The sequence below is a fragment of the Python bivittatus genome, unplaced genomic scaffold (genome assembly GCF_059951505.1).
Source record: "Python bivittatus isolate LINGU-HERP-01145 unplaced genomic scaffold, Pbiv_v1 ctg000160_np1212, whole genome shotgun sequence".
NCBI classification, from domain to species: domain Eukaryota; kingdom Metazoa; phylum Chordata; class Lepidosauria; order Squamata; family Pythonidae; genus Python; species Python bivittatus.
Window position 1 is genome coordinate 8,762,965 of NW_028277076.1, and position 60,948 is coordinate 8,823,912.

At 49.2% G+C, this 60,948-nt stretch overlaps 2 protein-coding genes across 3 annotated transcripts; one reads left to right on the forward strand and one right to left on the reverse strand.

Annotated features, from left to right (window-relative positions):
• Positions 1–7,527: 7,527 nt before the first annotated feature.
• Positions 7,528–10,241, forward strand: IER5L (immediate early response 5 like). Its single transcript, XM_088147122.1, has one exon. The coding sequence runs from the start codon at positions 7,813–7,815 to the stop codon at positions 8,953–8,955; it is 1,143 nt and encodes a 380-aa protein (XP_088003248.1). The 5' UTR covers positions 7,528–7,812; the 3' UTR covers positions 8,956–10,241.
• A 16,637-nt stretch (positions 10,242–26,878) lies between these two features.
• PTPA (protein phosphatase 2 phosphatase activator) lies at positions 26,879–60,456 on the reverse strand. 2 transcript variants are annotated; one of them, XM_088147123.1, is made up of 10 exons: positions 60,302–60,456; positions 52,977–53,077; positions 51,994–52,080; positions 47,136–47,261; positions 45,776–45,893; positions 42,613–42,712; positions 41,020–41,144; positions 38,401–38,501; positions 28,836–28,943; positions 26,879–27,297 (listed from the first exon to the last, which is right to left on the reverse strand). In XM_088147123.1, the coding sequence occupies exons 1-10, from the start codon at positions 60,324–60,326 to the stop codon at positions 27,223–27,225; spliced, it is 966 nt and encodes a 321-aa protein (XP_088003249.1). In that variant the 5' UTR covers positions 60,327–60,456; the 3' UTR covers positions 26,879–27,222. The 2 variants fall into 2 exon arrangements, with proteins under 2 accessions (XP_088003249.1, XP_088003252.1); XM_088147126.1 differs by lacking the exon at positions 60,302–60,456 and adding an exon at positions 60,112–60,134.
• Between the last annotated feature and the right edge of the window lie 492 nt (positions 60,457–60,948).

Consider the following 60,948-nt stretch of genomic DNA (forward strand, 5'->3'; position numbering starts at 1 on the left):
CCAGCCCTGCTCTCCTTCAACTCCCCCCCCCCAAAAAAGATCCCATCTTTTCAGAGGCCAGATAAAAACATGGTTTCTTTTCAACTCCCCGCCCCCAGGACAGCCTACGAATGGAATTCATTGTCATCCTCTTTTTTTAAATTGATTATTTAATTGTTCTATGCATTCACAATCAATTTATCTTTAAATTTTTTTTTAAAGTTTAAAACAATTCTAAGAGACAGCCCCAGACCAATGAAGAATACAAATGAAGGTGAAGATGAAGATGATGATGATTCCGTGCCATCAATTTGATCTGTCCCCAACCTGGTCTTTCAGTCATTCAAGAAAGAAGGAGAAAAAGAATTTACCTTCTCTTTAAACCTAGGAAGAGGCCCTGGTTTACTAATGAATAATACAAAATATTCTTGCAAAATGCCCCAAAACTCTCTGTTGTAGTTGCACATACTGCTGCTTCTTCATCATCGTCATATCATCGTTTTTATTGATTGGGCTGTAATTTCTTTGAGGGTTGTTCATTGAGAGTCAGGCAGCCTGCAAGTTTAATAAATCCTCACCGCACTTCTGTCCGGGTGGTTAATCTGCACGGCTAGATATGGCTTCCTTTTCCCACTTGATCCGTTTTCTCTTCCTGGTTACTGAGAATTTGTTTGAACTGGTTTCAGATTTATGGTCGCTCAGCGATCCAACCCTGTTCTGCGTTGCGAAAGATTATGGTTAGTCAAGGCCGGGAAGGGCGCTGGTTCAAACCTGGGGAGGGCAGTTGCCATTTAGGGTGGAATAAAAAGCCCCGAACTGGTGATGCTGGTGGCCCAGTTTGTCTGAAGGTTGCTCTGGTGCTGCTTTCCAGCCAGGAGGGAGATGGTTGTGAGAAAGGCGGGAGCAGGTGGGTTAACACAGGGTTCCTCAACCTTGGCCACTTGAAGAAGTGTGGACTTCAACTCCCAGAATTCCCCAGCCAGCCATGCTGGCTGGGGAATTCTGGGAATTGAAGTCCACACATCTTCAAGTGGCCAAGGTTGAGGAACCTTGTGTTAACACCAACAGAAGACAAACTCATTAACAGTCCTCCTTCTGTTGCACAGATAATAACTGTGGAGGGGGGAAAAACTCCAAAATCACAGTGTTGCTTCATGAAATAAAATGAATTCATGCTTTTATCCACTAAGAAAGTGAGTTGTTAAAAGTGTGTAAGAGAGAGGGGACCTTTAATCAAGGGTCAACTCTTGAATTCAATGAAGTTCCCTTCGGGGTCGAGGTGCCCACAGAATTGGGTTGAATAGTTTGTGTCTTTTCTGGGCATGCTGGCTAGGGCATGCTGGGAGCTGAAGTCCACCCAGGCTGGCTGGGGGATTCTGGGAGCTGAAGTCTACCCATGCTGGCTGGGGGATCCTGGGCGCTGAAGCCCACTCATGCTGGCTGGGGAATTCTGGAAGTCCACCTGAGCTGGCTGGGGAATTCTGGGAGTGGAAGTCCACCCATCTTAAAGTTACCAAGGTTGAAAAACACTGGTCTAAGTAATCTAAACATTAAAGTGTTAACCATCACCAATCAATACTGTACAAAGATCGTTGTATCAAAAGAGTGTAATGGATTAAGATTTACAACAGCATAATAATCATTTTTTAGAATGCTGATTTGGGGGGGCTCTTTCTTTCTTTCTTTCCTTCCTTCCTTCCTTCCTTCCTTCCTTCCTTCCTTCCTTCCTTCCTTCCTTCCTTCCTTCCTTCCTTCCTTCCTTCCTTCCTTCCTTCCTTTCTCTTTCTTAAATTTGTCCGCCGCCCGTCTCCCCCCAATGGGGGACTCTTCCCGACACCAACAGGACAACTGACCAAGGTGAAGGTGAGGTCTGCCGTGAATGACCGGGTGGTGTTGATCTACCGCTATGCACAACCAGGTCTGTTTGGGGTTCAGTTTAACCACTGGGGATCAGCTGGCTGCTCCAGTGAATCCTTTTCGGTCTCCCCCAGACACATTCAGTTCCCCCATCCTCAAAAGGGTAGGGAGAGAAAAGAGCTCCACCAGACCGCTCAACCTGGTCGTGAGAACGGACCCCGTTTGCTGGGCAGGCGGGCGGAAGGAGGTCCAGGGGATAACTAGGAAATCCAGCCTTCCCTGGAAGTTGCCTGAAAACCCTTCCAAGGCCAGCCATGCTGTGTTTGCCTGACAACGAGGCTCTGCAGAGCTCGATGTCTCTGTTTTGCAGAACCGGCGAGGCTCTGCGGCTGCTGTTTCCCACCTCGCTTTCTTTGCAACCGGCTCCCTCCTTTTCCAACTTCTGGGTGGACGCCTCTTCCTTCCTTCGTGACAATCCTGGGGTTTTGGCTTCTCTCTCTCTCTCTCTCTCTCTTTTGACTCGTTTGGATAAAGCTGGCTTTTGCGCAATAGAGAGACAGATGTCCTCCGGGCTGTTTTCTCTGTTCGACCGTGCAACCTGGTAACCCTACCGGCAGGATTATTTAGCAGGTTTGGGCTGGGATGCACGTTCCAACAAATTTAATTCTCCCCTGACATGTTTGTTTGCAACTTCGTGGATCGGTCTGGGCCGCGAGTTGAGATTCGTGTTGTGCAGAAAAATTCTTCTGCGGGTTTTTTCCCCCCCTTCTGTGTCTTACCACTTCACGTTCTGCTTGATGAGAGAAGATCTGTGTGCAGATTTCATTGCAACGACATAGTCCTCAACGCAGGGCGATCCTTGCGGCTCTTTCGTGGAGAGGTGGCCGCAGTGCGGGCAGGAGTGCGCCATCTTTGCAATAAGCCCTCTGCAGCCTCCCTGGCTGCCCCCCCCGTCAGTCCCAGAGGCAGTGGGCTTTTCAGATGGGGAAGGGTGGGCAGCCAGGGAGGCTGCAGAGGGATGATTCACCAAAAACAGCAGTCACTGGTTCTGCCTCCCCCAATGAGTAGATCGCCTTGAAATCATCATCCCAAAGAGAAATTGGGAAGAAATTTTCAAGCTCCCTGAGAACGAGGTAGAAAAACAGAAGCCTCTTTCGCAGGGGAAGAAAATTGATATGGCGAATTGCGAGGGTCAGAAATGACAGATTCCCTTAAAGATGCGGGCAGGGAAGGGAAAGGGACATCATGATGTGTACGAGGATATGGGGGGGCATTTAAATGGGAACGAATTCACCTCCTTTTTCAACCCTTCCTACTTCTTTTAATGTTTTAAAATCACTTTTCATGTCTAACCTTGCTTTCAGTAAGGGGACAAACATCTGAAAAGAAAAAGGTGGAACAAAAGGAGAATTTGATTCAGGGCTGTCTGCAGATTACGGACATAAAAAACAGATGGACCTTCAATCACATGATTGCAGGCGCCATCTTGACTTTTTCGACTGCATCCTGCAGACACCCCGATTTCATTTTTGGTGGAAATGCACCTTCCAACTGTTCTCATCTAACCATTTCATGTTAGCTAGATTGCAACATCATACTAAACATGGTTTGTTTGAATGGGGATTTGTTGAACAATCCATCACGGCCTAGTTGCTATTGAAACTGAAACCCACAACCCTGGTTTACAAACCAGAATAATTGGGTTTTGGACCCGCTAAGTCCAAAGCAGAGAAATGACGCATGGTGCAAACTCAGTTCTGAATTTCTCCACCCAACATCCATGATCAGGCTAATCTCAAGGTCAGTAAGAGATCCTGGATTATTTTGTTTCCTGGAGCTCTCAGACCTGGTCTGCAAGTCTGCAGAGGACTTACTTGATGGCAATAATGAGGTAACTATTGACACCCTAAATCTTTTTCTAGTTTCTAGATCAGCCTTGGCACCTTTAAGGTGGATGGACTTCAACTCCCAGAATTCTCCAGCCAGCATGCTTTAATGCTGGCTGGGGAATTCTGGGAGTTGAAGTCCACCCATCTTAAAGTTGCCAAGATTGAGAAACACTGATCTAGAGATTGCCTGGAATTCTGCAAACTAGATTTTGTAGTCTTAACCAGCATTTAACATCTGAGCAGAATCCTAATTTCCCACAATGCCCTGAGACACCGCCACATCTTCCTATTTAATAAAATTAAGAGGAGCTCTGGGAGCTGGCCTCTCTACCAAACTGAGTTACTATGCACCCCAGAGAGTCCACAGTTGGGCCGAGTCAGACCCTTTTAGGCACCCTTCGAGCGTTCTTGCAAGGTAGCGTCACAGCAAGCGCATTGCGACCGCATCAACCGGCCATGGGGTGGAATTCCAGGGCCCATCCCATCTTCTGCACCCAGAAGGCATTCAGTCCCCGATGTCTTCAGGGAAAACCCAGCCTAGTGTCTTAATCTGCTAATGAATTAATTTGTTGGATTTGATTTATCCATCTCTGTGCCTTGGAGAGGTGCGCTGCCTCATGAAGACATTGTGAAACTGACTAGTGATGAATGACAGGTGACGAACGATGAAATTGACCAGATCGCGCTCTCCGTAAACTGGGGTAGTAAAATCAACAGTGCACAGGTTAAAAAAAAACAACTGATCACTGGGAAAAGGCCGAGTTCTTTAAAAACAAAGATTGAATTCACGAGAAGGAACGAAGGCTGGCTTGAAGCCATACTCACTGCTTCAAACCATGTGAGCTGTGTTCCCACAATGCCCCTAGGTCAGGGAAAGACTGCATCTGCATTCAGACACTAAACTTTGGTTCATGTTAAGTTTGGTCAGTGTTGGTGTAGTGCAGTTTTTCAACCTTGGCAACTTTAAGATGTCTGGACTTCAACGCCCAAAATTCCCCAGCCAGCATGCTTTAATGCTGGCCTGGGAATTCTGGGAGTTGAAGTCCACACATCTTCAAGCTTGAAAAACACTGGTGTAGCGCCTTGCACACCCCCAAACCCATTGGTTTGTTATGGTTCAGTGTACTGCGCAAACACCGTTGTTCAGTAACGGGTTGTGCAAACACCGTTGTGTTCCTGCTTGTGTACCTCCTCTTCTACTGCACTGCTCCGCGCCTCCTCTTCTTGCTTTAAACCCTCTTATCTGTCTTAAGCAGCCATTGGGACATTAGTCTGCAATCCCAGCACATAAAACGCCCTCCGTTTATGCTTCTCGGATGCTTCTCTGGAGTGAGCATTGGAGCATGGCGCGAGCCTCCCCGATGCTTCTGCACTACAACTCCCAGCTGCCCCGGTGAGAACAGCCACAGGTGGGGGCAGCTGGGAAACGTAGTTCAGTCTATCTTACAACCTAACAAGCAGAGGGAGAAATTACACTGGACATCCCACCACCGAAGGAGTCTGTGATTCAGCCAGCAATTCCTGCATTCCTTTCTCCAATTCTGCTGCTGCGCCCGGAAATCTTCCCCTGGCTCAGATGCCTTCCATAACCAAGGGGACTTATGGGTTGGGCAAAATCTGGCGGATAAATCCTCAGGCCCAGCCTTACAAAACTCAGCCCTGTGTCCGAACCTCCGTGACGAAGGCGATCGTCCCAATGCATTTTTAGCAAGCAGAGTTTCCTGAAAAACACAGGTGCTTTATTGACCAGTGAAGTAATCCCTACTTCTCAGATTGGCGATAACATCCTGCACACTAAGAGGTCATCTGGGCTCCCCCAATGCCGTGAACCCCAAAGTGCTCAGTTCCATTTCGGCCTAGTTGAAAGCTTCTTCCCAAATCCCATGATATGCTTTTTAATTATAGTGCTAGGAAATAAAGTCTCCAGGCTGAGTCAAGCTCAACTTTCTAGGGCAATGTTTCTCAACCTTAGCAACTTTAAGAGGTCTGGACTTCAACTCCCAGAATTCCCCAGCCAGCGTGCTAAGGTTGAGAAACACTGTTCTTAGAGATTTCATGCTGGCTGGGGAATTCTGGGAGTTGAAGTCCAGACCTCTTAAAGTTGCTAAGGTTGAGAAACACTGTTCTTAGAGATTTCAAGGACAAGACCATGTTATTCCAGCAGAACTCGAAAGTGGTTTACCTTTTTCTTCTTCACAGACTTTTTTCTACTTCCTAGTTTAGTTTATTGCCCTGAGACTCCTGCCCTGGGCAGGGGGTTGGACTAGATGACCTCGAATATCCCTTTCAACTCTGCGACTTGTCTCCTATCAAAGCACACCTAAACCCCGCTTTAGTTTTCCAAGATCAACCAACCTGAGCTAAGTGCTGCCCCTTAGCTGGATCCTAACGGAAATATACAATAATTTATTTCCCACCCCAAACCCTCCCTGTATGGCTGTTTTGCCTTATGCTGTAGATGAGAAAGCAAGGGCAAATTAGTTCCACGGGGGGCTTGGAATTAATTGCTGGGGTTAACAGCTGGGCTTCGCTTTCTCTGCATTATCTATAGGATCAGGTTTATTAAAGAAAGTTCCCCATGTTCTTTTAGCAAGGTAGCACTGATATTTAGCAAAACAGCCACCTAAAGTCATTGATAGTCCAGTGGCATACAAGCTTAATAATTTTTTAAATATTATTATTATTATTATTATTATTTTACTATTTTATTTTATTATTTCTATAATAAATAAATAAAATAAATTTATTTTATTTTATTTTGATTATTCCTATTTTAAAAACGGGGAACGGAGGTCAGTCTGAAAAAGTTCCACATCCAGGAAGCTTCAAAACAAGCGCCTTATCCATCTTTTAAGTTACCTGGTGTATAAAACTTTATATACATATATTTGCGCAGGTGTATAAAAAAGAAAATTTTTGAAAAGGAGCATCCCTCGACGCCGACCGCAAGAAAAAGGCCTGGTCCAGGGAAAAAAAATGGGAACCTCGCCGGTCCCAGCGGAGCGGTGGGAAAGAAAACGCATTCAAGGGATCTTTGGACCGCGGAGCTCCGGGCCGATTCGTCAAAAAGCCTTCTCGGCTCGTGCGAAGCTAAGGCGACTTCCTCGGGGAAAGGAGGCGCAGCCTGCCTGCTTACGAAGAAAGAAATCCTGCGGAACTCCCCGAGACGGGAACCCACCCAGCGCCCGGAGGATCGGGGCTGGCTGGCGCGCAATCGGATCTTCGCACCTTCGCATTTGGGAATCTCAACCTAAGACTAGCATTCAGGGCTCCTGGCGGCGGCGGCAGCCCCCGCGACCCCGCACCTGCAGCAGGGGAGGCGGGAGCCGCGGAGGCCCCTCCCCCGGCGCCACGCCCCCTCCCCGGTCCGCACGTGGCGAGCCAGCCGGCGGGGCTCACCTGTGCCAGGCAGCGCCGGCCGCCGCCGCCTCCCGCCCCGAGCTCCCGTCCCGCGCGGCCCCCGGAGAGCCCCCGGCCCTCCGGCAGCGGCCAGCCGAGGAGGCCGCCCGCCCTTCCGCCCGTCTGCCTCGGCCCCTGCGCGGCTCGCTTGGCCGGGCGCCCGCCCCTCGCCGCGCCTCTGCGAGCACCTTGCTCCAGCCCGCCGCGTAAGCCCGTTCGGTATTTGAATAGCACAAAGGAACCGCCTCGCCTGGATTGGCGGGTCAGGCCCCAGGTGGGCGGGCGGCGGCTGCCAATCCAAGGCCAAGGTGCCCGCCAATAGGTCCCCGGCGACGGGGGCGGGCCGGGGGAGGCGGTATAAATAGCGGGGGCTGGGCAAAGCAGCGCTTATTGCCTGGCCCTGCCGAGCGCGGACGGCCGGGGCGCGAGTGGGAGGGCCGGCCGGCCGGGCAAGCCAGCCAGCCAGCCGGGCAGCGGGGTGGGGTTCGCGGTCGCCGCCGCCGGAGCTGCCTCTCGGAGCGCCCAGGCGCCTGGCACGGGCGAGCGTGCCCGCCCGCCCGGCGCGGCCCCTGTTGGAGAGTGGCCCCGGGCAGCTCCGCCTCGCCGCCCCGTCCCTGGCTGCCGCGGCGCGGGTGGATGCGGGCCCGGGCGCCGGCCGGCGGCCGAAGCTGAGCGGCCGCGGAGGAAGATGGAGTGCGCCCTGGACGCGCAGAGCCTGATCAGCCTCTCGCTGCGCAAGATCCACGTCTCGCGCACGCAGCGCGGCGGCCTCAAGCTGCACAAGAACCTGCTGGTCTCCTACGTGCTCCGCAACGCCCGGCAGCTCTACCTGAGCGAGCGCTACGCCGAGCTCTACCGCCGCCAGAGCAGCGCCCTGCCCGGCCAGCCGCCGCACCAGCTCTACCCGGAAGGCGGCGGCGGCGGCGCGGTGCCCTTGGCCGGGCTGGCACCCGCGCCCGGCGCCTGCGCTGCCCCGGCGCTGGGCGAGCTGGCCGGCGCGGACTTCCAGCCGCTCCCCGCGGCCGCCGGGCCGGAGGGCCTCCAGCTGCGGAGCTGCGCGCTGGCCCGGCCGGGCGAGGAGCCCCCGGGCGGCGCGCCCCCGCCGCTGCTGCTCCTGCCGCCGCCGCCGCCGCCCGCCGAGGACGCGCTGGGGCTGCCCGGGCCGGCGGGCGTCTGCCGGGACTCGCCGCTGCCCTTCTACGCGCCGCGCTGCGCCTACCCCGGGCCGGGCGCGGGCGGCGGGGGCGACTTCGGCGCCTCCTGCCTGGCCGGCGCGCCCGTGGGGCCCCCGAGCCCGGCGCACTGCTCCAGCCGCACCACCGTCCTGGATCTGGACACGCACGTGGTGACCACCGTGGAGAACGGCTACCTCCACCAGGACTGCTGCTGCGCGCCCTGCCCGCCAGGCGGCCTCGTGCCCGCCGCCGCCGCCTCCGCCTCGTCCGCCTGCTGCTGCCCGCCGCCGCCGCCGCCCAGCCCGGGCGCCAAGCGCAAGTACGAGCCCGCGGGCGGCGCGGGGGAGCCGCCGCTGCCGCCTCCGCCGCCCGGCGCGCCTTCGCCCTTCGCCGCCTGCGCCAAGCGCGCCCGCTTCGAGGGCTTCCCCGCCGGGCAGCCGCCCTCGCCGCCGCCGCCGCCGCCCTCGCCGCCCCCGCCGGACGCTTCCAACATCTCCAGCCTGATCTCCATCTTCGGCTCCAGCTTCAGCGGGCTGGTGAGCCGGCAGCCTCCGCAGGCGCCGGCGGACTCGGAGCAGCTCCCGAGCGGACAGCTGTGCGGGAAACAGGCGCTGGCCAGCCTGGGGGCTTGGACGCGGGCCATCGTGGCCTTTTGAGAGCGGCGGGGGCGCCCGGGGGGCGCAGGGTCTCCCCGCCGCTCGGCCCCTGCTGGGACGGTGGGGCGCAGCCGGAACGGAATCGGGTGGGAGAGATCCTGAAACAAAGACTGCGCGGGGGGGGGGGAGCGGGGGGCGGCAAGAGTTGGGGGGCGGCGAACCAAGCGAATGTTTTATAAAATTGTACCATAGACTTTCCTTCGGAGATTTAGCTCTTTATTTTTGCAGCGAATGGACGAGGAGATGCGAACCTATTTAGGCACCGACGAAACGGAAGAGAAGCGAATAACTTTCTTTTGTTTCTTGACTCCAAGCGCGTTTTGAGTTGTGGGGGGTTTCTCTCTCTGGTTTCCAAGCCTTCTTTCATTTTCTTTTGAAAAGGGGGCTTTTTAAAAAAAAAAATGGGGGGCGGTTAGCACGGATGCCGCATAGGGGAAGAGGAGAAGAAAACAAGATTTGGGGAGATTGGTCGTCCAAGAGTTTATTCTACCTACTTGGAGGGGGGGGGGGTTGGGAAAAAAACTAAACTGGAAAATGGGGGGGGTGTCCCAGCCTGGAGGGGGGATTAATTTTTCTGCAAGGCAGGTGATCCATTTCCTCAACCCATCTCCTAAAAATCCCCCCCACAAAATGGGAGGGGGAAGATATTTTACATTTCCAGCCTGTAATGAGAAATATTTTTAAAAGCTTTCTGAATGCCAGGGTGGGTTTATTTTGAGGGCTGTTCCTTTCAAATGCTGGGTTTTAACAGATTTCTTTCCTAGTCACTTTCCCCCATCTCAAATGTCTGCATTTCTCCACTTCTTCCCAGTAACTTGGGGCTTGGAGTGGGAGGGGGCTCACCTTGAATGGACATCCCCCCTTTTTTTAAAAAAAAAAATCCACAATGTTTTATGGTGCAGAAAAAGATTAGAATAAATATGTTCAGCTACAGGAAATGTAGAGAGTGATTTCATATTAATTTACCATGTTGGAGACAGTTGTTATTTTCCCCTTGCATGCACACACACACACAGAGCACCCTCTAAGTATGTCATTTGCAGATGGATTTTGGGGAGGTAACAACTCCCATCATGCACAGCTGTCTGCTTCCCTCCCCTCATCCCGAGGGAGGTGCAAGAGAGAGAAAAACAACTACGAGCTCATGCGTTCACTATTCTAATGTGTTTCAATGTGCTGGATGACTTTCTTTTCTCCAAAATTTAGAAACTCCTCAATCAACCAGCATTGTTCAGTCTTCTGTGCAGGAAAAAAAAAAAGAAGTCTGTGTTTCTGTAACCCTTTTTATTTCTTGGAGGGGGAAAAATAAATTTGTGTTCTTTTTTCTTATGATTCAAGGGAAGGGAGAGAACAGCCTTTTGTTGTAAAAAGGTGGCTTTTTCGATTTGCCATCCACTTCACGTGAAGCACTGTGTATTAAAGGACGCATTGCCCAAACAGTTATTTTCCCCCCTTTGTATCTCTGTATATTTTTGTGTGTGCGCATACTGAATTGTATATCACCGGGTAAAACTGTTCAGATTTGTTTAAATTTATAATCTTAATAAAAAGGCCGATTATAAAAAGTCCGTGGCTGTGTTTTCCGGTTGCCGCTACAGAAAGGAGTTTAGAGCTGGCGAGGGGCTCGCCAATCTCACTTCAGTTCCTGCTACTCGTGAGTAAACTGCATGGGCCACGCGTCGCTGAGGAGACTTCTTCCTGAAGTCAAAACTCAGCTTTGCCTTTGCTATAAATTTAGCCTAACACAGACTCAGCCCGGGCAGTTGCTCGGGTCTCGATTGGAACGGAATCGTTGACTTGTTCTAACAGTTTCTGGAAAAGTCCTTGGATAAAAGCACTTAACTTCACGCTATCGTTCGCATTTTTAAGGGGGGGGGGAAGCCTTATCTGCAGGAGTTCCTAAGAAAGCGAATAAACAAAAGGAAAGAGAATGAATCATCTCTCTAAGATCATGAGGTTGGAAGCAAAAGGAAACCGTCAAGCTACCTTCCTTAAAACTGTTTTGCGCTACTTGGTGGCTTTTAAGTGTTCGGGGCAAACTTAGTTCTAAAAAGTTAAAAACATTTATTGCTTAAGGAAGCCTGCGCGGCTTCAGGGAGTTTGTTGAGTTCTGGAATTTTTCTTTTTTCTTTTTAACCGGAGAGGGCCTTTGATAAGGGGATGAAAGTTTTTCCCAGCGGATCTATAAAACATGGTTATGTGGCTGCATTCCTAAAGTTTGTTTTTCCCTCTTTTCTTTAATATATCTGGAGCGGAGTTTGTTATCTCTGCTTTACGCCACTTGGTGGTGTTTTCCACACACCCCTCTCTTTAAACCAAATGAATGAAGGTAATAAAAAGATTTTTCTGACCACCTACAGGCTGACCTCAAAATTAATGGGTGCGTGCGTGACTGTGAGCGCGCATGTGTGCGTACACGAACACACACACATTTTTCATAGTAGCTGTTCCTAAAATGTAGCTGGAAGCAGAGGTTCCCAACTCCGGGCAAAATTGGTATAATAAATCAAAACTTTTTGACACTCCTGATTAGAATTTTTTTACCGGAAGGAATATTTACTTTCTGATCTCAGGTAGATCACCATTTTTGTTTCTGAGGGTCACTGATGCATTTCAACGAACTCGTGCCCTCGCTGCTATCATCGAATCGTCTGGTTCTTTTTTTTTTTTTTTCTGAAGTAGGAAAATCATTTATTATGGATCGTATTAATATTATCACTTAATCTTTGTTTAATCTTGCTGAACGTCAGCTCTGAAAAAGCCTATTTTAGATCAGAGCTGAAATCTGGGAGGATGGAGGTTGATTGGAATCAGAGGCTGGTTAAAAAAAAAAAAAGAATTGTCTTCTTTTTTTAAATCTTTTTTTAAAGAATATATATAATTTTAATTCGTTTTTCCAAGCTTAAAATTTCACCGCGGTAGAGCCCAGCTGAAAAGGCAATTGCCAGATCCCCCCCTAGCGGTCATTGTGGGCATTGCAGTATTATGGTGTAGCAGATTAAAAAATAGGTGGAAATTCAACTCATTTTGGGGGGATTTATGACATTACTAGAAGGGGGAGCCAAAGTGGACTTTTCTCCCACTTTTTCTTGCCTCTTTATACACACACACACATATGCACACACAATATACACACATATTAAAAATATCCATGGGTTGCATAAAAAAAAAAAGATTAAAACAGGGAAAGGCTATTGTAGAATTTGGATAACCCAGGTTAATTGCTACAGGACACCAAGCCATGATTTTAATGAACAACCTCCGAGTCCACTCAATGTGCTACATCATAAATCAGGGTTTACCAGCCACCAGCAGTTGAGTTCATGTGATAAATAAGCCACAATCTGCTTAAGCGGGGTTGGATGCAAAAGTTTTAACCTTGCACAGCACACTGCAGCACAAAACAGAGTTTTCACGCCACAATGGTGGGTTTCACACCAGACAGAAAGCTGAAACCAAGCAGAGTAGATCATGGGTTACGTGGAATGTCAACCTAGCGATTGTCCCTGTCCCTCTCCAATTTGATGGCCAACCAACATCACTTTTTGGGGCCACGTAAATGGTGGCCCACACTCTCCACAGGAAAATGGGGACATGGGGAGGATTCCCAAAGTGGAGGAGTGTTTAAATCACTAGAAAGCCCAATTAATGCCTTACGTCATGGCTTTTCCCCCTAATTCTGCACTGGTCCAACATCTCGAGAACTGTGAGTCCAGCTCTGGGCACCACGTGTGGAGGAGTTAGAGTAGATTTGGAGAACAGCAACGAGGAGGATCCGGGAACTAGAAAATAAGGCCTAAGAGGAGCGTTAGAAGGCACTGGGTGGGTTTAGCCTTGAGAAGGCAAGACTGACTGGGGGTAGAATATCCTTCTCCGACTTGCGTAGAAGATCCAGACCTGCTTCTTCTCATTCTCGAGTGCAGGACAGGGAATCATGGATTGAAGGGGCAGGAAGGGACAGCTTCCCGCAAGCATCGGGTGGGTGAAATGATAACAGTTGCATTCTGATGTTGTGATGCAAGCCACATCACGATGGCAAGTTTCACCCTAGACAGAAAGCTGAAACCAAGCAAAGTAGATCATGGGTTACGTGGAATGTCATCCTAGCGATTGTCCCTCTCCAATTTGTTGGCTAACCAACATCATGATATACTTGGGTCAGACGTTTGGGTACAAGGACCCAAGGGAGGGGAGAAGTGATCTCTGCTGGAAGTGATCAAGCTGAAGGCGAACAGCCATCACTCTGGAGCAGTGTTTCTCAACCTTGGGAACTTTAAGACATGTGGACTTCAACTCCCAGAATTCCCCAGCCAGCCATGCTGGCTGGGGAATTCTGGGAGTTGGTCCACATGTCTTAAATTTCCCAAGGTTGAAGTCCACATGCTGGGAGTTGAAGTCCACATGTCTTAAAGTTCCCAAGGTTGAGAAACACTGGTCTGGCGGCTTTAACTGGAAGTCCTGCATGAAGCAGAGGGTTACCCAGGATTTGCACAACTGACCAGGATCAGAAATTTTATGTAAAACAATAATACACTCAAACCTACACAGCAGCCCTGGTGAAAGTAGACGGTGTGTGTGCCAAGGTTGAATTTTAGGTTGACTGGATCCAAACAGGCTTGGACCTGGAGATATTTTGGGGGTCATCCGAAGCAAAGAAGCAAAAATGAACCCTGTGAACCAAAAACGAAGACCGTGATCAACTTTCTGCAGCCGTAGGAACAGAGAGCCAGCAAGAGATGTGAATTTCTCCCCTCTCTGCGGTAGGAATTTGGAAAAAGGGAATATTTTCAGCCCCGCTTCCGCCACTCTTTCTCTCCAGCTCTTTTTCCCAGAGGACCCGCTGGGTGAAAACAGAGCTGGCCAGACGAGTTCTCGATGGCTTTTCCTCCCCACCGACGGTTTGCAGGAGAGCATTTCAAAGGGCCCGTCGCAGATAAAGTCGGGGCCAGGAAGGCAGCCGGGTTTCAAGAGCATCGGCCCCGTTTCCACGTTGCAGAGCGCCGAGGAGAAAGCGGAGCTAGCCTGAAACAGAGTTTGTTCTGGGCTAAATTTAAACCCCTGATAATTAGCCGACTGGCTCTGCTGGCCCCTCTTTGGTATTCCCACAAGACAGTAACCTCTCCATGAACCCGGTTAAGTATGTTGTGGGAACAGGGCCAATGTACAGGGCGAACCTAAAAGAACAGGTTAATTTAGCAAGCAGCGGGTGGGTCGGGCGAAGGCAAGGGTGTCCTTTAAAACATCCAGAAAACTAGAATGGGCTTTTTTCATGAACACTTCCTCCAACCTGGCGCCCTCCAGATGTGCTGGGACTACACCTCCCATCGCCTCGGCCCATCCGGCATTGCAAGCCCAACAGTTTATTTATTTGATTTATAGTTCACAGTTGTCATGGCCCAATTCACTGGAAGCGATGCTGGGCGATTGATGGGAAAAGAATAAATAGGAATTAAAATACAATATAACAATATTCCTACAAATAATAAATAGTTCTCTTGGATGCCAGGGAAGCGGGGGGGGGGGGCTGAACGAGGCCGGGGTTCGAAAAGCCAGGTAGAGATCCCCTGACTACAAAGCCCATCCACCCAACGGAGTTTATGGGGAGCGGGGTCCAAAAGGAGGAGGAGGGTCCAAAAGGAGGCTGGAGGAGCAGTGCTTAAGAATCACCCTGATTTCAAACTGTTCTAACAGCTTGTGTTTTTGGGGGGGGGGGTCTGTCAAGCAGAGTAAAAAAACATTTCCAGCAAATAAATCGAGAAATGTGAAGAGGTGCAGGGAAGCCTTTGGAATAGCTGACAGATCCCGGGGCAAAATGTTTCTTTAACCACCATCCACGCCCCCCCGGTCTCCACTTTCTCCTCTCTGCATCCCGTATCCAGACAATTTTCTTCTTCTCCTTCCCTGTCTTTCTTCCCCTGAAGCTGACGGCCCCCGTTAAACGAGAGAATCCCAAAGAAAGTTGAGGTTCAGTGGGGTTGTTTTTGCTAAGGGCGTGTTTCTTGGGAAGGGGCTGCTCCCCGCCTGTGGGCGATTGCCCCCTTCTTACAAAGTGGGATCTGGAGATGAAGACCCCGCGGGGAGAATTGTGGCCCCCCAAGACTTCCTGTGCCTCCGAACAAGCCAAGGAGGGGTTTGCAAGGCGCTCCCCAGGAGCCTCCAGATCGAATCAGATCTTGGTTATGGACGTAAACCAGCATTATCCAAAGCGACTAGGATCACAGAAAGCAGCAGGGGTCTTTCCAACATTTGGAGATGAAAGAGCTTGGGTGCAAACTAGGAAGCAAGCAAAGGAAGGGCTCCCACGTTTTCCTTTCCCCCCAAACAGCCAGCCCTGTCCATCTGTGGGGTGGGGCTCCACCACCTTGGGGGCCCTCAACCTCTACAAAAGGTATCAGATGTCCCCTTCGAACAATGACCTTAATATAAGAGGGACAAAGTCTCCCTCAACTTCATGGATACCAACGACCGTCTGGAAATAGTTTGTCACTGGATTGTTTTGCAACTTCCAGCCTCGCCTAGAGTCCTGAGATCTCCTGGTGGCCTCCCATCCAAGGGGTAACCAGATGTGAGGAGCTGCTACGAGTTCCAGCACCGATGGGCCTGCCTTGCATTTGGTGGGCGCTTTTCTCAGATGCTGTCCGAGGGCCCCTATTTTCTTATCCCTTTTCGAGCTGTGACATCAGGTAGCTGCTCCTTTTTTGCATCGTCCTCCTTTCAAACCGTTTAAATCGAGGCAGTTCTTGGTTTTAACTGAAAGAAGGTGCTTCCTACGTTACAAGTTTCGACGAGTCTGAGTTAGATCTTGCGGCCAAAAAGCTGGAATATACTGTAAATCAAAGAGTCACAAGAGCAATAGATCCAGGAAGGAATCCTGTATTCAAACGGGTGCTTCCTAAATCTGTATTTGAACCAGAATGCAATTGATTGATTGAGATCTGCCATTTTTTCCTCTGGATTTTTATGGCTCGTGGATCTATTCTTGCTGGATTCCTACGATTATACGTCTGCTGGCATTTCGAAGTATTTTTATAACGACGTCCGTTCATTTTCTCTCTTTTTCGGGTAATGGCTCTTTTATTTGGATCTGCATTTCATGTTTATTGGCACCTAAACCCAAACGAAAGTTTTCAAGAGTTGAATGAGTCAGGCAGGCCTCGATGATCACGGTTATGCCCTGGGAAAAGGCGAAAAAACAGCTTAGGATATACAAGGAGAGGGTACGTAGAAGAAACATAATTAATTTAAATGAATTAAATCTCCAGGGCCAGACGGATTATGCCCTAGAGATCTGAAGGAACCGACTGGGATGATCACAGAATGACTCTCAGTAATCTTTGAGGATGCCTGGAGGACAAGCAAGGTCCCAGAACGATGGAGAAAAGGATCCCCATCGTCAAAAAAGAGAAGGAGGAAATGCTGGGAAACTCTGTAGATAGGTCAACTTGACGTCCACGTGGACAAGGTCTTCAAAGAGATGATCAAAGCATGTTTGTGCGTCCTGGGATAGGCAATTAACAGCAGCCAGGACGAACTTGATGCAAAACAGATCCTGCCAGGATAACTTTATCTCCTTCTTTGATACAGTAGCTATCTTAGTAGATTAGGGGAATGCCAGAGACATAGTATATCCAGACCTCAGTTACACCTTTGACAGAGTGTCTCGGGACCTCATAAAAGGGTAAGATATGAGCTAGATGATATCACTGTTAGATAGATGTTCACAGCTTGGAGGGCACGCACAGGGCTCTGTCTGGCATAACCCATGTCCCATTTTATCAGTGACTTGAATGAGGGATTGGAAGGGACCCTTTGCAGATGACATAGATGGGAGGTTGACTAATATTTTCGATGAAAGGGAAAACATGCAAAAGGCAAGCTTGAGCGGTCAGCTGCAACGCACAGGGTGCAATTTATCAGGGACAAATGTAAAGTTCTGCATCTGGGTAGGGAAAACGAAAAGCGCAACCATAGGATGGGAAGAAAAGGATCTGGGTGTCCTCATTGGTCACAAACTAAACACGAGCCAACAGTGTGATGCAGCGGCCAAAAAGGTCAATACCATCTTGGGGTGTACAGGCTCCCAAAATAATGCCTTTTTTATAAGAATGGGGTGCTTTTATATCTTAATGTGTACGGATCATTGATCCTAACAAACATTGTACAAATATTTGAGGTGCACACTTGTCATTTATGTACAAATGTTCGGGCCCTGCCAGTTTTGAAAACAAAAAACTGGCAAACTCTTGCAAAAGATGGATGTCGATGGGCCTGTTACTCCAGGTTGCATATTTTTAAAAGGGGCGAAAGGGAGCATTATGCAGGCAAATGCAAATCAAACCAGTGTCACAACCGTTCCTACTTGGGATAAAAATATTTGCGCCCCAGATGATTCTCGGCACCCCAGGGGTACTGCAACACAAGATGCTTAGTACTCGTATTGATTTAATTAATTTATTAATTGTTAATTAACTGTATCCTTACTTTCAGTAAGGATTAATTAATATTTAATTCCGCTCAATTATTATCTTGCCGCCAAATGCTCACGGCGGCTAATGAAATAAAAACCCCAAAATAGAAAAAGGCTTCTGAAAGCAAGTTAATTAGAACTATCTTAAAATTTAAGTCAAGCCTCGCTCAAGAACGGACACATTCATCGTTTTCTTGGCAACCCTAAGAAGGGGTTTTGGAATGCTTTCTCAACTTCCCCCTCTAGCACTGAGATCCCCTACTGGCCTCCCATCCATGCCCTAACCAGTTCGGAACCTGCTTAGGTTTCTGGATATCAAAAATAAAAATGTTCCTGTTAAGCTCAAATGTGGGTGATCTCATGAACACATCCAGATAGTTTTCTTCTGGAAGCCCAGAAATGATTTGCCACTGTTTACTTGTAAGATATATATATATTTTAATTTCATAACCTGGTGGTCTCCCATCCCCTTACTAACCAGGTCCAGCCTTGCTTAGTTTTTTCAAAACCAATCAAAGCCTGCTACCGAAACCCTAAAATCATCCATGTGTTGAGGCCCGGGAGTAGCTAACGGGAGGCTAGCAACAGATCGGCATTATTTTTAGCAAGGATTCTTTAAACTGGGTGTCAACAACCCAGGATCATTTGACCCTCTTGTGAATCTCACTTTTATCAACGGGAGGTTTGGTGACTTTTATTGATCATCTCACCTATGTTTACGGACTAGAGGGGGAACGGTGGGGTGGGTCGCGTCGTGGCCGGCGCATTGGAGCACCGATGGGTGATGTTGGCTCTTTTTAAAATTAAAACGACCCGGATGCCCCTGGTCGCCTCTCGCCCGGCAGCTGGGCTGGGGGGACTCACTCTGCCCCTGCTCAGAAGCCCGTCCTTTCTCCTTATCCCTCGCCAACCTCTCGGCCTGACGGTTTGGGAGCTGAAAATATCGATCGGTTGCAAACCCCAGCAGAAATCTCAGCCTTTGAACGGGCAGCGCCGGGTTGTTTCATCTTTCCCCCTCGGCTGTTCAGCAGAGCCAGCCGGGGAAGAGGAGAGGAGGAAAAAACTGGGGTGGGGGGTTTTGCCGTCACCTCCCTTTCAGCCTGAAAATTACTGACATCGTGATTAATCGGCTGCTGATGAATATGCAGATGAGGGAAAGGAGCGAATGAAATGCAAGGCCCACAGCTCGCTTGCTGCAAAAACGGGGTGCCCTGCCAAGCTTTGGGACTGGAGAGGGAGAAGGAACGACAAATGGCATCTGGGCACGTGCTGAGAGCACACCAAAGTTGATCTGATCAGCTTGCCGGCTTACAGAATTGCCTGGGAAGAGCTGCCTCTTAAAGCACCAGCATCAGACCCTTCAGAAGTCAAGCGTGCCAAATTTGGTTTATTGTGTTTCTTGGAAAAGCAAGATAGCATCTTCTAGAACAGGGTTTCTCAAGCTTGGCAACTTTTAAGATCCTGGACTTCAACTCCCAGAATTCCCCAGCCAGCAGGCTGGCTGGGGAATTCTGGGAGGTGAAATCCACCCATCTTAAAAGTTGCCAAGCTTGAGAAACGCTGTTCTGCAAGATTGAAAACCCTTCCTTACTTGCTTGGTAGCCAAACGCTGGGTTGCCGCAAGGAAAATAAGGCGTAACAGGTCCCAGGCATAACCACTTCTGATTTAATAGGCCGATTCTGCAACTGGGTGAGTTCTTCTGTTTTAGAGGGCATGCATTTTTATTTCATAGACTGCAGCGTTTTAGACTTCAGCTTGTGGAGTTTATTAATATACGTTATTATGGTGCAACAGTGCGCTATGCTATTACGGCAGAGCTGCCCAGAGTCATCAGGAGTCGGATGGCGTACAAATTAAATAAATAAGTCGCTTATCTCACACTTCTATTATAGGCATCCCTTGCTAGGAAGGCATTTGATCCCGTCTCTTGGATTCGACTTCCGTGTTGTGCGTTTCGTAAATTCTGCTGGTCGTTGACTGAATCGACGTTATGACTGCTACGAAAGGAAGACCAATTTAAGTCTGTCTCCCAAATATGTAGGTCCCCCCCCCGCCCAGCCCCAGGTCCTAGTTCAATACTCTGTTTCAGGGAATCTGAGTCGACCTTCCCACATTAAAAGCAAAGGATGCGGGATAAAATATTCATCTGGCCCATGACAAATCTGTAAGGATCAGATGCTTGTAGAGCACGCAGATCTACACAGGCGCTGGAGTTTCTTGTCCCATCTTGCATTTTATTTTATTTTATTTTATTTTATTTTATTTTATTTTATTTTAGCAGGAGGACCAAGAGGCTGGTTCCAGCCAAAGGTCTCCGCAAGATGCAAAAACCCCCCAGAATTTGTTGGAAATTCTCCAAACTGGAATGCCTGAACAGGAGGCCCCCGGTAAAAGCTACACAGCACAGATCTGTTGTGTTTGGGATGCGAGCAGAAGACACGCACTTCATCACCACAACCGAAGTCAGAAATCCACTTCCTGAGTATCTCTGTGCCCCGGTGCAAAAGGGAAGGTTGTCCCAGTTTATTTATTTAAACGTTTACATCGCCCGACTCCCAGTAACTCTGGGCGGTTCAGTGTCTTTAAAAAATCATCACAGGGAAAGGCCTGGGGTTCAAATGCTCCTTCTTTCATCTTTGTGCATTTGAAGTTTGGCTTTTTTCTTTTCTTTTTTTCTTTTGGCGTGGGGTTGGAGACGACGGTTAGCAAAATCCTTCCCGGCCAACACGACTTTGGGGGAAGGAAACCATAGGGGTGCTCATCCTTTTTTGATATTTGTCCTCTGACAACTTGATCTAGTCAGTTTCACAATCAGGGCTCTTGAAGTCAGGGGCATAAATCTAGGGAGGGGAGGGTCACAAAGGATGTGTGTGTGTGTGTGTGTGTGTGTGTGTGCACGCGCGCGTTGCATGGGCAAAACTGGATTACTGTCAGAATCTCCCACAGAGCTGCAGGATTTTGCGCCATTGCTGCTCTCAAGAGCAAAGATCGATCCCAAATAAACATGCAATGTGAATCTTGGCGACTATCTCAAAAATACAACCCGGATCTCAGGAACTATGCCGAACTAAGCAGACTCACCTTTTCCCCTTAAAAAATATATATATTTTAAAAAATAGGATTCTTCCACGGTTAATTTCAAGGGAAGGAACTTCTTTGATCAAGCTACAAGGTCCCGCCGTGGTTTTATTTCATCCGCAGATTAACCCTCAAGTATTCAAATTAAGCGGTATGTTTATTTCTAACCCAGCCCTAACTCCGAGGCGATCATTTGTTTTATTCATGAGAGGGAATCGCACCAATTCGCTTACGATTAAGGGGAACCGCGGCCCAGGAAAATGCGAGGACGTCGATGTCGAGACGCCCTTAAAGAAACTCGCCCTGCTTTAGTTCGGAAACTCCAACTCAACCTCTGGATTCCGGATCCTTTGATTTCACTTCTGCAGCATCGGTGGTCTTGGTCGTCACTATTGATAGGTGGGGAATTAGATGTAATTGCATACGATCGGAAAGCTTCTGCGGCATCCGGGTCGCTTTCTATTCACCCTTATTTGGAATAATGCCCGAGTGGGAGGCTGGAAGACTGGAAACGTCCAAGCTGAAGGGTCCATGAAGTCACCAAAGGTCCAGCTCAATTTTTCCTACTTTGTGATGTCAGGCAGAGCTATTTTAAAAGCCGGGGCTTGCGGGAGGACGTCAATAAATAAATGGCTCGGGCTGAGTTTTCATCTCTTTATATTATCTGCCCCGTCGATATTGCTTCAGCGCATCAGACAGAAAGGTCCCGTCGCCTGTTTGGTGGTCCTCCAGAAGCACAAGAGAGCCTTCAAGCTGTCCTGAAGTTTCTGTCATTCCCCCCAAAATGGATGGAAATCCCTCAACAACAGTAGCGTAATTCCCCACTGACTTCCAGGAGGACGCCTTTGCGTAAATTCGCAGGACGCTTTTTTGCACATCGAGAAGCAACATTTGCTTGGGAGTGTATACATTTCCTAAGTACGGTACCGAATTAGCCCAGGGTTGGCGGGGCGAGGTTGTACAATATCCGGAACCATCAAACTCACCAGTGCAAAGCTACAAAAAAACTAACCAAGATTAACACTAAACAAGTTTAACGTTTTATGTGAATGCAACTTCCTTCCCTTGACCTGGTTATGGGTGTCGCGTGAACACAGTTCATGTGGTTTTAGTTGTCAAAGCCTTGCTAACTCCAGTGTTTCTCAACCTCAGCAACTTTAAGATGTGTGGATTTCAACTCCCAGAATTCTGGGAGTTGAAATCCACACATCTTTAAATTGCTAAGGTCAGAAACACCGCTTCTGTTGTTTCCATTTTGTCTATTTTCTGCCTGCAAAGGGGCATCGCTTCTAACCATCATTCTCCTATTTAGACACGGGCTGGATTTTTGCTTTTAAAGAAATGATTTCCCCCCTGCTCAACGGTTTCTTGGAAGAAGCAAAGCTCAAGGAAAAGCAGTCTGCTCGAGACATAAAAGCTTGGCCCCTTCCTGAGTCAATTTTACAACTAGATCTTAGGGAGAACACGGATTAGTCAATTTCACCATCCCCGTCCAGTCAATTTCACCAGGCACTGAGAAGAATCTGAGACTCCTTGCAATTGGATAAGCTTTTGGTCTGGCCCAGGAGGCCTGATGGAGGGAGCAAGAGGCAACCATCTGGCTGACGTTCTCTGAACCCGCCGTTTGTCCGAACCCTTCAAACATGGTGCCAGTACTCAAGTTCCCAACCAACATGGAAGGCAGCAAAAACTCCACTTCTGAAGATACAGCCTGCACTCACATTTGCCTTTTTTGCAGCTACGTCACACTGCTGGCTCAATTTCAAATGAATGGCAACTCCCAAGTAATGCTACTAAGGTAGGGATCACCACCAGTGTCAGTGGTGCTTAGCAGGCCCTAACTTTCTCCTAGGTACCCCCTTTTTTGGAATTTGAAGACAGCGAAAATACTGTATTCTCCAGAGTCACCCAGTCCCATCAAGATTTGGAAGGAGAGTTTCGCATATCCTATGGGCCAAGAACAAACTTCTTAAGAATCAGGTGCCTGATTCCCTCAAAAACATTCCATTATTCAATGATGTTATTATTTTACTCTTATTACTGTGATAGGTGAAATCCGAAAAACACAGGGAGCCATAATTTAACCGATCCCACATTCGGCCTAAATGATAATTTACATTATTTTCAGCCCAAACAAAGTTGTGTGCCACAGAATTAAAGTTTTTAAAAAGTGGAAAAGGAAAACCTTTGAGGCCTGGGGTCAGCTTTGTCTCTCTAGAAACATTTGGGGCAGGGGGTTAAGGCAAGGAGAGGACCGTAATCCAAGCGGTAGGCAAACAGATTTGATTGGTCTTAAGTGGCTCTTTCAAAATATTGTTCGTGTTGGGAATTCAGTTTGCCGACTTGGTCTCAGGCCAACCAACCTTGCCAGCCTGTTTTTGTCGCAGTAGAGATCAAAGGAGTAGAGATGTCCAGGTTTGCCACCTGGAAATCCAGAGAAGGGCCACCTACTTGCAAGTCAGGAGAACTGAGAGAGGGGAAGGTTCATCTTTCCCCAAATCCTTGAGAAAAGCTCAACAAACACATCAGTCGGACGCTGAACAAAACTCGAGCGACTCAGGGCAAAATTCATCAGGTTTAATTCAAACCGCCAAGGAAGCTAGAGAAGAGGGCCGGGGGGAATGCTTACAGCCCTGGGGTGGGGGGGGTCCAGAGGGACCGTTTTGGGCCACGGACACGTGCAAGCAGAGCGACGGACGGGACAGACAGACTGAAGGAAGTCACTGGAGGATCCAAGTGAACGTCCACCAAACGGAGCTATGCTATTGCACTGTAAAGTCTAGAAAGACATGGTTAAACATCTCTGACCGTTTGGCAAAAGGGACGAGGAGGTGGCCCTCAATATTATTTGGTATAAATAAAGGCTAAAGGACACCAAGAAAGACCCCAATCCTATTTAAATTAAGGCGCAGCCCTCCAGGCACTGATTATCACTTTTTTGTTTAGCATTTGCAGGGACAGGTAGAAGTGGACATTCCGCATTTTGGGGGGAGGGGGAAGGGAGGTCTCCTCCCCAGGGCTGAGTAGACATGAGCAAAGTCTCCCCACCCCCCCCACCCCCCCCTTGTCACCAAGCTTGCATGTCGAAGCTGCCCCTTGCTTTGATCACAGCTTCAAAAGGCGTTTTCGTGCAGCCGCATTCAAAGCGCAACTGCAGGAGGCCTGAATTCTTGCTCCCGAGTAGGTGATGTAAAAGTGGCTGGAATTCACTGTTTGCCGGGAGCTGCCGTTTGAAGGGACCCCCAGCCACCCCTCCGCTCCAAATTAAGGCTGGAAGTAAAAGAAAAAAAAGGGGGGTCCTTTAAAATGGAATAAATGGCAGAGCAAACTGGGGTTCGCCTTTCATGCGGTACAAAATAGTCTCTGGGAATTCCCCTCCCAGTTTTGGTCAAACGGGCTTGGCAGGTTTTTGCAAGGAGCCAAAACCTACCAAACCAGTTGAGTTAGAAACGGATGCAAGCGTTTTATTATGAACGGGGACCCCTCTTTCACTATCCCCCCTGTGGAAAGAAAAAAAAAATCTCTAAATCAGGAGTAAGCCTTAATCTAGCCTCTTCTGGAAAGTCTTCTTCCTAAAAGTGGCAAAGTGGCGGAATCCTTCCTGGAGCTTTTTTGGGTTTTTTTTTTTTTTTGCATTTCGCCAAAACGTTTTCAAGGCGTAATCTTAAGGCCCTGGGGTTCCTTGGCCAGTCGTAACATGGAAGATATTAAAACTGGAGGCGGGGTAGAGTGTTTCATCCCTCCCTTCCGGAGATGGAGAGCTCTGTTGTCTGTGTGAAAAAGAAAACTCTCAGCCCGATCCTCGGCGCGGGGGGGGGGGCGGCGGGGGAGTCACTCCTGATTTTCTCAAGCCAGAAAGAGGCTGGACGGAGAGGGAATCCTTTCCACACATGGCTTTCAGATCAAGCCGGTCGACCAGACCGTTGCCATCTGCCACTTCTGACAAAACTCCCAGAAAGGACCAGAATCCAGGCCTCCTTGGGGCTCCGCCAAGGAACCGGACTCCCCTCCTCGCTAAAATATCCAGGCTGAGAAGCTGGGGAAGGGGGTCAGAAATGCCCCAGGCTTCCAAAAAACGAGAGGCTGGTTATTGCATGGAGGATCTTGCCATTGTTGGGTTTAAGCTGGGGTGGGTGGGGGATAAAAACCCCTCTCCAGCTGGATGGGAAAGGGTCCAGAGAGAGCTAACGCATCACACCGACGAGCTGATTATGCAGCTTCCAGGGAGACGGGGAGATGGATGACACCCCTGTTCGGTTTGCATCAATATTTAATCCGGTGCACCCCTTTTCCTGAGCGACCATGCTGAGTGAACGGTGGCAGAGAACACAGTGTTATACTCACAACTCTGCACCTTCAGGAGACCCCTGGTTTAGGCTAAAGCAGTGTTTCTCAACCTCTGCCACTTTAAGATCCATGGACTTCAACTCCCAGAATTCCCCAGCCAGCATGGCTGGCTGGGGAATTCTGGGAGTTGAAGTCCATGGATCTTAAAGCAGCCGTGGTTGAAAAACACCGGATTAGAGAAAAGACAATATCTACATTTATTGGTGACTGGCTTGGGAATTCTGGGAGTTGAAGTCCACGCATCTTAAAGTGGCCAAGGTGGAGAAACACTGGGCTAAAGAGAAGTGGGTTTTTATCTCAAGGGGCACATCTCTGCCCCAAATATAAGCCCCTTCTAAATGCACCCTGCTTTCCTGAGCACCGAGCTTTGGCATCTGGGATCCTTACAACAAGAAGGATTTATGCCCCCTTCTCCAGTAAAGCTGCAACTAGAAAGGTTTCAGAGGGGACGACGGCTTGCCCAAAATCCAGGAGGAGAAAAGGATCCGGGGCAGGGGGCGAGCAGCATCTACAGATCCAATCTGGATCTGGGGATAACAAACGCAAGCCAGCTTCCGGGACGTTACTGGAGCATCCAAGAAGCAGGACGGCAGAGGGAGGAAGAGAGAAAATGCATAAAGGAAGATTAACCGAGGCCCGTGAACTCTCGCACGCAAAGATGCTAGTTAGCGTTCCAGTGCAAAGTAAGAGTCGGCCGAGTTGATGGCTGCCAAGGAGGCACCCAGCAAAACTCTGAAAACGTACATAGGTTGTGAAAAGAGGAGGAGGGAGCCAGTTTGGGGCAGTACCCGAAAATCCGAACAGAAGACAGGGGAAGACGGATCCTTGGAGCAACGAGGGGCAGGAAATGGTTCGTGCAGCCCAGGATTATGGAGCTGGGCTTGGCATGGCTGGAAGGGCAGAAGAGTCTCGAGCAATTTAGGGTTTTCGCAGGGCCCAGAAGGAACGGAAGGGAGATTCCCGGGCATCTCTCCTCCACCCAGCACGCCCCCCGCTCTCTGCGCATAGGAGGGTAGAAATCTCCAGATCCGGAAAGCCTCTCCAATTTGGCAGCCTGCAAGCCCAACCCTGAATCCAGGTTTCTGCAGACCGGCTGGCGGGAGCCAAGCCTTCTCCCCAGTGGCTCAGGCGGCAAGGAGACCCTCCTTAGGGGGCCCGCGGCGGGTCGGGTGGACCCCCACCCTGACCCTGTGAGGGTGCTGCCAACTGCGCTTCGCCAGGCCACCATCCCCAAAGAGGGGAGGTTTGCCATGGAACAGATCTGAGGTTTTGCGCTGGCCGGGGGAAAGGGCAACTGAGCTGCTTCACTGACCGGCAGGTTTGACGTTCCTGCAGTTTGGAGACACGCTGCCTTTCGCTTTTCTGTATTTCGGGATGGTGGCGCGAGGCTTGAGACGCCTGACCCTTCCCCTCTACTGTGCCCCAAAACTCGAGGGGAAAACTTTGCAGCTCAGCCACTCTGGTTTCCAAATGAAACGAGGTGTCGTCATGGCCAAGAAGCCATCTTCTCACACCCGAGGGGGGGTGTCTCCAGACTCATCAACCACAACTCCCATCCCTGGCTATGCTGGCAGGGCAGGGATGATGGGAGCTGTGGTCCTACACCCTGGAAGGGCCCAGCATGGGGCTGCTGCTGCAGCAATATTGACGCATCCAGATTCAAAGCAAACGCTCACGATGGAGGGAGCAGTTTCCGTGCCTGAAGATCAGGAGCAAGCAAGAAGACCAGCGTGGCACTAAAACTTTACCCAGGTCTCCATCTTTGGCAGCCTCAGAGACTCCTGCTGAGCTCCCTCGAACATGGCTGGAGGCGATCCTTCCTCTTCGCTTCAGGCAACAGACAACCTACCGGGTACCCCGATCCCACAACCAGAAGGAAGAAAGTGGCTGCGCTTTTGGAAAACAAGGTCCTCACACTGTCCTGCATCCCTCTCTTTAACCCCCCCATGTCCCAGTCTTCCAAGGGGGCTGAGGCAAGGGGGTGGCGGGGGGAAGCCCCTGGAAGAATGCAAGCACGTCGAGCTTGTCCCTAAAGTTAAAGCGTGTGTATTTCCCCAGCAAAATATACAGCAGAACTCAAAGAAGCAAACTGCCCGCCGCCCCCCCCCACCCTAAGAGCACCAACTATTCTGGGGCAAACGACGAACGGGGGCAGAGGAGTGGGCAGCCGCGGCCCGGAGCCAAGTCCAGCTCTTGCCTTTTCCTGCGCCGAGGCAAGCGTCTTCTCCCACAGCTTTGCCCCGCGAGGCTGCCGCCGAAAGGAAGGAGCAGCAGGGCCAGCGGGGCGGGGTGAGTAAGAAGGGGAGCCCCCTACCTCTCTCCAGGGCTCTCCCCCCCGTCCCCTGCCCCCGGTTCCCTCTGCCAAAAGACCTCCTTAAGGTGCAACGGGCTGGATGGGGAGCAAGCTGCCGAATTTGAAGTGCTGAATCACGGGGAACTTCTCCAGGCACTAGGAAAGAAAAAAGGGGGGAAAAAGAAAAACGAAAGAAAAAAGGAAGAAAAAAGGAAGAGAGAAGAATGATATCAGCAACCACCATGGGCTGGATTCACGAGCACAGAGTAATCTGAATGGCCGAGCTGTCCCAAAATCTAGGCCACCAAATACAAGCCAGTTCACAAACTCAGCCCTGGCTTTATGCTAAACTCAAGTTGGGCAAATGCAACCCAGCCCAGCCTTTCTGGTGTCGGACCTTCTCGAATTCCCAAGGATACCGGGAATGCTCCTTTTTTGAGGCCGCTGGAAGGGCCTGGCGGCATCTTTTCCGACTACCCCGTTTCGTTAAAGGTCCAAGGTGGTCGACAAATACCAGGTCTTCAAATGGGGGGAGAGGAACGTTGAGCTTAAATGTTATGCGGGTGGGGTGGTATTAACTATCCCAGAATGACACAAAGCAGACACAGAGCAATAAAACAGCGATGAAAACAGCTCTGGGGAATTCTCCAGATAGTCAATCGATGTCCAGAAAAATTGAAGGGTGTCACTTGAAGAGTTCATGAAAGCTTCTCCCATTTGATGTCAGAAAAGAGACAAACTAGATTTTCGGCTACCAGAGACTAACAGGGTCTCCTAGAACAGTATTTCTCATTCTTGGGAACTTTAAGATGGGTGGGCTTCAACTCCCAGAATTCCCCAGCCAGCATGCTGGCTGGGGAATTCTGGGAGTTGAAGTCCACCTATCTTAAAGTTGCTAAGGTTGAGAAACACTCTTCTAGAAGGCCTAAACAATGAGAAACAGCACTCTGCAGAGTGGATTAACAGCAATTTCTAGATTTCTTCGTGCATCCCCCTTAAATCCAGCCCTTTAACTGAGCTGCACCTTTTGGCAGAGAAGGCTGACAGGCAGTAGTGGCTCCCTCGGACAGGAATGACAGTGCCTGGTGAGACACTGTGGGGGCGGTCATTTTCCCAACCCCAAGGCTGACCGGGGACCAGTGAGAAAGAGGATAGCCCCATCTCTGCTGGGTTAGAATGGGAGACCTTGTAACTGTAGGAGGAGGAAGAGATGCTCAGTTCAACTTCCAGCTACAACCGTGCTGGCTCGCTGAATCCAATTTTTTCCCCGCAAATGGGCACGGTTTCAAATCAGGGATGTGCACGCCTCGTGCCTCTTAGGGAAGACAAATTTGGAGGCATTGCAGCCTGCCCGTCGCCCCCCCATTGCTATTTGGTTTTCGGCCTGACGGGAGAACGCTTGTCGATTTTGGAATGCCTTTTTAGCTTCCCAGGCTGGATAAAAAAATTCCAGTCTTGGCTCTTCCTGCTTATCCTGGGAACGCCTCGCGAGGAACATAGCGAAGATCGTGACTCCCCACCACTGCTCTCTAAGCAACTGGGGGAAAGGCCATGCTTCTAAAAGCGAGTCAGGGTGCTGGGTTGGCACTGGCACTACATGCTTTTTCCCAGTGAGAGCACAGCACGCTCACGCAGCCCCACACTGGGACAGAGGTCTGTCCCACATGGTCTACCCCTCCTCTGCCATTCCTCACCTCGGCTTTGTACATCCGGATGAGGCCCTGGTTGACTTTGGACCACGAAGGGACGGCGCTGATGTTCCACAGCTGATTGGAGTGCTCAGGGAAGGGGCCCGTCTTCATCTGGAAGGCAAAAGAAACAGGGTTAACCCTGAGCATCGGCACCACCGCAAGGTTTGAGCCATTTCGTGGATGTGCCCAAAGCGGTAACAGCAGCTCTAAAAAAAAAAACCCACACGGTCCCTTGCTTTGTGGGAAGTTCCCCTCAAATTTCCTTATGCACATCTGGAGGCTAGAACGTTTAAAGCCGGATGGTATTTCTCCAGTTTGCGATGGCCGCACGCTCGTTGGCACAACGCTGTTTTGTGTTCTCCTCAAACAGTCGAGGAGAAACGACTAGGAGAAAAAGCTTGAAATTCGGAACACAATTACTTTGTAGTCCTGTCACACATTTGCCAAAACTTGACTCAACCCTGGCTTGCTCCATGAACCCAATTGGGGGGATCCGCACAACGCAGTGAACCGTAACACGAGCTGAGTTCATCATTGACGAGAATTCGTAAGTCTTGCAAATCCAGCTTCTAGCCGTCAACGGGTTTTAAGATGCATTTGGCTGGGACCGCTGTGCGCGTGTCGTTCGGCACTACTCAAATGGACTGAAAGCCAGGAATGCCATGCGCCTGCCTTCATTCAAACCGGGATCCTGAACTGCCCCAGAACTGAAGATGCCACCTCTAGTGGATGGACTTTGTTCATTTCTTTGTTAAGATTGAAATCCTAGGACAGTGTTTCTCAACCTTGGCGACTTTAAGCATGGCTGGCTGGGGGATTCTGGGAGTTGAAGTCCACCCATCTTAAAGTCGCCAAGGTTGAGAAACACTGTCCTAAGAGCAAAAGGGAGCGTATGTAGCATTTCTTCCTTCAATTTTTCTGCCCCATCATAAAAGGTAAGGGTTGGGAGGCATCTAGTCCAAACTCTCCCTGGGCCAGAAAGCCACCGGTCCAGCACCCCAGAGAGATGGCCATCCAGGGAAGGCAAACCATCACCTCTGGAGGCCATCTCTGCATTGCTGGCCAGCTCTTCCCCCAGGATATTTTTCCTGATGTCTAAGATTCACCTCCTTGTTATTTAAATCTGCTGGTTCTCCTCGTCTCCTTGAACAATTCTGCTGCGGCAGCCTTCTTCAAGCTCTCAATTTCCCCGGGCCTAACTGAAACCGCAACCACCCTCTGAGCCAGGACTCGGGGGAAGAGAGAGGGTGTGACTCTCCCCAAATCACCCCGAAATCACTCTACGAGCTGGCACAGGCGGCACCCGATTCTGGGTCTCCCCACTCGCAGTCCAACTCCCTAGCCACAACCCCACGCTGGCTCTTTGGGAGTGGGGCCAAAATCGAATTTGTTTCCTGGCTTTCAATCGGCACCAAGCCCAACCCTGACTAAAAGTCCGAAAGACTGATTCTATGGCTGGCTGGGGATCATAGGGTCTGCAGTCTGAAACCCGAGTGGAGGGCGCGTGGCGAAGGAAAGACCTGAACGATCCAGGAAAGTGCAGGCGCCCCCCCTCCCCAAGGAGCCGGCGCCCACTTTTTCGACTCGAGCCTGTCTCTTCCCTTGAAATCTTTTGCAGAAAGAGCTTCAGCAGGATAAACTTCAGGCCCCAGCAAATGCGTAGGGATTGCAAGGCGAAAAAAAGCAGCCGGGTGACTTTTTCCGGGACATGATTCTGGGCACACCCTTAAGAATAAAGCTCGCTCTGTTGGGGGGTGGGGGGGTGGGAGGGAGGGAATGCAACTCAACTTGCTGAGGGAAGTTTCCATGACATCATCCACCACAAAGATGCAGCGCCAGCTGAAAAGCAACCCTGGGAAGCCAACAGCTCTTGCAGGATGCAGATTTTAAAATCACTCACTTCCTCCTCCTCCTCCTCCTCCTCCTCTCTCCAGGCTTAAAGCACACAGAGCATTCAGATTGCAACCCCCAGCATTAAAAAAAAAACCAAGAGGGGGCATGGGGGAATTAAAAATGGTGGCAGAAGGGGGAGAATGCATGTTAAAGGCCCTGGAAATCACAGCAAGGGTATTTTGGAGAAGAGACTGGCAATGCAAGGGCGGGGGGAGAAAATATGTGACAAGCCCCCCTCTCCACCCGTTGGCGGCGAGGCCTGCCTCTCCTTCTGCCCCCACAGCTGCAAAAACCCCGCTTCCCGTCCGCGTTCTCCAGAGCGAGGAAAGGGCAACCCGTTGCCGGCTTTCGTTCCTCAACGCCGACCCGCCCGCACGCCCGGGTCTGAGGGCTGGAGCAGAAGTCCAAGCTTCAGAAGATCTGGCTCCCGGGCGGCTGCTGTTGGGTGATCAGCTGATGCCAGCCTGAAGGGGTAATCGGCTTTTGGAACATCTGTGGCTGCTGGGGAATAACCTTTGCGGGATTCGGGGACGTTGCCTGCTTTCCCAAGGAAAAGAATCACCCCCTCCCCAAAAACAAAGAAAAAGCCAAAACTACGGGGGGGGGGAGGAAGGAACAAAAAGTGTGTCCTTTTAAACAAGGAATCTGCCACGCCTGCTTTTCAAGCTCCTAGTCCTCAAGGACTCAAGCATGGGTGCAAAAAGTGCAATTGTGAGCTACACACTGACCTTTATTATGGTTTGTGTGTGTGTTGGGCAGGACCAAAAAGAAGCGGGCAAGGTATTTTGGCAAGGGGAGGGCGTTTTAAGGGTAAAATGGATGTTTTTCGCCTGAAAATCCCAAGCCCCACTTTGAGTCCTGAACTGCCCTGGATGCAAACCTCGTGATTTGCCCCAAATCTGGCAGAGGGGGTTGCTCCCCGGCCGCGCATCGCTCTCCGACTAATTCCCCAACACCCTCTTTGCAAGGAGCCTCAACTGATCATTTCCTTGACCTCTTACAGACCCATTTTTAAGCCCCGAAAGGAAAGGACGTCGAAACCAAACACAAGGGGGTCAGCCGAAGCGCCTCGCAGAGGAATGGCTCGGACTACCGACTACTCTTTCTACGCGCTGCTGGTTAGTCACGTAACGCATTAAAATCGGTCCTAATTCTCCAACCTTGAAGGAAAGCGCCAGGCTGAAGGAGCTTTTGTAAAAGAAAGGAAGAAAAGGCGGCTTAGTACTCATGTACCCGTTACCAACGATCGTGTCCCTCCAGAAGCGGGGCGTCCCAGTTCCATCACCCCGACCGGGACAACCCCACAGCCATGCCGGCTGGGGGCAATGGGCCTGGCAGTAGCCGAGAAAGGAACCAGGGTGGGAAGGAGAGATTGCACCAGGCTTTCATTTGCAAAAGGCATTTGCTCGCCTTCCCTCCAGATGGGCAAGGTGGACTCTCCCCGGCCTTCGTATGAGGATGGGGACTGGAGCCGGGCGCGACGAGGCCCCAATTCAGAGACGAGGCCCCAATTCAGAGACCGTTAGAGGCAGCGCGTGCTGCAGAACCCTGTTAGTCATGCCCGGCCAGATGCTCCAAGGGGAATTAAGCGTGACTCACGGAGGCTGCGTCAGTTCCAGCAAAGTTGGTGCGCTGCGTTTGAGTTCTTCCCGAACTCCAGCCCATTTCAGACTCATCGAGAGCGAACCCGCGTGTTCGATTCCGTTTGAGCCTTCTGATCAATTCAGCCGAGAGATAAACCCGCACAGGGGGGCTACGAAGTGATACAAAAGACCATCTCTTCTTTCGTTCAGGGCAGACGGGCTTGAAGCCGTCCCCGCGCCACATGAAAACCGGTGCTTAAATGCTGGGGCTGAATCAGCCGCTGCTCCAGCCCATTACAACTCATATGGACTAGCGACTTGGATTTCATCGAGGGTGCATAATGGAGGCGGCGGTTTGGGGGTCAGGACTAAAGAAGCTGTTCTAACAGTTTCCCCATCTCTGTTGGAACTTCACTTTCCTAATGTCTCAGGAGCCTCAAACCTTCTCTAGAAGGATGGAAACCCATCTTGATGGACCCCAGATATTCGGACGCCAACTCCCAGAATCCCTACCCATGAGGGTTAGGGAACGGGGTTCTGGGAATTGCAGTCCACATACAATGTGGATGGCAGCAGGTTAAAGAAAGCTGACCTGGGTTAAGTAAAATTTTAAAAACTTAACTCCCGATGTCTTAGATCGAGGCACGTCCCTGCAGCTTCCTTAGCACAAAATGGAAATGGTTTTCCACTGCCTTTCTCCAGCATGTTTTTTTTTTTTAAACTTCCTAGTCTAGCCTACAGCACTGGGGTTTCTAAGTGGTCTCCTGTCCAAACACAAATCAGGACCAACTCTCTTAGTTTTTTCGATGACCCCAAATCAGCCAGCTACGGCCACCTAACTGGGCTGCCCTAAGCTACACTTTCAATCAAGGAACTGCTTTCCCGCTTTTTGCTCCCATACAAGCTCAACAAATACGCCTGATGGGACCCACTGCTCTGTCAACTAAGGGCCCTCCTATCAGCAGAGGGGCCCGCGGATTCCAATTCCCAACCACGAGAGCTTCCTAATGTGATATTTGGAATCTTTAGGTTGTAGAAGAGAAGATGCACTGGGGACATGACAGCTGTCTTCAAATATCTGAAGGGCTGTCACACTGTAGAGCAGCGTTTGTCCACCTTGGCCACTTCAAGATGGGTGGACTTCAACTCCCAGAATTCCCCAGCCATTCTGGGAGTTGAAGTCCACCCATCTTAAAGTTGCAAAAGTTGAGAAACACTGCTGTAGAGGGTTTGGACTAATTCTCACTTGCTCCAAGAATAAGAAACGTCAAGGATGTAGATAGAGAACAGACGTTAGGAAGAACTTCCTGACAGTAAGATCAGGGGGGTATCACTGGTTTCTTCCCCTCTCCTGGAGGTTTTCATATGGAGGCTGGATAGTCCTCTAGTGGGGATGGTATAGCGCAGGGTTTTTCAAAGCACGGCCTTTCAAATAAATAAATATTTTTAAATGTCACCGTTTTCATTTCTAATACAGTCAATACTGATAGATACACCCCACCTAAACCCAAACCCTTTGGGGTCCTCGATCATTTTTAAGAATGTCGAGGGGTCCCGAGACCAAACTGTTAGAGAACTGCTGGCGTTGTGAATCCTGTAGGGGTGGGGGGGGTTGGACTTGATGATCTCTGGGTTCCCTTCCAACTCCACGATCCTATCTGCCCATTAAAAAAAAAAAAATAGCCATGCTCTTTGTCTCTGCCTCCAGGTGGGCTCTGGCGCCGATAGGTTTTCCAAGGGATGTGCATCAAAGCCTTTCCGACGCCCGCGCAGGGATGGGAGAGATTTACTGACGTGGACACCAACCATGAAATCTGTACCCAGTCATCAGCCCTCATGTTTTTCACGCCTCCCCAAATTCTGTTTGCAGCAAGGGCCTCTGGCAGGCAGTGCAAAAGAGGGGTAGAGCTGGGCGTCCAGCAGAGGACGTTTTTGTTCACGGGGTGCAGAAATGAGACAGAAAACGGGGCAGAAAAACTTTCCCCAAAGTTCAGGAGTTGCAGAAGCCGATCTGGGTGCCCCATCTGTGGCCCTCACTCTCCTCCTGGTGGCAGATGGGGAGAGCCTCTCGCCTGCCCCTCTGCGGCCAGGCCCCACAACACCGCCGCTTTGGGCAGATCGTAGTCTGCGTTCCAGCGGGATGACCTTTCATGCAGCCTTGGTTATGAAACCAGACTTTGGCACCCTCCAGTCGGGAACCCAAGCCCCACTCCGCCCGGGCAGGCATCGCGGTGCCAAACGGACATCTGCTGGAGTTCGGAGAGACACCTCTCCTGGGGCACGGGGAGGAAGCGGGGAGATTTGGAAAAAGGAGAAAGAAAAAAGGGATGGGGAAAAAACGGGAGGAGAGGTAGAAAGGAACTGCAGCTCACGCTGGCCACAAAGAGAAGAGAAAGCGAGCAAGCGAGCTGGAGAGGATTGGAGAGAGCCGAGTCCCGCAGTGACCCCAGGGAAACGGAATGAGTCAGGACAACCATATTGAGCAGGAAATTACTCACAGACGCTGCGTTCCTGCCTCTGTTCCCAAGAGAATCGGCCTTTTGTAAATGGTTCCTCTGTCAGTTAAAAAAAAAAAAAAAAAACGGGGGAGAGAGGAGGGGGGGAGGCAGCTGAGCACAGCACCTTCCTGTCCGCGGCTTCCCTTCCAGCTGAAATTGGAGCTCGCCCTTCCCAAAACTTCAAATTTAGAAGCCAGATTGAAAGTGGGGAAAGGGCAGGGAGCCGGGGCAGGGGAAAGAGAAGGGGAGTGGTGATGGTGGGGGAATTAAAAAAAAAAAAGCTTCGCGTTGCATATTTGGGACTTGAAAAAACAAAGGGAATGCCGACCCCTTCCTGGTTTTCTTCCACTGTGGAATTCGTGAGTGGGAACTCGATCGACTTCTGCCCCCCCCCGATTTGCTCACATTCACTGACACCCCCCCGGGGGATCGAGCCCTGCTTTTGAAATGAGGCCTGGGTTCCCCCACCAGAGACAGGGAGATGCTCTTGCTGAACAAAGGAACAAAGCCGTGCATGGGGCGGAGGGCTGCTTGGGAACCGAAGGGCTAGCGCGGGGAGGGGGCTGTGCGTGGGCTGTCAGGCCCCAACAGCAGGAACAGCGTTATCCGTCTTTGGGGGATCTCCAATCGGCAAAGCCGCTCCTGGGCTACGGAAGGACTGAAACGTGATCAATGTAGGCCCAACCAACACAATGATTAGGAAAAAAACGTCTCAGTTCAAACGCTTGTGACACTCTGCCTTGGTGGAAGCTAGGAGGAGAGTTAGGTCTTTCTGTGTCCAGCAGAGGACATCTATTATCCATTCAACTGAGTTTTCTTACTGGGTAAATCTGCGGGCAGCTTACTTATTTGGAGGAGAAAGAAAACATACATTCCCACTCTGCCATTTTGTTGGCACTGTAATTCTATTGCTCTGCCACTAGAGGCCAGTGGTGTGCTGGCACACTCCGGCATGCAATGCCCAGCCAGGCAATTGTCATTGGCATCTCATCAACTAAAGCACTGTTTCTCAAGCTTGGCTACTTGGAGAAGGAGAAGGAGAAGGAGAAGAAGAGACAATGATCATGATGACTGAGAAGGAGGAGTAGGGATGATGATGACGATGATGGAGGAGAAGGAGAAGGAGAAGGAGAAGGAGAAGGAGAAGGAGAAGGAGAAGGAGAAGGAGAAGGAGAAGGAGAAGGAGAAGGAGAAGGAGAAGGAGAAGGAGAAGGAGAAGGAGAGGCACCGGCAGCAACAGCAGCAGCAGCATCTCAGAAATGGGTTTTTAGTTTGGGGCTGTCTTTTTTTATTAGGTTTTAATTGTCCTCTTCCTAGTTTATTATTTTCTATTTATGAGCTTCCTGGTGTGAGTCATCTGGAGGGCCTGGCTTGAATGGAAAGGTGGGATATAAATCAAATAAACAAATAGGTCAAAGCTTGACTATTTCAGGGTTCCTTTCTTGTTATGGACCTAAGAATCGCCCCCCTCCATTTGTCAAGCAGCAGGAGACGCTGCTCCTAAGCAGTGGAACACACACGCCCGAGATCTGCACATGAGCTCTATTCACACTGCTTTTCAAACATCCATTCGTTCATCCATTCATTTTATGGGGCTACAGGCCGCTCCAGTCAGAACCGCCTTCGCAGCTCAGATTAAAACAGAAAAACCCAGATCCCTGTATCTCCATTAAACTGCATGCACCACCATAACGTTGCACAGACCACCATTAACCCAGCCAGATGTCAAGCATCTTCTGTTGGCAGAAGGACTGATCCCCCCACTCTGTTCCCAGGCCCTTCTGGAACAGACTGCCTAAACATCAAAAAGGAAGAAGCCCATTTGGACAGCTGAGGGAATGCTTTTCTAAAGGGGGGGCAGCAATAGAAATAGCACACTTCCGCAGCCCCTGCAGATGGTAATCCCTGGGCCCCGCTTGATCTCATTGGGTGGGCAGATGTTAGCGGGGGAAAGCAGTCCTGCGAGACACCCAGGCCTTGACTCATAAAGGGCTTTAAAGGTGACAACCAACACCCTGAATTGCATCTGGAACCAGTCCAGCTCTCAAAACTCTGAAAAGCATCTGTAAATATTTGAGCCGTTGCATTCTGGATACTCTTCAAGGGCAGCCCCAGGGAGAGCACACTGCAGTAGTCCAATCAAGCAGGGAGTAAGGCCTGAGTGACCACAATATGAGCTCGAGGAAGAAACACCTTCTCAACTAGGCCGCCGAAACTATTTTTAAGAAAACCTCTACATTTGGGCTGCCTTTCCCATTACATTTGAACTGCCCGGTTCCGAGTTCATAATTTTATACTGTGCATTTGTGTGTTTCTAAGTTATCGGGTCATTCTGCTTGGCGAAAAGGGCATATATGAATCACCCTTTTTTTTTTCATAAAAAACAACAACAGTCTAATCTCAAGAAACTTTAAATCAGAGTCAAAATAATCCCACAGCCACTTGTGGCTAACAGATGGCTTTCCTGGCAGACAATGCCAAAACCAATTTAGAAATAAAACTGGGACTCTTACAGCAAATGAGTTTTTTAGTCAACCCTTTTTCATAAACTCAGGAATTCACTGGTCACTAGGTGGAGCTGCAAGAACTCAACTTGACTCTAGTCAACAAACTTTGCTTTCAAGTCAGGGCTTAAAGAAAACCCGTGAGGATTTTCGGTTTGAGGTGGCTGCAAAAACACGGGTCTGCTTCCACAACACCAAACTATCCAGGCTAGCAAACTCTTTTAACTCAGTTATCTGTCTCCAATTGTAATGATACATGGGAACGACCTTGGGAGACAGGAGGAAGAGCCAGACTAGACAACTGTCATGCAAAAGATATCTCAGCCCACAGAAGGAGAGAGGATGTGGGAAGCGTCTCAGAAGGGACCCTCCCTAGTTTTCTGGAAAGTAAAAATGAGAGATGGGAGGAATACTTTCAGATTTGCAAGATTCTGTTAATGTAACCTTACAACGAAGACGGAGCTAGTATTCACCGTTGTTTCTTGTCTGGACTGCCTGGGAGGGCTAACACCAGCAGCAAGAAACACTGGCCATCCAAGAGGGCAGAATTTTGAACTTTCAATCTCCACTACTGTGCAACAACAATCCATTAAAAAAAAATCCATCTAGTCTAGATGGAGGTTACACTTAGGGCTACAAGTCTTCTAATGGGCATACTTCATGAGTTAACTCCATCATACCTTGTTCCTGCCCCAAATGGGCAGAAAAACAAAGAAATGATTGAGTCCTTGACCAGGTAAGTAAACCCCACTTAGCAACCTACCCATTCATTGCCCAGATTAAAGATCTGGCATTCCACAAAGATGATAAATAGAACATCTATAAGGAGATAATAAAACTTTCCATTATTTGTGATTTTTCTTTTTTCTTTTGGTTATTTGCTTTGAGGTTAATTACAGCTGGTTGCAAACATGATTAAACGGAATGGAATATTCAAAAGGATAACTGAAATTCAGAAAGCACTTAAGGACAGGCGGAATGGGGTACAGGAAAAGGGAAGATGGGGAAAGGGTTATAGGTAGATGGTACTCTTCCACAAAGGTATCTGCATTGCAAAAGGAGTAGAAGCAAGGAAAAATTCCAGTCTCACCTCTGTGATGAAGCGGATACATTCGAGGAACATGTAGTCCTTATGGTGCTCGTTCACCACCTTCTCATCAACAAAATGCCGAGGCTCCAGGTTTGGGTGATCTAAAAAGAGGATCTTTTCAGAGTGGTTAAACCCCAAGGCCTATTTACTGCCCAGCACAGCATGGGGTTCAGCTGCCAGACCTCTCTCCAAGACGTGGCAATGAACCTCGGCTCTCTAAAGCTTACCCCAAAAGCAAAAACTTTAAATTCTAAACACGGTCTGATAAGTTGCTTTACTGCAGAGACAGAATGTCTTTTATGCAGAAGACCTGACTATTGCAGAACGCAGAAATCAAATCCCATTGATATGGTAGCCCCAGGGTTTAAATTCTTAAGCCTTTTGTCCCGCCCTTTCGAGTCCACAGACTTTGGGGCATTCCTTTCCCAACTGTTTCCCAACTTTTCAGGTTTACGTAATGGTTTATGCCCCTTGTTCACTCAACCAGGCTGGGATTCCCTATTAACCTGAACTCTTCACTCTACTGTTCAACAGGGGAACTAAGCAAGGCTCAATCATAATTCAACAGGTAAAGTCAACTCTTAATCACAGAAAGACTGGGAAGGGCAAATGGTGCAGGTTGGTTTGGGGATCTCGGAACCCACATCACCTCTGGCCACAATTAGACAAATTCAGATGAGATTCGCCATGGGAGACTGACTGGGAAAAGCTACGGCCCCAAATCTTCCTTGTATATTTCTCAGAAAAGTTTGGCTAAACGTTGTGCAAAGCGGACTATATAACAAGAGCCGCAGTTGACTAAAATTTGAGCACTAGAGCATGCTGGCTGGGGTTGTTTCCTCTGATTAACAATGGTTTTGCAGAGTGTGGTCCCTTCTCCGGGAGACACCAGGAACCAGATATTATAACTCTCAACTTCAGGCCTTGCAATTTTCCTACACTCTTAGCCCATGGAAGGCAACTTGTATGACATTTGTATATCAGCTCCAGGAAAGCGGTTACAACTCAGATAACCAGCAGGTGGTGACCCCCACCTGCCCCACAGAGACCCAATGGCGACTCCACGATTTTGGTTAATCAGGTGAGCTAGTTAACAGGCTTCAGTCACAAAGTGGGATCCAAATCCACTGGCCATAAATTAGGACTGATCAGAGTTTTGGATTCAACCGGTGTTTCGAAGCCTGCAACTCTCTGCAGTAAATACATCTTTTCCAGCAGCTGCGATCCCAGGAAGAGACATAGCCGCTTTAAGGAGACGCAGATGGCTGCTCTGGGCACGTCAGCGCTCCGCAGTACTTCTTTGCCCTTTGAATCCAAATAATTCTTCTGCTAGAAATAAGCAGAGACGTGAATAAATGTGATGTGCTACTGCAAAGGACTTTCGCCAGCTGGTAGCTCTTTTAACACAAGCAGCCCTGCCTTTGTGCCATCCTGTACGATTGGGGCAGGCTGGGGGGATGGGAATTGTAGCCCAACACAGCCTAGGGAGGCCTTAGGCTCTCAAGCACATGAACCAGTATTATCTATGGCAGTTCCCTGCACGGAACATCCTCAGGGGGGACTTGTGCTTTTTCTCCACCACTCAACCTTGCAAGCCGGCCTGAAAGATTCTTCTTTTTAAAGCTTCATTTTTAGCCATCTGGAAGCAGACCATAGGTTCCAGGGAAGAACTGGCCCAAGTTAGCTTCTTCCATTTCCTGTAAGTTAGCACGTTGCACAGATGAAGTACATTACAACACTATGTTACGGCAGTGCTAGGCATGTCCCTGACAAGCTCAAAGCTTAATAAGGATAGGATATGTTCCTTGACATATATAGTGTGACCCTAATACCTCACTAGAGAGCCAGTTTGGTGTAGTGGCGAAGGCACCAGGCTAGAGCCTTGGGGACCAGGAGTTCTAGTCCCACCTTAGGTACAAAGCCAACTGGGAGACCTTGGGCCAGTCACTCTCTCTCAGCCCCAGGAGGAGGCAATGGCAAACCACTTCTGAAATCTTGCCAAGAAAACTGCAGGGCCTAGTCCAGGCAGTCGCCAGGAGTCAATAGCGACTCGAAGGCACCAAAAATAAAATAAAATAAAATAAACCTCACTACCACGGCCTTTCCCCTTGCTTATAGGTCGGCTTACAGGTGGACTCGTAATTGATTTCTGCCCCAGAACTGCTTACATACAATGGTCTTGAATCCCACTCCTGTAATGTCCGTGCCCGTGGAAGGACAGAATGCCAAATGGCCTTGATCACCCCTTGAAAAGAAATAAAGATAATTCCTCCTATGGCGACATACAGCACCTTTGTAGCAAGATATATTTGTGTTCTTGTATATTTGTAGCAGATATAAAGCCTTTAGCAAAACAATGGTTGGAGGGCTTTTGAAGACGGGATTGAAGGGTAAATGAGGACAAGCCCCTAAGTGAAGGATGCCAGTCGTTTCGGCTTGTCTAGCTGAGCTTGGAGAATGGGGCTTTTCATTTAGAGATCTCCTAAATAAGGTTTGGTCTCTGGGAGCTCCAGGAAAAAGTTCTGCCTAAGGGTCTCTGGACAGCCGCGGCTCAACCGTTCTGGGCTCTTTGGCTAGGGAAAAAAGAGAGAGAGAGAGGAAGAGAGTCTGCCTGGTTACCAATCAGTTGGGAGCTGCCCCAGATGAAGGGGAGAAACTGAAAGTCATCCAAGCCCCAGACCCCTTGGCTGCCAGCTGGCTCCATTCGATAGGTTTTTTGGAGTTTTCGCATGACTTCCAAGTACCTGAAACCAAATCAAATTGGACATGCCATGAGTGGACAGCAGATAACCATTTTATTGTTCCAGTACTTGACTTACAACCACAATTGGGACTGGAACTTCTGTCACTAAGCGATGCAGTCATTAAGTGAGTCGCACCTGATTTTATGACTTTTGCCATGGATATTAAGCAAATCTGGCTTCCCCCATTGACTTTGCTTGTTGGAAGCCCCCTGGGAAGGTTGTAAATGGCAATCACATGACCCCAGGATGCTGCAACTCTTGTAAATACATGCTGGTTGCCAAGTGCCCAAATTTTGATCCTGTGACCACAGGGACGCTGCAATGGTCTAAGTGTGAGGACCGGTCATGCATCATTTTTTTCAGCACTACTGTAACTTCAAACAGTCGCTAAATGAATGGTCGTAAGTCGAGGACTACCTGCATGTTTGACCGGGAAGAATGATGGAGTGATTGGAAGAGGGAGGATCTGGTGAGGACTTTGGATCTTAGTCAAAGTCACCACATGGGCCAAGCCCAGAAAATCACTCTTCAGAAGTGGCCTGGTCCCCTCATCGCTTCCTCAGGAAGCAGATCTCCTGACTTTCCCCTTTGACAAGGGTCCAAGGGGGAGTGAGGGGAAATAAAATAGCATCTGCTCCCAGGGAAATTGCTCTAAAGCAGTGTTTCTCAACCTTGACAACTTTAAGATGTGTGGTTGAAGTCTACACATCTCAAAGCTGCCAAGGTTGAGAAACACTGCTCTAAAGACTCAGATGGGGGATATCTGGCCAAACCAGGCCTTGGACAGTTCAGGTCCAATCTCTGCACAATCGCTTGGTGCATGATGTGTACTGTACAGGAAGCAGAGATGACAGTGCAATGCACTTGTAGACACAGGTGCAACATCTAAACCTTTTATTCCTTAGAAATGGGATGGGGAAACCCTCATTTGGGATGTTATCCAGATTGGATGCATCCAATCAACAAAAACCTATACAACCAACTGGCAATGGGTTATTCAGTTGGGCGGCCAGCTTATGCAGGGAGTATATTCGAGCGACTTTGGAAGAACTGCAGAATCGGACACCTAAGGGCAGCCAGCGACTTTCCAAGCCTTGGGGAGACCCTCCAAACAGGGTCTGTAAAGAGGAAACTATTAGAAACATGGAGCACAAGGACACCCGTTGCCTTCAATGAACTGAACCGCCATTTCGTTTAAAAGGAAGCCCATTTTGTCTTTAGCGCTAGCCACCTCTTCGTCCTGCTGGAACACAGGCCCTGCCTCTCTGGGGCAGAGAGCCCATGCTACACAGTACAGAAAAGCAGGCTGTCCTTGTTCTCACATCACAGATGTGGCAACCAAGGTTGGGGGAGAAAGGCTCATTCCAAACTTCCTGTGGATTCAGGCACACGCAAATGCTGCACCAAAGCCTTCTACAACTGCCCTCCTTTTGCAAAGCCTGGCTCTCCCTTGGCCCCTCCACTTCACCTGTTGAATACTTTGAAGACAATGGCCAACTGGTCATCCACCCGAAGGACACCAATTTTGCAGAGGCAGCAAAGGAAGGCAGCAAATGCCGCTTCGTGGCCTGCGGGGAGAAAGGAGAAGCTTGTGATAGAGAATGTCTGGGCTTAAGGTATGGCCCTCCAGAGGCTGCAAAACTACATCTCCCAGCAGCCCTCACTCTTGGGCACACTAGCCCAGGCTGCTGACAACTCAGCAATGCCAGGAGAGCCACAGGTTCGGCTAGAACTCTTTCAAAACTCATAGCTCTTTATGCAGAACTTCTTACAAAGAAGGTCCTTTGCACATTTCAGCTTTTCCCCAGAGATTCTCTCCTCTGTCTGCATGAAGCTGACCACCTTTGACCAAGGGGATTCATACAAGTGTGGGATTCGAAGTGGGAAGGTGAAAGCAAAGCTTTGGGGAGTCACAAGGAAGGAAGCTGCAAGATTATACTGTACAGGTAGTCCTCAACTTACAACCACAATAGGGATTGGAAAATTCGCCGTTAAGCAGTGTGGTCGTTAAGTGAGGCATCACGTGACCACAGCTGATTTTTCGACATTAAGCAAATCATGCGGTTCCCCGTTTATTTTTCTTGTCAGAAGCTGGCTGGGAAGGTCCCAAACAGCTATCACATAACCTTGGATGCTACAACTGTTGTAAATACATGCCAGTTGCCAAGCGCCCAAATTTTGATCCTGCGACCATGGGGATGCTGCAATGGTTCTAAGTACAGGGATGTTCGTAAATCACTTTCTCAGCACTGTCATCACTTTGAATGGTCGCTAAATGAATGGTCGTAAGTCGAGGATTACCTGTACCTTCCTCGCTCCCATCACAGGTAGGATAGGTCTAACATCAACTGGATTGCTCCCACTGGCTACTGGGTGTGCTGTTCCCATCAAGAAAGCCCCCATTGTTTGGCCTGAGCCCGCCCTGCTATTTTTTTTTCAAATTAAACAATATTCACCCTCCTCCTCCCCGTAGTGACGCAGAAAGGAGGTAGGACATGCATTCAAGACTCATTCCAGAGATACAAGGGGCTTCTGCATGTGTGCAAATGCACGGGGATAATTTAGGTCTGGGAGCCTCAGAACCCAACTGTAACATTTCCAGAAAACTCAAAAAGAGGCTTCACACAACCCAGGTAAACCTCAATTTAGCTCTCCCCACCATGATGTCCCTCCAGGCACACAAGATTCGTGGGTCAGGCTGGCTGGCGACAATGGAGGCTGTAGTCTAGCATGCTTGTACATTCAGGAAACCACTCTGGGCAAGAGCTACGGAAAAGGTCAGAGCAGAGGAAAAAGTGGGGTGGGTGCGTGTGTGTGAATACACCGTGGGTCCTGTTCCCTCCCAGCTTAATTTGGGTTCAGTTCTGAAGTACAAGGAACAAAACAGGAACTGGGGCTGAAGGTAGCTGGGATGACAGTGCCCCCCGGTGGCCAACTGTGGATTTACAGCGGGTTCTCCGGCCGCCTTGCACTCTTGAATTTTCCATGCTTTTTTTTGGCGAACATTCTTCTAGCTTTAGAGCTGGTGCTACCATAAAACGTCCTGGTTCAGGTTTGGGCCAGAAGCAGGCAAACCGCCATGCGGTGCCGGTTGCAATCAGGGGCTTGCCTTCCAACCCGTAAGGCAGAAACTTCCCCTCCTCTTAAATCATCATGATCATCATCTAGATTTGTTACAGCGGCCCCACTCCAACTATTATCTGGCAGATTAGCATTGCTTCAGCACTTTTTCGGACTTTTCAAATGTAATTCTGCTTCCTCGAGCTCCTGGCAGCAGATCGCTAGGAAACACAGAAGCCAGTCTGGGGTGGCGGTGAAGATGCTGAACAAGAAACCGGGACTGTGAGTTCTAGTCCTCCTTTCGGCATGGAAGCCAGCCGGGCGACCTTGGGCCAGTCCCCCTCTCTCAACCCAACCCACCTCGCAGGGGTGGGAGAAAACAGGAGAAAGGAGCATTATGTACGCTGCCTTGAGTTGTACAAAATAAAGGTGGGATATACATCTAATCAATAAACAAAAGAAGAATAAAGTCTTCACAGAGGCCAACTGGATTTGAGAAGAGAGCTCCAACGCTCAGCTACCTTGGAATATCCCATCCTGGGGGACTGTTCATTGTATATTGGCTACCTAGAGAACTCTACCTTGGACTAAATAGACCCTTGTGCTTAAAACTGGGGAGGGGGCATTCTGGGACTGCACGTGGCCTTCAAGCTCCCTCTGCACACCTCTTTGGAACATGGCCATCGGAAGCCGGTGGTGCAGTTCCCTGGAGTGGATATTTCACTTGGGCTGGGTTGTACTTTGGGGTGGGGATGGGGGGAAATGGTCCTCTTTGTTTTTGGGGGGCACTCAGCCTCTCCACAGCACCTAGGATCCGTAACAACTGTGATGGCTGGATTTGTGGAACACGCTCTGCTGGAATCCCAACCCCATGAGTTGGTATGATGCAGTGTTTTTCAAACTTGGGAACTTGAAGATGGGTGGACTTCAACTCCCAGAATTCCCCAGCCAGCCATGCTGGCTGGGGAATTCTGGGAGTTGAAGTCCACCCATCTTCAAGTTCCCAAGTTTGAAAATCACTGGCATAATGTTTGAACGTAGCCGTCTTTTCTCTCTTTTGGAGAGCAAATGCATAGATCTTGATTGAAAAGGAGAAAGAGAGGCTTGTGTAGCAACAGGAACGCATTCCTGATTTACAGCTGGAGGACTGGAGGCTGAGTGTTCGCAAGGAGGCGGATTAGACGTGCAGTCTGCGCTATTTCAGACTGTCGGTAGGACACAGAAGACCGAACGCTCCTGCGATCTTGGCAACTGGACTATCAGGGAGAACCGAGAAGGACAGCCTGGCAGGCTAGCTCTCAGCACGCAGGGAGTCAGCCCACCTTGGAAGCTTGCCTCCGCCATCAGAAGCAACCTGGCCCAGACCCAGCGGGAACCAGGCCGGTGGTCAGCAGCGCAAGAGAGCTACAGCGGCCACTTGGGCCACCCCCGAACCAATCAGGCCTTTGCTGCGGCTAAGAAGTGAATCACTACTGGTGCCAAAGAAGCCATCTGCCGTGCTGGTGGGCCGTCCTCCGTGTAGGGCCAGACACCCGCTCCCACCGTCCCCGGGGGGCTTTTCCAATAGATACCTGTCCCATAGTCGATGCGGGTAGAGTTGCCAACAGACTCTTTCAAGTACACAGCCACCTCGGGCACAGCTTCAGCTTGCTGCTTGAGGACCACGGCTGCCACCAAGGTCTCTGCCCCCTAAGATTTAGCCACAGTCAAACAGTTAGAGCGGGTGGGGATTCCTCCAGGCCCATCATCACAGCCCGCCGTCCAGGCCGAAGAATAAATCTACGAGCCAATCGTAACCCCTGCTGGGGAACTCCTTTTAATATTATTCACAGAACCACCCCCAAGCAAACTACTCTATAGGTAGTCCTCACTTAGCAACTACAATAGGGAACAGAATATTCGTTGTTAAGCAGAGCGGTTGTTAAGCAAGCTGCGCCTGATTTTATGACCTTTTTGCAATGGTCATTAAGCAAATCACCACGGCCATTAAGCAAATCACATGGTCATGAAGCGAAGCGCATGGTTCCCCATTGGTTTTGCTTGCTGGAAGCCAACTGGGAAGGTCACAAATGGTGATCACGTGACCCCAGGATGCTGCAACCATCATAAGTGCGAGCTGATAGCCAAGTGCCCGGATCACAATCACATGACCGCAGGGGTGCTGTGATGGTTGTAAGTGTGAGGACCAGTTGTAAATCCCTTTGTTCAGCACCGCTGTAACTTTGAATGGTCGCTAAACAAATGATTGTTAAATGAGGACTACCTGTACAGAGTTGTAGACTTCAGCCTCCAGCATTCCCCTGATGGCATTTGGCCATGGCTGAGAATTCTGGGAAATGGAGGCCACACACCTGGAGGATGCCGTCAAAACAGTTTACTATGCTAAGGGCATGGTTTTAAACAGCTCTTGCAAATTATCTCTCCTGGCTCAGCTTCTCCCAGCCCAGCACTCTCTGAGTATGCCGGACCACAGCTCCTAACAGCTGCCCTCGGCATGGCCCAACTTTGCCAGGGATCCTGGGAGTTCCTCTGATTTGCTGAGCCTTAAAACCTTTGGGAAACACCTTAAAAGACTTCTATGGCCATTTCAAAGAGGTGTTGCTCTTCCCTTTCTATTGTTTTCTTCTTCCTTTCTCATAAGGGAAAGTAAGCTGGCCACAAGACAGAAAATCCAGGGGGAAGGAAGGGGGGGGAGGGGAGGGATAACAAATAAACAATAAATAAATAACAATAAATCAGATTTAAGAAATGCCCTTGTTTGCACTCTATCCACTGAGCAGGGGGTTAGACTAAGTGGCCTCTAACATCCCTTTCAGCACTGTGAGTCTTTTCAGTCTAAACTGAGAGGCAAAGGAAGGTTTGCCTCTGACCCCTAGAGAAAAGCCCTCCCCCCAGCAGGAAGGCTCTATTTCCCCCACTCCCTCTGCCTACCTGGTCCACCTTTGCATACCACGTCCGGAAAGCTTTGTTCCCAAAGCGAGACGGCTGGTCCACCGGGGGGGTCTCATCGATCCACTGATCCAGCGTGTTGAGGAGTGTGACCAGATTTTCAATGGGCTGCCAAGAGAAGGGACAGCTGTTCTGTCATCCGGGGGTAGGCAAACCTTGAACAGACTTAACGCGGCCCACCCCCCAGAGGTGAGTTCCATTAAAGCCGAAATCCGGATCCACAAACCTCAGGACTGAGTTCCCCAAATGTGGGAAGCTGAAAGAAAGAACCCAGACTCTACCAGGCTTGGCCTCTGCAGAGAAAGGAAGGGGCTGACGCTCACCAGAGGCTGAATCACAACTACCCAACCATGTCAAGCAGCTTGTGTGAACCCGCCCAGACGTTGCCCTCAAGCCCACCCACCCAGCGGAGGGAGCAGACCTATCCCTGCTCCCAACAGGGGCTCAAGGCAGCTCCTGGGCCTCATTCCCCTGCTGACGTGTTGGGTTACATATCCCATCATCCCCTCCCGCCTGCTCGTTAACGATAATCCGTCTGCATCAGACCAGGATCTTTCAGCTTAATTCCAAGGGTGGTCAGCCGCAATCTCCTGGCCGCACATTGGTCTTGCGGTCTAGAGATCGATGGCTCCAGTGCAAAACATCTGGAGGGCACGGGCTTGGAGAAGATTAATTAGTGTCCCCAAGCAAGCATGTTTTACAGACCAGGGAGTTCCCGAGGAGGTAGCAAACTAGCAGATTGGCAAGGAGCCCACAGAAACAGGCATCTTGAGAAGCCTGGGGGACAAAGCTGTGTGTCCAGCCTGACCATGGGGAGAGATGCTGGCAGCAAGGTCTGGATGACCAGGTTCCCTTAACCCTGACGGATGCTGCTATGGCTCCTCTAAGAAACATATGGAGAATACTAATCCATAATCCACAACAATCAATAAGCAGGACTGCTTTCTGTACAGCCAATGTGCACTTTTTCCCCAATGCAGGATCCTGCTCCCTGCAAGGGCAGCCCATGTTTGCTTCTTCAGAGAATGCAACAGCAATGGGGCGAGAGAAGGAAAACCAGAGGGGGGCCAGGAGGAAACCAGAAGCAGCAACCAGCTGACGGACAGCCTCCTATTCACAAAATTGGGCAATCTGGAAGGGGGGGAAGGAAAACCCAGGGAACAGGATGAGGACTAAACATTGATCCACAGCCATGGGGATCCGTAGGGAAGAAAAATGAAATCCAAGGAAGATGTCTTGGAGGAGGGCATGGCGGGCAATTGCCTGGAACTAAAGTGTTCCTGTTTAGAAGATCAGGATAGAACAGTTCCCTTCTTCCTTCCTTCCTTCCTCCCTCCCTTTCCCGCCTTCCTTCTTTCTTCCCTTTTTCTTTCCCTCCCTCCCTCCCTCCCTCCCTCCCTCCCTTCCTTCCTCCCTTCTCTTTTCTTCCTTTCTCTCTTTTCTTCCCTTCCCTCCTTCTCTTTATATACTACACTCCTGGGTTCATTCAAGTTTGATCAATTAATTCACAGAAACCAACTTCTAAACCTTTTGCCTCCAAATGTGCAATGGCTCTTGGAAATAATTTCTCAGGGGGCGGGAGGGAGAGAGAGAGAGGAGAGAACAGAGGGAGACAAAGATAGCCGCAGTTCCCTTGACTTTGCCCGCGGCGGTCTCGTCCGTGAGAAATCCTCCAGTCCCCTGGGCCAAAGTTCCACCATCGCTCACTCTGCCGTGCCAGATGGGAAAATGCAGAGCCCACCGGTTTTCCCGGCCCCCAAAGCGGGAGCCGGGTGGGAGGGAAGCCGGCAAGGTGGGTCGACGCGCTGGGGCTGCAGCCCAGCCAGAGCGGCTGCAAGCCACACGTGCCAGCGAAAGAGGGAAAAGGCAACTGAGCAGAGTGCCGCAGACCAGCAGGCCGTCCTGGATGGATTCACGCCTCGGGCTAAACCGGGATGGGATCTGCTTAATCCTGGCTTAGTAGAAGCGATGGGCCCAGCTGTTCTGATTCGCGGCACGGCTGGGCAACTCCCTTCAGTTGGAGGACTAGACCCAGCTTCCTGGGCACTTCCAAGGACCACACTCCACATACGGGTCAGAGGCTGGGAGTTTTAAAGGGCAAAAGGATGGTTTGGGCCCCTGGGAGCCTCAGGACACCCATCTTCCTCCTTCAACGCTGCCATCGATGGCGTCCAGACTCAGTTTCAATTCCCAGCCCCCCGTGTTAAACAACGCCCCAGAAGGAGCTTGCTGCAGGCTTCTTTCTGGATGTTTGTGGGCTCCCAGTCCAGTCCACAACCCGGGCTTTTGTAGTGGTCCCCCATCCAGTACTACCGAAGGGCTATCCTGCTCAGCCCTTGTCCAGATCAGCCGAGGCCAGCCAGGCGCCAGCTTCCTTCCCCCTTCCCGCTCTGCCTTGGAGAGCTAGGGGAGCCGGCGGGTGGCAGCCACACCGCCCTTGCCTTCACCTGGCACGCTTGGAAGAGGGTTTTGGAAAAGAGCAAAGATCTCGGCTGCAGGCAGACCGGGCAGCTGCCGAGGCAGGCCAAGCCAGTCTCAGCTGCTAATCCTACCACAACGATAAATAATTAAGGAGCGATCCCAGGGGTCTGGGGTGGGGAAGGCTTATGAAAGTCATACCCTTCCCATAGGCTAATGGCACTGAGGCAGCTACAGTGTCAGGCTTAGCCCAAAGAACTCCAAGAAATAATGCAAATTCAGTTCTGCTGTGTTTATTAGCTACACCCTCTAGAAAGAATCTCCCCAGACTGAACCCTAGCTCCCAAGCCAGCCAGTCACAACACCGTGAATTCCTCAGGGAGGTGCCAGCCTCATCCTCTTGCACTTCCCACGCTCTTGCAGTGAACTAAGAACACGCTTATCTCCCTGAGCCTGGCCTTCATAATTCCATTCCATCACATACAGGCCTTTAGCAAAATGGATCTTTGCGCCGATTCAATGGGAGGTGGTTCAAAAATTGGTCGCATTCGGGACCCGCCGCGCAGTTAGGAACAGAGCTCCAGCTGCTGGCAAAACCTTTCTCCATCGTGCTCCAGCCTTGATAACCACAAGCCTTTGACAAGGCTCAGTTAAGCAGGGCTGCACTTTCAACGCAACCTCTGGTTAAAAGGGGAATTATCGGGAAACCGACATATCTGTATCAAAAAAGCCATGGGCAAGAGTTTCGCTGCCCTAAACTGCCTATCTATTGGAGTCTCGTTTGAAAGGAGGAGCCTGGCTGGAATCCTTGTGCTGCCTTCTAAATATTAATGTGAGCTCTTAGACTTTTCTTCCTTGGAGAAACTTATTTCCGGTTCAGTCTGCAACGGGAGAAGTCTGGACTGATTTCATGGACTGACTTGGTAGCCGGATTCATGCGCTATGCGATCTCCTATCAGCCGCAGACGACCCCAAACGCTATTTTCCCCGCTTCAAGAGAGGGCAGGACTGAGATTTTAGGGGACAGAGAAGATACCAGCATAATGTCCATCAAAATAAAAGCTTTCTAACCACGTTGGTTTTAATAGAGATGCGCAAAACAGGGCTATTCAGCTCCGAAACTCTGCGTTCCCCCCCCCCTTTTTCCCTCTCCAAAATTGGTCGATCTGAGCATTTCATGAATTGGCGCATTTCTGGAAGGGAGCCGTCAGGAACCAGAAATCGTTCTGTGCTGTGTCACTCCAACACCAAACGCCATCGCTAATTTGATTTGAATTTGTAATTAGATCCTGAAGTTAATTAGGACATAAAGTCATCTCCATGTGAAGGTAATGAAGGTGTATATAAGATTTCTAAGCAGTTGATAGTAAAGCCAGACACACTGGCTTTAACTTGCTTAACCAAGTGAGGAAACGGCAACCTTTGCAGCAGCAGGCTAAACTGGATTAACTCCAACGTGGGGCTCTTTTCAGCTCCGTGTGCTGTGGGAGCTAGCCTTTGGGCTTAGTTTATAGTTCATGTTTACAGTTCAATCTATAGTCCCAACTGTGTTTAATTCCATCAGAAACAAACCTACAGCCGCAGGGCCTGCATTAAGCATCCAGTAATCCCAACATTTGTTTAAGACAGTGCTGTCCAAACTTGGCCCCTTTAAGATGAGTGGACTTCAACTCCCAGAATTCCCCAGCCAGCCTGGCTGGCTGGGGAATTCTGGGAGTTGAAGTCCACTCATCTTAAAGGGGCCAAGTTTGGACAACACTGGTTTAAGAAAAGCAAACAACCTCAAATATGCAGGTTCCCAAGTCCTGAGAGGACTTGGAATGGAAATACACACCTGTAATTAGATAGAGGCAAGTTCACACCATCCACCTCAGACTGATGTAGAAAATACCCAGTTTGTTCTCCCCCAAACAGAGCATAACTCTATCAGTAGGATATCAGTGTCCATATACACCTTGAAACGTCTTGTTTAAAGGGCCAAATTCACACAACAAACAAAGTGTGTTAATAAATCACAATGGACTGTCTTATGTGAAAACCTGGTTAAATTAGCTTTATGTGAAGCCTGGTTTACACAGCTAAAAACAGCAACTAGGTACCCATTATACATTGAACCACAACCCCATTTGAGCTTGGTCTAGCACAGTGTTGACCAAACTTGGCCACTTTAAGATGAGTGGACTTCAACTCCCAGTTGGCTGGCTGGGGAATTCTGGGAGTTGAAGTCCACTCATCTTAAAGGGGCCAAGTATGGACAACACTGGTTTAAGAAAAGCAAACAACCTCAAATATGCAGGTTCCCAAGTCCTGAGAGGAGAATTTATAAACTTGAGGAGCGTTGACTAGCACCTCCCTAGTTCTTCACTCCTTCTCCAGGATCAAAAGATCTAAGAGCGATCTGAGAGACCAAAACAAGGCCTACCTCCGAGACTTTATATTCACAAGTCAACTTCTTCCCCTTGATTCCTTCATTCAGCGTGAGAATGAAGCCCATGTAGTCAGCATACGCCTGTGTAAAAACACGCACATTCACACAAAGTAAGGCTGGGTGTCAGCAGCATTTTGCAACAATTCTGTGAGGAACTCCTTGAGGAAAGAGCAGAATGGCAAATCATGGCCAAAGTATAAGAGAATACAAGATGGAAGCTTACCACTGGAATAGTAATCAAGTATTTCCAGACACAAAAGTACGTTAAGTGTAGAACAATGTTATGCAAAGACCTGTTTTTCTTTTTAATCACCCTAAGCCACAATATAGTTTCTTTGCTATCCCGTTTTATAAATCAGGGTTTCTGGGTGAGCTCAGCCTGTTGTGACTTATTCAATCAACCAGGATTAAAAAAAAGCAGGGCGTAACACAGAATTGTGTGTTTTTTTAAGACGGGGGACTGCAAAAGCGAGGCAAGGGAAGGACAGAAACAATTTGACATTCTGATCTGATTTAAATGCAATTAAAATACCATTTAAAGTGCATTAAAGTAATTGAATACAGTTAACGCGATTACTTGGGCAATGAATGCTATCAAACCAGAATTAAAAATTGGGGACAACTTTTGGAGAGGCAGAGGGGTGATAAGCAGTCGGGGGGGGGGGTCAGATCTGTTCCTCTGCCTTAGCATGTGTGAATCTAGCTGTACATATTTCTGGACTAACGGTCAATGATCTTTGATAGCAGCAGAGGATGATGAAGTGGGAAGAGAACTCTTCTCAGCCGTTCTGTATTCCAAGTGACTTCTCCCTGACAGGGTTTTCTACATGCAAGGAATAGCATGCACGCCTATCATTCCTCTCTTAAATTCTGAAAGGGACAACCCAGGAGAAGGCTCGCGTGGGGCCTGAGGGCTCCTGCTTGGTCTGCGTCAGTTGCCAGGGCCAAATAATGCCACCCAAAGTTTTTCCCCGTACCTGAGACCGTTTCCACTTTGCCATGTCAGGAACCATGTTGATTTCCTTCTTGGGGATCATAAAGGTTTGGGCAGGAGGAGGCTTGGTCTCCTCAGAGGATTCTGGAGGAGGAAAAAGCAGTCAAAAGATATTTGAGATTTTGAACTTCCTTCCTTTAAATCTCTTTAGGAGACTTTTCAATCCATCTCTCAGTCATACCCTTTGCCTAAGTGAGATGCAAGGAAAATACAATCAAAAATGCAATAAATGCAAGGGATTAAACAGGTGTCACACGGGAGTTAAAATCCTCAGGATTCCAGCTTTTAACTGTTACGATGATTAAATCTGCAAGCAGGCAGAGAGAAAGGTGTGGGTCCAGATAAAGTCAAGTGAACAAGCCTTGCATTTTATTGAGGAAATATTTTAGGTTTCTGAACAAGGAGAAGAGAGGAGGGGTAGAACAGAATTAAATGACTACAAGCCCCCCAAAACAAATAGCTCTAAAACCAGGAAGAATACAGCACTCTAATACTCTTCTTAATATAACCAGTGATCAATTCCAAATTAATTTAAATAAGAATGCAATTGAGCAAAATGCCACAGACTTCGTTTGGATACAACCCAAAAGGTTTGATGTGAGAAACACATTTTCTTTGTTTTGGTTTTGCATAGTAATGCACCATACACTAGAGATTAAACAGGATGTCTCTCCCAAGGTAACATTTAATGATTGGACGTTTGAGAAATTTCCGCATTAAAGCAACCAGCAGCTTGTTTAAATCATGATGCTCTATTTGTCTGTTTAAAATGTTTCCCGTCACAACTAAGGAATCCATTAAACCCCAGAGCCTTTCCCCAAAGGAAGGTTTTAAAGGGGTCCCAGCTCTGAAGGGTTAAGCTTGGAAGCAGATTTCAAAAATACAGAGGCCAAAACTCGGCAGAACGTCTAACTCGATGCCAAATTACTCTTACCCAAAGATCTGAAAAGTTGGGAAGAAACTGCAAAAATAACAAAAGGAGATAAGGACTCGGGTATCTTGTCTCCCTTACCCTCCATCATCCCAAAATATATTCTAAGCTTTGGAATGTAAAAGACTTCAAGCTCAACCAATCCATCTCAATCAAACCATCACCATCATTTCCTGTTACATGCTAGAGAAGATCTTTCTCAGCCCAAGATTTTAGAGAGGCACTGCGGGTCAAAAGGAGGCAAAATTGGGTGAACACCAACTGGCAAACAGACCTAAATGATACAAGCCACTTTTCTATAATCCGGTTACACAGCATGGCCCGACTGTCATTCCTACACAGCCTTCAAGGGCAGCCCCATGGACAATGTATTACAGTAGCCCAGCTGCAAAATGACTAGGGTATGTACCATAAGATAGATAGCAATTGGCAACCAGCTGATGCTGACAAAATGAACTCCTAAACCCAGATGTTGACATCCAGCTTGAAGGATCTTACAAATCTTGATTATGTGCCATCAAGTTGGTGTCAACTCTTGGTAACCACCCAGATAGCTCTTCTCCAGGAGTTTCGTCCCCAACCTGGTCCTTCAAGTTTTCCAGTGGTGTACCCACTGAGTCCATCCACCCTGACTCCCTGAGTCCATCCACCCTGCTGTCTTCTCCTTCTTTCTACCTTTGCCAGTAGGATACACTTTGCTAGAGAGCTACAAATCTAGCCAATATCAAAACCCGACAATAAAATATCTTACTTTAACCTAAGCAGATTCTGAATTGGGGGAACCAGAAGAAGCAAGCCGCAACCCCAGCAGTTCGTCAAAGACAGGCTTCATGCTAAGACCACCTTGACCCATTCTGCAGAACTGCCCATATCAAATAAATCTTAATTGAATTAACCATTCACACAGGATACGGGTGAGAATAAGCAGAGAGCATGAGGGTTCAGCCAATTATATCCCACCTCTCAAATCCAAACTAAACCAAATCTATGCTGCCTTCACTGTTATTTATTTAGTACAATTTCATGGATTTGGCAGGTATTCTTTGTTAGCAACTGTATTGTACAGTTGATCAAGTTTAGCTCATTTCGTATTCAGGTTCCCATCAGACCCGCAGTGAAGCCAATGCCTCATCAAGAATCTAATGTATTATTTTAGAAGGTTCATCCCGTGTTTCCCTTCTCACTCAAATAAAAAAAGAAATTGTCCAAAATAGCGTTTGAAATATAAAAGCAAAAAGAATACCTAAAAACATGAGAGAAAAAAACACACACACATATAAATGAATAATAAACAGAACTAAATGAGAGTCATATAGTTGTGTTTCTTCATTTCCCTGGCAGAACACAGAGAGCAAGGGACACGATTTACCTGAAATTCACTCATACTTCTTTAGTTTTGCTTCCACATAGTATCTGAACCTAGCCATGGTTTGGAAACAGGGCTTCTGGCTTAACATGTGACCCCAACCACCTTTGGCTTATTCAAGAAACCACAATTTAGCGTAGGGTCTGTCTCAATCAGTGCCCGCAACTCTTCAAACCGAGGACCACCTTGAACCAGACCGGTTCAAGGCCAGACACCAAAAGGCACAGAGAGAGAACGTCAAGAACAGAAGAGAGCAAGAACAATGGTTGACTTCATTCCGGCTCCAATCTAATTCAGACTCATTCGTTCAGGACTGTCCATGTTCTTCTTCCCGGATTTAATCGCTTTCCCCTTCTGCCACCTTAAAAATGACTGCCTCTGCAACTGAGGAGAGGACTGGGGGGCTGCGTCCAACCTTGAGAAGCGTGAGCTCCTGAGTGTGGGGCTGCTCACTATGGAAAATGCCAAATGGCCCTGCAGATTTTATCCAGCTTCCTTCACCTTCAATCAGCAGTGCAAGTGAGAGAAAGGTGGTGGGGAAAGCAGTTCTAACAGAGGGTAATTAGCACAGGCACAAATTAAGAACAGATCTGATGTTAGCCTTCTTCGGTGGAGGGGAGGAAAAGGAGAAATATATCACAAAAAGGGATGCTCTGGGTTTAGAGGTCCATCGTTCGAAACAGCACACTCCCCCCAAAGTGGCCCAGAAGTTTGGCAGTTTTCAAAGGAGAGCCAACGCTAGCGCGGGTAGAAGTTCCCCAGGGGCCCTGGCATCGGAGTCACAGAGTCGTGTGAAAAATGCAAATGATTAGCGGGAGAGTCAGCAGGACTCCAACTCCTCCTGTGGTTTGGTTCATTTTTCCTCATTAGCTGGAGGAAGAGAGAATGCCTCTATATTGCTGTCAGAAGCTCCCAGATTTCCTCCCCCTCAACACACACACAATGGGGAAGGGGGGGGCTTTCCGTTCTAAAAGTTGCCTGCTCTCGAGGATGAACGAGCGCTCGCAGGGATGCGGCGGAACGCAGCACACTGTGCCAAGGTGAATGCAGTCGTACTGCCGTCAGCAAACCCCGAAGGAGGGAGCCCTACAGCGAGGAAACGAGGATCGAAAAAACCAGGAAAATGGGGCAGGAGGAATAAGGGAGCGCACCATTCACAAAATGCAGAGGATTTCATTCCCCTCGTACACAGCATACCGCTGATGGTTAATAATACTCTTTAAGTTTAAGGACCTTCATCCCTCTGGATCTTTTTCACCCAAGATCCTGGAAAGGCAACAGCCAGATAGAATCCCGCAGCTGCACATTACGGCAGGATAACTTTGGCCTCCTGATCCCTTTACCTTTCCAATGCATGCTGGGGTTGCTAGATTTACAACAGCCCTACGAGATCTACCATTCTTGCAAGCCAGTGCAGAATGGCAGCAGGGAAACTCCATCATAAAAACAAAAATAATGCCTTGATTGAAAGCCCTCTTCAGCTCCAGCAGTTTTACCTAACTTGGCGCATGTAAGGTTCACTCTCACTCTTTAAGGGGCAAATTAGCAAGCCCACCCCCACGAGGGCTGGGTGGCATTCCCACAGTGCTATTTCCTTTCAGGTTAAGCAGGCACAGACCAGGAGTGAAAAAGAGTAAACGAGGACATGCAATGAGAAGAGGAAAAGTGCGAAAACTGCTTTACGTCAACAGTGTTCTATCCTGGAACACCTTCCTCGCTTTCATCAAGTTCACACACCACTTCATACATTGCTTTTTTTTTCTTTAATTTTTTTCACCTCTTTCTTCCAACCACAGCTTTCTCTGTCTTCCCTTCCCTCTCTTTCTCCCTTTGTATATTTTTTCTGCAATTCATCCATCTAAACCAGCATTTCTCAACCTTGGCAACTTTCAGATGTGTGGACTTCAACTCCCAGAATTCCCCTTGCTGGCTGGGGAATTCTGGGAGTTGAAGTCCACACATCTGAAAGTTGCCAAGGTTGAGAAACACTGATCTAAACTATTGATATTGGTCACTCACATTTGTATTCAGCCCACATTCATTCTTGATCCTTTCATTTCTTGTTTCTCACCCCACACCGCTTAAATACCCCATTCCCACAGTTTCCAACTTACTTTTATATTTCTCCTGACGTACCCAACTCTCACTTCCATCTAACAAATAGGCCGAAGGAGTTACAGCAATTTTCATTTCTTTCAACAAATACCTGTTCCTTGCAACAGAACACATACTGCCCACTACTTTTCTACGAGCACATGTGCATCTTAAAACTTCTCTGTCCAGATCCCCAACTTTATTACTACTATTAATACACATTCATGTCCTAGCACCTCTAACACCACCCAAAGCATTTGCTTGACATTTATCCCTAAACAATTGAGAGACCATCACACAACCTTCTCTTTCTCCCCATTCACTATTTATTCTCACGTGTGCTTGACTTCCCTCATACGCTTTTCTCTTATCCCTTTCAGCAGCCAACCTTCAGCTCCATATTCACACAAACATTCTATAATTCAAGCCTATTCCCTTTATCATACCTTTTCTCTCAACCTACAACCATTTAATAAACTTTCTTTCTCACCGGCGTGTATTTCTCAATAACCTGCCAGAGAGCAAAAACCTGGTCTGCCCACCCCATGCTTGCGAGAAAGCCAACTTCGCGTCCCAGATTTTCCTCACGAACTTCTTCTATCCTTTCAATTTGAAGTGTGCCAGGCACGCCAGGCACTTAGCAAACAAATGTCTCTGTAGTTTGGCATCCACTCTTGCTTTTGTATTGGGGAATAAAAAATGACACTCTTCCAAATGCAGATGTAAATACAGCTGCAGTTCTCACCCACCTTACTTACCCAGGGCACACCATCGCTCCATAAGCAAACCGTACCTATATTTTAACATGATGTTATAATGTCATACCATCTATGTCTGCAGCCTTACCATTCTTCCAACTTTCTCACAGCATTTTCCTTTTCATCAATTTTTCTGAGCATGCTAGCATTATAGATTTCTTTCAGTTCCAAAGTTGGTTAAAAATGTTGGACTTGCATCAGGGAGGCAATAGCACCACACCAGCCCTGAACTCCTGAATGAAAGGCGAGATGTAAATCTAAGAACAAATACATTCTCCTCTTTGACATTTCACTATTATTCCCATATCGATCTCTAAAAGATTCCTTCCAGCATTCCCAAACTTCATTCCAAATCATTTCATCACTTTTCTTTCTAATTCCTTTCCCTCTGGCTGGAATGGACCTGTTTAGTTCTCCCCATTCACTTTCAGCAATTTCTGACAAAAGTCATCTCCGCCTGTATTAATTTTAACCATTCCTTGCTCTAAGTATTCTCTGCATTTTTTCTATATACATACAGTATATACAATAACTTTCATCGACATTTTCCGCAGCAATCATTCTCTTCCCTTCATTTTTTTTCTCACACTCAGCCTCCTTCACTCCACCAAGCACTATCTTCCTATTTTCCATTAGTGCAACTCCACACTTTCATAACCCTTTGCACCATCATTTTTTCCCTCCTGGTTCCAAGCAGATCCTTTCCTTTCATTCAGTCGTTCATTCATTGTGAGATTAATACTCGTTTCCTGCCAAGACAAAAACTAAAACTACTTCCATTTCGGTTTGAATTTAATTAGAATTAAACTGTTATTATGATTACTCTCCAGTCACACATAAAATCACTTCCTCCTATTATTGCACTGAAGATTACAATATGTCACCAGGTTTAGAGGTTTCTGAGATCCACAATCCTGGGACTGCAGGTTAGTCTAAGGTTACTGACAGTCTCCAGATTTTTTGACTTGTAATTTCAATAACCCGCCCATCATCATGCCCCGAAGCAATGGGTTATGGGAGCTGTAGTCCCAAAGGTCTGGAGATGTGCAGCAGGATGCTTAACCCGGTTCCCAGACGAGTTGATACTTTCTGGGTTTATCCCTTGAGAACAGCAATAGAGCAAATTCTGGTTTTACAAGGTCAAATATCTGTTCCTGCCCGCCCGCTGCAAGGAGCTAAGCCAGGCTTAGTGGGCTTAAGAGCTCCCCTAACCCGTCGTCTGGGCTGGCACCCAAGTGCTTGCCCCCAAGACCTGCGATCCTGCAGCATCTGCGCTGCCAAGGAGCCACCACCAGCAAGGGGCGAGAAAGGAACCATCTTTTTAGCAAATCCTGACCTTTCTCCAGCAGGTTCAGCTGGGGGGGGGAGAGAAACTCTGTTTTTTTTCCATGATGCTCCCCACCCCCAGATTTAATCAGGTTTTAAGCCTCTCTGCAGAAGCCACTGCAAGAGGGGGAGACCCCAAAGAGCAGGAAAGGAGTCCCCCCCCATGCTTTTTCTACCGAGAAGCTCCTGTGGGACTCCTTCCCCCTCCCCAAATTCCTGGGGGGATGGAAATAAAGAGAGCCCCCTCCTAAAAAAAGAGCATTTAGCAACAAAAGATGGCAATCCTGCAAGGGCAGAGGAGCTCCACACTGCGTCCTCCCCCCCCACGGTTGGGTTCCAGCACCCATCGTCCCCAGCCAACATGGGAGTGGAAGTCAGACCCATCAGGAAGGCATCCAATTGGGGGAGGGGGAGGGGGAGGGGCGAGGTTTGGGGAGGGGTCACGCTTGGGCCGGGAGAGGAGCGGCCCTAGAGACCCCCAAAAATCCCGTACTATAATAATAATTATAGTAATTATTCCCAGCTTTGTAATTATGGGATGAGTCCTTACAAGCCACCGCGTCGCCCCCTCCCCACAGAACGAGCTGCAGAGCGAAATGCCCCCTAACAAGGGGGCGCCCACGAGATAAGACTCCCCACCCACCATTTTCCTCATGGGGCCGCCTCCTCCTCCCCAGAGGAGCAAAAGACCGGCGGGGTCCCCCGGCGCATCCGCCTCGCGGGGAGGGGGTTACGACGACCCTGCAAGGTAGGCCGCTCTTCCTCTTGGAGGGGGGCGGCTTCCCCCTCCCCCGTCCTGCCCCGCTGGGGGTCACCTCAGGGCTCGCCCTTACCCGGCTGCCGCTCGCTCTCGGCCATCTTCCTGGGACTGAGGAGGAACCGCCGCCGCCGCCGCCGCCGCCGCCTTTCAACTCTCACCACCTGACGGCCCCCAGGAACCGCCGGCCGACCATCTTGGAAAAGGGCAAGGCCGGCGGCGGCGAATGGGAAGGAGCCGAGGGGAGGCCGGCGCGGCCATGTTTGTCAAGGGCGCGCCATCTTGGCCCAGAGGTTCAGCGAGCGACACCCCCGCGGCCATATCGGCGAAGGGCACGAAGCCTCCCAGGGAGAGGAAACCGACGGGCAGCAGTTAGAGTTTTGCGTCGCACGCGTATCGACGTCAATCTCCTGCGCCCGGCTCGGACAGCGGGAAAGCGGCGGCGCTCCACGTGTTTGGCCCCTGGAAGGCGCCCCAGGGATGAGGATGTTGATTGGTGGCGCAGTCTGCCAGATGTTAGCCTGCATCTGGCACTTTTGTCCCCCTCTCGAGTCCCTCCCAAGGACCTGGGGTGGGCAGATGTTATTAAAGATTTCGTTGCAGGATGGAAGCTGTTCCAAGTCAAGCTGCCTTGTGCAATGGACTGATTTGGTCCACGCCAGATGTTTTGAGACTGCACCCAAGGCGCCTATTCCTATTGGGACTCTCTTTGCCTTCTTTTGC

Excerpts from the sequence above, each read along its gene's own strand:
- PTPA (XM_088147123.1), bottom strand. The coding sequence starts at position 60,326 with ATGGCCGAGAGCGAGCGGCAGCCGG. Across the intron at positions 45,894-47,135 it reads GGTATGCAAAGGTGGACCAG|GGGGCAGAGACCTTGGTGGC; the intron begins GTAGGCAGAGGG and ends GCTAAATCTTAG. Across the intron at positions 38,502-41,019 it reads GGGCAGCTCCCAACTGATTG|ATCACCCAAACCTGGAGCCT; the intron begins GTAACCAGGCAG and ends TCCTCTTTTTAG.
- IER5L (XM_088147122.1), top strand. The coding sequence starts at position 7,813 with ATGGAGTGCGCCCTGGACGCGCAGAGCCTGATCAGCCTCTCGCTGCGC.